We start from the raw sequence: 72,089 nt of genomic DNA, 5'->3' as shown, positions 1-72,089 counted from the left end.
TTGCTGGCAGCTCTTCCCTTAATCATATCCTCCACAGACTTGGCAGCCCATATAGTTGCCTCCAGAGTAGGTGCGTGACGCACTGGCACCGCATACTCCCATGGGATTCCCTTAGCGTACTTGTTGATCTTCGTCAGCTCATCCGGGACAAGACGCAATGCAAACTCCATCTTCTCTGTGAAGTTGTTCATGTATTCATCGATTGACATGCTTCCCTTCTTCAAATTCAGGAATTGGTTTTCTAGCTCGAGCAAGTTTTGGGCTGAGCAGTACTTTCGTTTGAATTGCACCAAAAACTCTACCCATGTTAGTTGCAGGGGCTCATTGGGGCTCAGAGTCTTCCCTAGGGTATTCCACCAACGCACTGCTCCTCCACGGAACTGACGTACAAAAAATGTGGTTTGTAGTTTGCCTCTGCAACCACACGTCATGAAAGCTAACTCCATTTCCGAGATCCAATCCATGACTCCAATCGGATCTTCCTTTCCAATGAAATTCGATGGCTTGCAAGTCAGAAAATCCTTATACTTTCATCCATTCCTCTCGACTCCATCATCCTGGTTGTTTTGTCGAACTATGGGTGGGTTGACTTGACCAGGGGTCCCACTGTAGTTCCCCTCCTCAGACTGCTCTTCGTTCAACTCGGGCTGTTCGATACATATCAAAAGCATAAATAGTACAACATAAGCCTTACTACATTATTTCGTATTTACAGGCCTATAATCCCTTATCTCTCATCCAAACATCTATGCTCATGCGCCACTACCTGTAATACAAGAAACTGAGTGGGTCAGGCTTGGGAGCCTGGTGAGCACATAGGGTTTTCAACCTACAATAAATAATTTTATTAACTTTATCAAACCAGACAAACCCAATTATCCATTCCCGTTATCCTCACTTTACGTCCCTAAAACATCTAACACAAGGGACCTAGTCTAAGGACTTTCATCGGGGTGACAACACATGCTTCGGGGATTCCTCGACAATTCATGTCAAATAAGGCAACCATGTGGGGGATGGAGTACTGCTGGTAAACACACAGTTTGAATAAACACCTACATGTTGCGAGCCTACTAGTGTTCCACTAGACTGTCTAGAATAGTCCGTGGTCGTCATCTATACTCCGCTAGATGACTGGATCATCAATAACATCTATAACGAGGCCTCTCATTATTTTATTTTGTCACACAGCAACTATTACATCTACCCATGTTTTACCCAACACATTTTGTAGATATAAAATACATATACAATTTCAAACATGTATAAAATCGTTCATCCAGCATAGATAGCAAGTATACAGATAATATGCACAAACAACACGTAATTTATATAAAATACTTCATATCTATGTGTAAGCTGAAAGTAACTATCCACTCACCTGTTAAGGTGGTGTCTCGGTACTCGGACAATGCTTCGTTATCTCAAAACAATTTTCCCTTGACAAAACCTAGTATCAATACCAACAGGGTTTAGTCTAACATTAACCGCGACTAATTAATAGTCTAGTTATTATTAGTATTATATAAGTGTCAAACAACACTCTTATATAGCTCATAATAATAGCCCAAATAATTATCTTAAGTTCCTAATAATGTTAGTATAATTAAATAAAAAGCTATATTAAAAATAGCATAGGCGTAGCACACTTACAGCGGGTTTTCTCAAAAACCGGGCTTCGCTTGGAGCAGCGTTTCCAAACTGAAAGACCCTTTTTCTCGGGACTTCGAGAGCCTCAGGGCTTCCTTTGGGTGTAAGGGGGTTTACCTAGGGTTTAGAGGAGGTTTGGGGTCCTTGAGAGAGAAATAAAGTACAGAGAGAAGTGCGAGAGGTGTGATTTATTTGGCAGCCCTCGCAGCCTAGTTATAGGCGTAAGCCATCGGTGGTACGCTGGGCGTACAACACTACGCGAGGTGTAGTTCGGATAAGGGTGCCAGGTGGTGCTCTTCGGATGGGGCTATGTGTTCACTTCTCGGACCACACAAGACCGAAGTACGCTGGGCGTACCTGGTTCCAAACACGAGGTGTAATGCGAGGCGACGTGTCATCCATCCGAAGCGAGGCGTGATCAGCAAGCGACGGCCTTGATCATGACATGTCATCAATTTCGCATCAGTCTAGCAATTTTCCTTTCTGACTTCTAAAAATCATAACTTTCACATACGAGCTCCGTTTTTGAAATTATTTATATCCACGCGTAGGCAGGAAAGTACTCTACAACTTTCGTTTAGACTCCGTTGGCTAATTTTGACTTTAATTTATATTTATATTTTTAACAGGCCGGGACATGATTGGTCTGTTAAAAATTCATAACTTCTTCATCTGACGTCCATTTTCGTCTGTCTTTTTATCGTTACGCTACTATTAACGAGATCTTCGACTCTCGTTTAGGTTGTGTCGGCTAGAAACCGCTCGATCTAATATTCGAACTTCGGGCGGTACACTGCTAAGCCGAAACTTCGAAAAATCATAACTTCCTTATACGAAGTAAGATTTGGGCATTCCTTTCATGGACGCTCTCGGTTTAACATATTCTATGACTTTCATTTAGATCGCTAAGGCTAAAAGTCATTCTATCGTAAATTTACTATTTACGCTTCCTGGTGACGTGGTTGTTCCGTCGCGAAACTTCGACGGTTATAACTTCTTCGTTATAACTTGAATTTTGGCGTTCTTTATATCTGTGGAATCCTTGTATCGACCACTACAACTTTATGTAGAGATATCAGGTTTATCTCACATTTTAATTTTGATGCTTATTTTTATCCTTTATTTATTATACATTTATAAATAAGTAATAAGCACATAAATGCACATAATTCACATAATATTCAAATAATTCATTTTATTACTTCAAAAATAGTTATAGTAGTTGACCTAGACTATTACATCATTACTACTACTTAGCCCTGAAACACTGGCGTTATACTCTAAGACTTGTTTTGGAAACGAAGTATGACTCATCTTCTTGATTTAAACTATTTCAACAATTCACGATTCCTCTTCTTAGCCATACAAATGCACTAAAATGTATTTAGAGGATCAATTGTGATATGTTTTTTCATAAACATTAAGATGATCATAAAACACGATACTAAAGTACTCTCCCATCTTTTCAGATTGGAGAAACGTTTATCTTTCTGCCTAATTTGATTCTTCTCATTCGTTTTGCCATACATTGAACCTTTTTCCAATGTTTCAAAAATTGTACTTAAACTTGTAAGCATAACCATGATTACTAAACTTTAGTAAATCATGACGAATAGTCTTCTTAATCCTTGTGGTGGATCTTGACCAACGCACACCCAGTGTACCCGATCCCTTAGTCCTTCACTTGACTCACATATATAGGTGAACAAGGAATCGGTCTCAATTTACCAAAGGTGAAAATTCTCATTCATCATACAATACAACTTGCATGATTCCAAGTTTTTGTCCAATTGAAACTTAGGTGATGAAAATCTTTCCTTATTTGGTAAATTTAGACACTACCACAAATGAAAGAATCAAATTCATATTTCCAATATTGCTAGAAACATATAAACATTAATTTTTCATAAATTCCATTGCAAGGAGACATAATAAAATAAAAACAAATTTTTATTTATTTATAAAATACGGAGTAAAAAAACTTTTCCTTACAATGCAATTACAAATGAAAACTATGTTATTACATATTTCCTAGCAATCTATCATAACTCTTAAGCAACAGCTCAAAAATCCGGTCTTCGAACCATGCGATTGAAATCCATCTTCGCGATCAAATTCAGCATGTTCTTCCTTTAAGCTTCCTTCCCTTTGCATTATCCTACAAAACATCAAAATTCAACCTTGTCACATCATGTATCAAGAATCAACAATTAGGAACTTAATAGAGTTAGATAGTAGACTTACCTGAAGCAGAGTCAATCTTTTCGATTCTACCTTTTCTCAATCTTTCAGGTAGTCAGGGCAGCTTCGCAACCAATTCCCCTTCTTGATGGGTTTTGAGCATTCTAACACTCCTATGGTGTATATTCAAGCCTAGAAACCTTAGATCTATGGTTTCTCTAATATTCATGCAAATTTAATTTTTCCAAGGTTCTCATCCTAACTAGCATGGCATGGCGTACTTGTAATATAAAAAATAGTATAATGACATACCTTTCTTGTAGCTTGGATTCCTTAAGACCTTGTGAGCCTAGCACCCCAAATGTAATGCCTCAAATGTTTCACACAACACCACAACTCTTGGAATAACTTGAGAGAAGAAGACTTTCACTCAAAATCAACTAGCCCTCCTTGTTCTTGTCTTAGTGCATGATTTTGCTTACCATGAGGTTCTATATATAGTGTGTCACATGTAGGGTTACACCATGTAAACCCTAATGTGCATGGCTTTTCATTTCCCCTATGATCCACGGGTTTTAACCTCCATGGAGCACCCAATGGGTCCTAGCCCAATCTAGTGAATCATGGACCTTAAGCCCACTATATAAGAATGAATGATTTACAAATCAATCCCCATATATTTAATTAGTCTCTTTTTTATCACAAAATTAATTCCAAATTAATTCTTGATCAATACTAATTAAATAATATGATTAGTATATTAGAACGTATAATATATTAACAAACCATAGGTGTCCCTTTTCTCATTTTGTTTATCCAATTGTTATGATATCATGCAACCCAAATAGACCATGCCAAATTGGGTCAAGTACATACTAAATATAGTTATGGACTAAGACACCTTATCCAACAGTCTCCCACTTGGATAAGTCTAATAACTATAGTTACATGTATGACTTCAAGAACCGACCAACAATCGTAGCTCTTTCAAAGTCTCGTGGAACTAATATGATGATGTGTCATTTAATATAAGTGATCATATAATCCTCTGTTCTAGATATCAGGCGGAAAAATACATGGAACAATGTCGTACTTATTGTCCAACAGTTTGTTTACCGGTTTCCGATTTGTTTGACATAGAACTAAACTGAACACATCATTTTGGTTCTGACCGGGCCTGGTACATAGGACAAAACAAAATCATCGAGGGGCCCAGATATCGCTTTGAATCCTCCAAGGACTAGAAGCAATAGATAAACTTCGACTCATATGCTTGTACTAACTACTTGTTGAATCATACACAAAAGCACGTTTTATAACATCGAGTTACCGATGCGTTTTCGTACAATCAATGCACAACCAACTCATATCTTTAGGTTTGAAGACTTATATGATATTACTGTCTCACGGTCACTCGAGATAAATTCCATGAAGTGATACAAGTGGGCATGGGTTGAATCCAATACACAGAACTTATGAGCACTCATGAATGTTGTAGCAACTTTTGCTATGTCTAACACCTTAGACATCTACAAGCCCAATTCATGACAATCTTGATTCATATCTACTTCCAACATATGACTGACTATGGAGAGTTTGAATAAAGTAATTATTCTGGAAGTCAAAACATGCAAAATTGAAACAATAGTAACCAATTGACACAAGATAGCAACACTTTACTTATAAATAAACAACAACTTATATTTAATCATCAAATGTCAATTACATTTTACAAGTTTCAGAAATAGCTATCTAATCTGTAAAAACTAATATCATCCTTCGCGCCTCACATGCTGCAAATGCTTAACCCTAAACAGTCCCTTCGTGAGGGGATTTGTTGGGTTCTCATCCGATGATACCCTTTGTACCACGTGGAGTCCTTCTTTTATCCGATATCTAATGAAATGGTATTTTCTGTTGATGTTCCTGGATCTGTCGTGATCCCTTGGTTCCTTAGCTAAGGCAACTGCACCCTCATTATCGCATAAACTCTCCATAGGCTCCTTAATAGCTGGTACAACTCCAAGGTCTCTAATGAACTTCTTTAGCCATATTGCCTCCTTTGCCGCCTCGCTTGCTGCTATGTACACTGATTTGCAAGTTAAATCAGCTACTGTTTCCTGCTTGGAACTTTTCCAAGTAATCGCTCCTCCTTTTAGGGTAAAGACCCAGCCCGACTGAGAACGGAAATTATCCCTATCAATCTGGAAGCTAGCATCACTATACCCCACAACTCTCAAGTCATCACTCCCACCGAGGGTAAGGACCCAGTCCCTAGTCCTCCGTAGGTACTTTAGAATATCCTTCACCGCATTCCAGTGAGCCTTGCCCGGATTCCCTGGATATCTGCTGACCATGCTCAAAGCAAAGGCCACATCAGGGCGAGTGCAAGTCATAGCATACATGATCGAGCCTACAGCGGAAGCATATGGTACTCGACTTATCTCAGCCTCTGTACTCAGGCTCTGAGTCTTACTCAGTTTGGCGTTACTCTGGATTGGTAAGTCACCTTTCTTGGAATCCTGCATGCTGAACCTTTTCATCACCTTATCCAAGTAGGTACTTTGACTAAGTCCAATTAGTCTCTTACTCCTGTCTCTTAATATTCTTATCCCTAGGATATAGGTAGCTTATCCAAGGTCCTTCATAGCAAAACACTTCCCAAGCCAGGATTTAACCTCCTGCAAGGTTAGGATGTCATTTCCTATGAGTAGTATGTCATCCAAACTACAATACCAAAAAGCTGACTATACTCCCACTAGCCGTAACATATACACAGGACTCATCTTCGTTGCTTGAAAAACCAAACTCTTTGACTTTCTCATCAAAACAAAGATTCCATCTGCAAGATGCTTGTTTCAATCCATAGATGGATTTCTCAAGCTTACACACTCTATTAGGGTGCTTTGCATCGACAAAACCCTCTGGATGACTCATGTAAACATCCTCAACCAACTTTCCATTAAGGAAAGCGGTTTTGACATCCATTTTTCATATTTCATAATCATGAAATGCAGCTATGGCTAGCATAACCCTAATAGACTTAATTTTTGCTACTGGTGAGAAGGCCTCATCATAGTCAACTCCCGGAGTTTTAGTAAAGCCCTTCGCAACTAGTCGCGCTTTATAAGTGTGTACATTCCCATCCATGTCGATCTTCTTCTTGAGGATCCATTTGCACCCAACCGTCTTACGACACGGTACATTGTCAACCAAGTTCCAAACTTGATTGTCATACATGGACTGAATCTCGTTGTCCATGGCCTCCTTCCATTTGGCGGACTCAGGGCCTACCATGGCTTCCTTAAAGTTGTTAGGCTCGTCCAGATTTACTAGTTTACTATCACTAATAAATGCATCACCTTCCGCAGTAATATGAAAGCCATAGTAATGCTTAGGTGGATTCCTAACTCTTGAGGAACGCCTACGGATTCATCAACAGGAGTTTCCTCCTCAGGTTGATTGCTAGGATTTGAGGTTCCTTCACCGCTTGACTCTTGAAGTTCTTTTAGGTCAATTTGTCTCCCACTGTTTCCTTGGCTTATAAATTCTCTCCCTCGAAAGATCCCTCTTCTTTCCACAAAGACCACATTCTCACTGGGTCTGTAGAAGAGATAACCAAAGGATTTTTGTGGATAGCCGATGAAAATACACCGCTCACTACAAGGTTCAAGCTTGTCCTGAGTCTCACGTCTCACGAAAGCCTCGCAACCCCAAATCTTGATGTGGTCTAAATTGGGAACTTTCCCAGTCCACATCTTATGAGGTGTTTTGGCAACCTTCTTGGTAGGGACTAGATTAAGGATATGGGTGGCAGTCTCTAAGGCATACCCCCAGAATGAGATTGGTAATGAAGATCGACTCATCATGGAATGAACCATATCTAACAAGGTTCAGTTGCACCTCTCAGCCACACCATTAAGTTGTGGTGTCCTGGCAGGTGTCAATTGTGAAACAATCCCACATTAAGATAGTCAAGGAACTCTGTGCTAAGATACTCTCCTCCTCGGTTGGATCAGAGCATCTTAACGTTCCTGCCCAGCTGACTCTCCACTTCATGTTTAAACTCTTTGAATTTCAAAAGTTTCTGACTTATGCTTGATTAAGTAGACATAACCATATCTAATGTAATCATCAGTAAAAGTCACATAGAAGCGATTAGCATCCCCTGTGGCGGTTCTGAAGGGTCCACACACATCTGTGTGTATGAGGTCCAACAAACCTTCACCCCTAGCACAAGTACCAGTGAAGGGTGACTTTGTCATTTTTCCAAGCAAACAAGACTTGCAACTATCATCTGACCTTAAGTCAAATGACTCCAAGACTCCAACCTTCTGGAGTTGGCCTATGCGCTTCTTGTTGACATCTTGCAGGTACTTGGAGCAGTTTCGTTTCCAATGCCCCTTTTTCCTAGAAATAGAAGCATTGAGCTTCCTTTGGGTTGGAAGAAGGAGTAACAGAACCACCTTTGGTTCCACTTGAAGAGGAGCTGTCAAGAGACTTTCCCTTGGTACCATTCGAAGGGGTCTTCGTCTTCTTCCCTCTACTTCACTCGATTGCTAGAACAGGGGCGGTGTTAGGATTAGGAGCAGTAACAACTGATTTACCTTTGAGACCAGTTTCGGCGGTCTTCAAAAGTCCTTGAAGCTTGTTGAGTGTGACCTCCTCCTTGTTCATATGATAGGTCATACGAAACTGATCATAACAAGTAGGTAAGAAGTGTAGTATGATGTTAACAGCCAACTCCTCGGGCAAGTTCACATTCAACTTCGGTAGACGGTCCACAAACCTTTGCATTTTTTGTATGTGGCCTGTGATGGATTCACCATCCTTCATTCGGGTTGTTATCATGGAAGAGATGATTTCATACCTCTCTTGAAGAGCACTCTGATGGTAGCGGTCCATCAAGTCCATGTGCATCTCAAAAGGGTAAAAGTCTGCATAGGACTTCTGGAGTTCAACTGTCATTGTGGCCAACATGATACATGCCACTTTGGTAGCATCTCTATCATGTGCCCTAAAGTCAGCGATCTCCTCTGGAGTAGCAGTAGACTCATCAATTTCTTTCAGTTCCTTTTCGAGGACATATTCCTTTTCCTCGTAACACGTGACCAACCTGATGTTCCTTATCCAATCATTAAAGTTTGATCCATCAAAGATGACTCTCCCACAAAGGTTCATGAGAGAGAAGGAGCCGGTAGGGTTTGAGCCAGAAGCAGCATTGTTGGAAGACATCTGAAAAAAAAGAAAGACAAGTTTAGATTAGATATAGGATCCTTAATAAGACACCCAAATGTAATATTAAGGCTAGGACCCAACACAATACTATATAACTTGGAAGAGGGATGTCGTAATCCAAGCTATAAAATATTTGAAGGTAGGTGAATGATGATTCACCAATTTCCACCATGAAAAATGAAATAGGTTATTAGGTTTTAATTGGATTGAAACTCCTACATCTTTTGAGATTCATTGAACTTTTCAATGGCATGTTTAAATCTCGATTGTGCCCTCTCAAGTTTGTGACTAGGATGCCGAGAATCACAAACAAGGTGTGAATCACCATGCAAATTAACTTCGTACCCTTAATCTTTATCACCTAATCAATGTGCCGGTTACCCTCACATGCTCCACCGACCTATGATAAACATTAAGTCACCCTTTGCCACTCTTACTAGTCCATGTTAGTGTGTCGGTTACCCACACATGCTCCACCAACAACTTGGTAAGGTACACAGTGTAATTTCATGGGTTAGCACCAATTTCACATCTTCCTAAAGTAACTAAGAATGGGAATTTATAAAAAGTTTAGTTACTTTATATTTATCATTATACTTTTAATGAGAATTATAGTCCTTGTCCTACCCGTTCGGTTAACGACCCTCCATCAGTCAAGGAAGCGGTGGGTGAGAGTGGACACCCATTAAGCTGCCATTTTATAGGCAACACCCTTATACCCCCCCCCCTTATAGACCGACTTTGTGAACGAGGCTTACTAACGGTAAAACAGACTTGCTCTTACATATATGGGTTTGGAATTAAAGTTGTCTAAAGTGACTTTACAAATTCCAAAACTTGAGGGCATCTTTTGAAACACTTCAAAACTTTTCAACTTCATAACTTATGAGTTTAATGGTTTATTAAAATGAAGACTCTTCATTTTATGTAACCTATGGTTCTTTAATGACTCTTTAAAGAAATGACTTTTGGAAATCTATCATTTGAGGACAAATTATGGACTCCATCAATAACATTTAGATCAAGAATTACATCATCAAACAATTTGCAAATAATTCTTATGATCTTACTAAAACTCATAAGCATGAACATTTATATCAATAATTTCAAGAATCATATAAACATATATAAAACTTGAAAATTTGATAATAACAATTGAAAATGGATTAGCATAATCATTACACCATCAAAAACAGGTTTTATAAGTCCAAAATAGTTTAGGGTAATGATTCTAGTCCATTTCCAGCAGCAAAACTCGAAATTCTGCACACAGGGGCTCCTACTCGACGAGTAGGACGCATTTTCACTTGGACTCGTTGAGTCCCCCCATGGACTCAGCGAGTTCACTGAACAGTTAACAGAATAATCGACTTTTTCAAGCAGTTTTCATCAAATATCAAGAAAACAAGCCTAGGAACTTATACCACTAATGGGTTTTGAACATTCTAAAACTCCTACGGTGTACATGCAACCCTAGAAACCTTGGATCTATGTTTTCTCTAATATTCATGCAAATTTGATTTTTCCAAGGTTCTCATCCTAACTAGCATGGCATGGGGTACTTGTAATATAAAAACTAGTATAATGACATACCTTTCTTGTAGCTTGGATTCCTTAAGACCTTGTGAGCCTAGCACCCCAAATGTGATGCCTCAAATGTTTCACACGACACCACAACTCTTGGAATAACTTGAGAGAAGAAGACTTTCACTCAAAATCGGCTAGCCCTCCTTTTTCTTGCCCCCCCCCCCCCCCATGATCCATGGGTTTTAACCTCCATGGAGCACCCAATGGGTCTTAGCCCAATCTAGTGAATCATGGACCATAAGCCTACTATATAAGAATGAATGATTTACAAATCAATCCCCATATATTTAATTAGTCTCTTTTTTATCACCAAATTAATTCTTGATCAATACTAATTAAATAATATGATTAATATATTAGAACTTATAATATATTAACAAACCATAAGTGTCTCGTTTCTCATTTTGTATATCCAATTGTTATGATGCCATGCAACCCAAATAGACCATGCCAAATTGGGTCAAGTACATACTAAATATAGTTATGGACTTAGACATTTTATCCAACACTTCTCTTGGCAATAGAAACATATAAACTCTTTGTGAATGGTACACGGGACAATCTCATACTTAGCCTTTCTTTTTCCCTTGGAAAGAGAAATCCTTTCTGGACTTCCAATGTTTCCATTGTCAATGTCCATGGAAGTTTGGGGAGTAGATCTTCCAATCAAATTTGCTTTTCCAGTACGCCAAATCATTGATGATTCAGCAGCAACAAGCAAATAGGTAAGATCAATAAGGGTCATGTCATGGTCTGTCACATAGTAGTCCTTAATGAACTCACTATATGACTCAAGAAGTGATTGAAGAACCCAGTCAACCGCCAACTTCCTCGAGACAACGACACCCAATACTCTCAGTCTGTTAATATGTGACTTCATCTCTAAGACGTAAGTATACACAGGCCTTCCATCTTGATGTTTCATTGCAAGTAGGGCTTGAGTGACCTTGAATTTTTCAACTCTTTGAACTTGTGGGTTAGGGAGAATTATTGGAGGAAGTGGAGGAAGTGAAGTATGACTTCCACGATCCAACCGCGGGACATCATCTTCAAGAGGAAAACTTGTTCCAAAGGATTTGGGAAGACCACAGTTATCTGAACTAGACATCTACAATGGGAGAAATTCAAGTTAGTTAATTTAGTCTTTAATATAAACACCCAACATGAAATATTAAGGCTAGGATCCCACACAATATTTTAAAATTTGGAAGAGGGATGCCGTAATCCAAACTGCAAAATATTTGAAGGTAGGTAAATGACGATTTACCAATTTCCACCATGAAAAACGAAAAAGAATTTTAGGTTTTAAGTGGATTGAAACTCCAAGATCCTTTGAGATTCATTGAACAATTCAATGGCATGTTTAAATCTCAATTGTGCCCTTCAAGTTTGTGACTAGGATGTCGAAGATCACAAACAAGGTGTGAATAACCATGCAAATTAGCTTGGTACACCTAATGTTACAACCACCTAATCAATGTGTTGGTTAACCACACATGCTCCATTGATCTATTATTAACATCAAGTTACCCTTTCCATGCACTGTCAGTCCAAATTAGTGTGTCGGTTAACCACACACGCTCCACTAACAACTTACCGAGGTGCAAAGTGCAATTTTATGGGTTAGCACCATGTTCACATTTTCCTAAGTAACTAAGATTTGGGAATTTATAAGTGTTTAGTTACTTTATATTTCTCATTATACTTTTAATGAATGGAGAATTAGAGTCATGTCAAACCCGTTCGGCTAACGACCCTCTACCAGTCAAGGAAGCAGTGGGTGAGAGTGGACACCTATTAAACTGTCATTTTATAGGCATTAACCTTATGCCCCCTATAGACCGGCTTCGTGAATGAGGCCTACTAACGGTAAGACTGACATTACTCTTATATATAAAATTCTAAACTTTTAAAATTGTAGGGTTTGGAATTAAATGTTTTAAAAGTTAGACTTTTACATTTACAAATTCCAAAACTTGAGGGCAAGTTTTGAACTATTCAAAAAAAAACTTTTGGAATCCATAACTTATGAGTTTAATATAGGTTTAAATGAAAAGAATCTTGAAAATTCATAACTTGAGGACAAGTTATGGAGTTCATAAAACCATTTATGGGAAATAAGACTCTTCAAGTTCATAACCTATAAGTTTAATAGTCTCTTTAAAAGAAAAACTTTTCATTTTTCCAGGACAGGTTTGTGAAGGGACTCGGCGAGTCCACTGTGAAGTGTATGAACCAACTCGGCGAGTTGGTCAGGATTGTGAAGGGACTCGGCGAGTCCACTGTCCAAACAACATATTTTTGATTTTTAAAGCACTTTTAAGCATGTAGCATCAAGTATAATTGAAAACAAGCCTAGGCTCTAATACAACTGAAGGGTTTTGAGCATTCTAACATTCCTAAGGTGTACATGCAACCCTAAATACCTTGAATCTATGTTTTCTCTATTATACATGCAAACATGAACTTTCCAAGGTATTACCCTATCTAGTATTCAAAACTTTGATACTTGGGTAATAAAACAAGTTAGATAACATACCTTTTATTTGTAGCTTGTTGCTTGGACTTTCACGAGATAAGAACCAATAATATGAATGCCTCAAATGGAATCACAGCACACCTAGAACAAAGGATAACTTGAGAAGATATTCCTTGCACACACAAATCGGCTAGCCCTCTAGTATTCCAATTAAGTGCCACTTTCATGAGCTAGAGGGGTTCTTATATAGTGTGGCAAAATATGGTTACACCATGTAAACCCTAATTGTTGGATTTGGTGTCTAAGCCCATAACTATAACTGGTATGTACTTGACCCGATAGTAGTATGGTCCTTTTGGGTTGCCTTCACCAGTGCAATATGATAGGATGGTTTTATGATAATAAGGTTATTTACGACTTATTAATATATTATAAGTATAATATGTTAATATGGTTATTTAATTAGTATTGTCCAAGAATTAATTTGGAATTAATTTTATGGTCAAAAGAGACTAATTAAATATGGAGGGATTGATTATGTAAATCAATGATACTTATAGTATGGGCTAAGTGATCCATGATTATGTAAGTGGGCTAAACCAATAATATAACCCATGGATAGTCCATGGAGGTTAAATCCATGGATCATAGGAATGTGGAAAGTCATGGATCATTAGGATTTACCTTCAATAGAGACAAGTAAATTATTCTCTTAGAACCTCCTTTTGCATATTGGTGTTTGTGAACCATTAGAGGCATCATACTTGAGGCGCTCAAGCTTTCAAAGGTCAAGAACTCTACCCTACTCAAGAAGTAAGCATCCTAACCAAAGTTTTGTTATATAGCTTCAACTGTATGCTAGTTAGGGTGAATGCTTTGGAAATAGAAAATGCATGTATAATTAGAGAAAACATAGATCCAAAGCATTTAGGGTTGCATGTGCACTTAAGAAGTGTTATAGTGCTCAAAACCCAACACTAATGACTTCCCATATCCCTCATGCTCCATGGGTTAAAACCTCCATGGAGTATCCATGGGTTACCGCATGGGTTTAGCCCAACATGAAGAACTATGGATCATAAGCCCACTTTATAAGAATGAATGATTTACCAAATCAGCCCCTTATAATTAATTAGTCTCTTTTGATCACATAATTAATTCCAAATTAATTTTTGATCAATACTAATTAAATAATATGATTTCATATTAATGTATTAGAACTTATAATATGTTAATAAACCATAAATAACCTCTTCTCAAAAGTCCATCCTATCAGATTGTCCTGGTGATATGCAACCCAAATTGACCATGCTACTCTCGGGACAAGTACATACCAATTACAGTTATGGACTTAGACACTAATTCAACAAGTTCGTGTTCTCAACATATCCAAAGATGTTTTTTTCGAGGGTGTGTTGCAGAATTATCGATGTCATGCAATCAAAGCTAATAATGTTGCATTCGATTTCTCAGTGGCTGACTTCCCTTTAATGAATGTTTATGATTTGATCTGTGTTGCAAGAACTCTAAAGGGAACTGATTTCTCGAAGCTTCAGTTAACAAGAAAATAAGATTTTTTTGATTGGATTTGCTCACATCAAGTTGTTCATAGATAATTACTATGAATATTTAGCTTTAACTAATGTCGAATTAGCCTTGGCCACTGGTAAACAAATCATTGTGCCACAATCGATGTTAAAAAGGCAGGCTAGTTTGAAGAGTTATGAACATGGGGAGATATACTTGAAGCCTTTGGGGATAGTATTCATTGGAAAGAATAAGAAGGGGAAGGTTACGAAGTTTTTATTTCAAGCTTTTGATGTTGAAAGATATACCACACCTCATTATACAAACCTTATTGTTCGAATGAATAGTTATGCAAAGAACAATGAAGGTGACAAAGCTTAAACTCACAAGGTGGTTAACTAGTATACTGAGATTCAAAGAATGATACATCAAGCTGCTCAGATGCTGATGACTTAGATTCGACACTTCTCACAAAGGGGGAGAATGTTGAGGTCGAATGTTGTTGTGAGATGTCGAAGGTTGTCTAGGTCATGCATAGTATCGAATGTTTGTATGTTAAGTTTACTATAAGGGCATTTTGTATCGAAGCTTTAGAGTTCTAGTCCCTTATATTATTTGAATTCTTTCTCAATCCCTATAAATATGGGATGAGTACTAGAGTTAGAGAGGAATTTTTCAATTCATCTTGTACTCTCTATTTCTTCTCTGTATTCCTTGAAAGCATAATTGAGCCAACCAGATTATATTTAGATCTTGTGTTCTTAATTCTGACATTACTTTGATCTCGTAATTCATAATCGCATAAATCATAACTACACATTCTTGAAGTTGGAATATTTGAATGCCATTTATATAATAAAGATAACAATGTCAAAGATAAGTTTGATTTAAAACAAGTTTAAGTCAAAAGTGTTTGCATATAGAACTTAATTTTATTTATGAAATGTTGATATTTACTTCACAATTCTATTAAGAGATCTAGTCTCATAAATATAAGTTAATCATTTCAGAATACGAATATTATTGTTAAACTCTGAGAGTGTAGTTCCTACTTGACTATGCTCAGCTGGTTACTCTTCAATAAATATCTACTAGCCATTTACAAATATTATATTAACATTTAAGTACCAAGTACCTAAGTGTTATATGAAAAGTATGAGTTCTATCTAGTAGATACAAGAAGTACTAGTCTCTTCCATACTTTCTTTCAAAATAATAGGAGTAAATTCTCTTCCAGTGTCCAGTCTCTTCATAAAAGAAACAAGATCCATCTATCTAGACTTTAGTAGATTTCTTGGGCTTAAAGGTGTTCAGTCCATAAAACATGGGCCTTCTGGATCACACAAGGTGATTTTTTTAGCCTTGCATTATTCCAATGTTTAAACTAGATTTAAATAAATATCACTGTATTTATTGGAATATTGTTTGACCTGTTATATCATCAGATATATGTTTAAATTATCAAAGACTTCCTATAAGTCATGAATAACTATTACTTGCTTGATGTTAGAAGCATCTTTAGCATCATAGTGATGCCTTTACTAGGTATCACTTTCAGGTTTATTGCTCAAAGCAAATATTTTAGGACTAGGATCATTAAGTGTATACAATTTCATATCTCTCACGAGATCGTCTTTTAAGACATGAACTCATTCATTGAAGTTGTATCTTATTGTTTCATTAAGTCATTAAAGAAAATGACAATTCATGATAATGAGAATGGATTATTTAACTACAAAATTTTAACAAGACCACATCTTACGTGACAAATGATTGCACAACTTTATTCTTTAACAAAGGATTGCGCGGATCTATTGAGGATATCGTGGTATGTGGAGGCCCCTTCTTTGGAGACATTCAGTGACATCTGGCTTCCTTACCTATTCGTTTCAGTGGTTTGGGTTTGTACTCAGCATATGAGGTTTCCTCCTACGCATTTGTAGCCTCGAGGGCCCAATCTTGGGCATTACAAGACCACGTCTTACGTTGCAGTGGCATATATGGTATGGACTCTGATTACTAATGTGTTATTACTCTTCTTCGCAATATGATTCCGGGATTCGACTATAGCAGTTTCACTAATAAGGACACCGCCCCCTAAATCCCAAAAAGCATTAGTGTGTGCCCTTTTTAGCAAAATTGTAAAAGATATGGAAGTCGACTACGACATGACTGTTAGATAGAAAGCAGTTTTTGAGTGTCTCCGGGCACCTCATGCTCAATATTTTCTACTAACTATCCCTGTTGATGGCCTTGGCCAGCATATGTCTCCTATCGAGTACTGAACTATCCTTCATTGCCACCTCATGATTCCTTTATTCCCAATTGACGAGATATGCCTAGTTTGCCGCAAGGCATGTTTGGATACCTTTGGGGAACATTCGGTTCATTGTAGAGAGCTCCTTGGTTTCAAGTACAAACATGATGTGGTTAGGGATGTTCTCTTTGATGCTTGTTAACGTGTTGGTATTTCTGCAAAGAAAGAAGCACCAGTGAACTATTTGACGGACCCGCAGCATGGAAGATCCACACTTAGATCGGTTGACATTTCGGTCTTTAGGTGGGTAGGAGGGAAACACGTGTGTGTGGATCTTACTGGGGTCTCTCGTCTCGTCGATTTGAGGAACGGGGGTTTCACAGCAGGTCATGCCGCTTTAAAAGTCGTTGCGTGCAAAGTGGCAAAGCATGAGAATGCATTTATATAAAATCAACATGTGTTTGTACCTTTTGCATTTGATACATTTGGTTTTCTCGCACCAGAGGCGGTGGAACTCCTCAACAGAGTCCAACGGGTCATGCATTCTAATGTCACATCTCCTAAATCCACAGATGTTGTTCTCAAAAGAATTGATTTTGCCATCCAGAAAGGGCTAGCAATGCAACTTGTTGCTCGTTTTCCTTCCATCAATATGTATTGAGCTATATTTCTTAAAAAAAAGATCCAAGTTTCAAAACAAATAAATGGTTAGGTATCATTTATCTCATCCATTTGAATGCAACCCGGTAGATATCGATTATCAGTTATATCTTGTTATATAATTCCTAGATTTATGGGATCTCTAATAACAAATTTAGTTAGACATGTTTGATCCCATCTATGTCTCGGAACTCTCTTGCTTAGGTATCCTTTATCACAAAAGATTTCTGATCAAATCATCCAACTTGAAAAACTTGTGTAATCAGCCTATAACTTGGTTATAGAAATCACAAAGACACCCTGACCATCAAAAGACAACACTAAGCGGTTGGTTATAGATTTGAGGTTTGTAAAATAAAAGTATTTATATGTTTTATAATTGTAGTTTAAAAACATATGATATCATGGTTATTACATGCATATAATAAACCATGGTATCAATTTTCAAAAGAAAATCACTTTTAAAGGTTCTATATAAAAAGCTAGTTTTTATATAAATTGGCGCAATTCAATTTTAATAACCGATATTAATTTTGAGTGCATCTGAACCTTATATATCTTTAATAAAACTTCTTTTTATTACTTATATATTTGGAGTTTGTATAAGTTACAAAAATGACCATTTTAAAACTTATAATAGAGTATTTCAAAATTTGTCGTTATTAACGAGTTTATAAAAAACCACTTGGGTTGTGGTGACTTGGTAATGCATGTGGAAGATATGGTGGATAACCTATTGACCCATGTTCAAATCCTGGCACCACTCAGCCCTTGTGGCCATGGAGGTTCGCCTGTAGTGACTCCAGGGCATGAGGCAAAGCTTTATGTTTGCAGCGGGGGATTAGTCGGTGCGCGAAAGCTGGCCCGGAAACCCTCGTTAGGGAAGTTCCCTTTCCAAAAAAAAAAAAAAAAAAGCGAGTTTATAAAACCGGGTTTTATTTTTAAAATAATAGCTTGTTACATCTTATTTCCTTTGAAAACTCAAACTCCATGTGATGTTTATTTTGTCCAGATTTATTTTAGCATGTGAAAAACTAATTTATCAACCACATAATAATTGCATAAAATAAACAACACAAACATGCATAAAAAGATATGTGCATAAACATAGTCAACTAATGACATTTTTTATGAGCCAACACAAAACATGAAAACTCCATTCCTAAAAGAACATTTATGGGGACCAAAAAACTTCTTGTAATATTGTTGTGGAAGCTCCCATTTGAGTAAACACTTATTGCTTGCAAAAGATTTGAAGAACTTCTTGAAGACTAAAATTCAGCAACTGTCGTTAAAAGTCCAACAACCCTTTGTAAACAGCATTAGTGACACTTTTCAAAAAAAATGTCACTGAAAATCCTGCACACATTTTAGACTCGAAAATTGCTCTTTTGTCTTTAAAAAATGGTTCCAACTTCATCACTTTTTACAATTTTGTACAAATAAATTAATTCTAAAAGTTAATCTATTAGTTACAAAAATAAACTAAGAAAACTAATCTATTTAATTTATTACATATCATATGAATAAATAAATTATTACAAACATTTTTATAAAACAACCAACAACAGCACAACAAACATAATGGTCATTGGTTAGTTTATGCACATCATATACATCAATATACATATAAAACATCATTTGTTTTTCTAAGACAACTTTAAATGACAAAAGATGCATGAAACTTTTGTCACATAAAATAACAAATATAAAGTTGTCATAGAAAATATGTATGAACTTATTTTTATACAAAAACAAGTTATCCATATTCTCCAAAAACTAAGATTTCCAAAAATCAAAAAAAATCTAACCAAACTTGCAAGGTGGCTCTCATACCAATTGTTGGGTTTTAGTTCAAAAATAGTTTCATAAAGTAGAAAAATATGGCAACAGAAGACTTGAAATTTTGAACATAACATAACATTTTATACCCACCAAGAATCTCCTTGCAAGTTGTAGAAAGATTTAAACACCAACCAAAGAAGATTTGAAGAAATGACAACCTTTGTAGTTTTTTGGGTCTTCTTGGGAGGCTTGGAAGTTGATAAAGAATGTGGAACCTTTGAGACACCAACAATGACTCAACTTGATGTAGATACTAGTCCATAAACTCTTAATCCTTTAAGCTTTAAGTTCATAACCAATATGAACTTAAAGAGGGCATGAAAATACAAGTAATCTTCAAGAAGAGATGGAGAAAAGAGAGAGAGTAACCTCCTCTAAGGAGGTTACGGTTTTGGGAAGCAAGAATGAAGCACCCAATTCAAGAGTGGAAGCCTCATATTTATATTGTCTTAAAGTGAAGTCTTTAACCATTAGGTTCTTTTACTTTAGACAAACATGTCCCTAAAGCTTACATGTCTCTCATGCTTCTTATTACTTTTGATTAAACAAACATGAAAGCCATATTCTTGTCTTTTGACTCTTATTTTATTAAAATAATAAAAGGAAGGAAACAAAAGCTTTATATTTTATAAACCAAGTTTATAAAATATAAACTTTAACTTTTTGGTAAAAGACAAAAGAATTTATCCGATCCAAAATGTTGTGTATGACTTATTATTTCATACCATATGAATTATATATAATGTTACTTGCTAATGAAAATTATTATTTCCTAAAAATAAATAATTTTCAATTTAATTATAAGAGTTTATTAAATATTTATTAAAACCAATTTCTAATAAATGATCAGTTGTATCAAGTTGTTAGTGTGACCCATTAATATCATATGTTAATTAACAATATCACTTTAATAAGATTCTTAAATATACTCATCATAAAGATAACAATTTGGGATCGTCCCTATCAAAAATGGATAAATACAAACATTACAAATATACCAAATACACCTTTTCTCTTATGAAAACAATTTTGTTCTAATGAATGGCCAATGTAAAAAATCAAATATATTAAAATAAATTTTTATAAAAAATGATGTTTAATCAAGATTTTACATCTCAATCCAATTAAACAAAACGTAATTTTCGTATAAGACCAAAGGGGTGTGTACGGTTTAGACCGCATTCTACCCGCCACATCATCACACACCCCGTCCCTTGGGTGCGGTCTAGGCCGCACTGCAGCCTTCTAAGGGTGCATTCTCATCTCTCTCTCTCTCTCTCCTCTTTTACTTGCTCTCTATCTTTTCTCAAGCAATCATTTTTTTTCTTCTCTCTCCTAATCGTTTTCCTACTCCCACCTTGTGGTTTCAAATTTATAAAATGAGAAAAAAATATGAGTTGACATCTACATAGCATAGCATGAAAGAATATGAGTTGGCATCTACATAGCATGAAAGAAAATACGGTTTCAGTGACACAACTCGCTCCGACGATGTAAAAAGTAAAAAGTTTATAATCATAACTTAGCAAAAAGCTTGGTCAAAGGCGCACATGTCACACCAAAATCATCTCTTTGATTTCATCATAACCAACACCCAAATATCTACCTTTATCGTTATCGTTTCTCTCTCCCCAAATCACCTATTCAACTCGCAATCGCCATGGCCAAATCTCTCTTCTTCTTCTTCTTCTTCTTCATGTTCCATCTAACCCTCTTCATCTCCATATCCTCTTCAACCCCTAACCCTGACAATTCTTCTTCTTCACTATCATACACCCCACTAACCGCTCACTCTGTACTTACCCACCACGGTTTTCCGATCGGACTACTCCCCACCGATGTCCTTTCCTATGACCTGAACCATACTTCCGGCGAGTTCTCCGTCAACCTAGGCTACCCTTGCCGCCTCATCCTTCCACCTGATAACTACCTCGCTACCTACTCGAAGAAAGTCACTGGTAAGTTAGTTCAGAACCGGATTTCGGACCTCAATGGAATTAGGGTTAAGGCTTTCTTCCAGTGGTGGGGAATTACCGGAATTAAAATTAACGGTGATGATTTGGTTTTTGAGGTTGGGATGGTGACTGCTAAGTATCCTTCCAAGAACTTTGATGAAGTTCCTCAATGCGTGGGAAAAAAACGCTCGTCTTCTTGAAAGGTACATCTGATTGCTATATTAAACTTTCTGTTCATTGTATGTTTGCTTCTAGTTTATGATCTCAAATTTAATATGAATTATTGTAACTATTGAAGTGTGAATAATTAGGGCTTCTATGATGATTAATGTAAATTAACAAACAACATTCCTAAATTTGCACAGGTAAACAGTGATGAATCTATTTTCCTGAAAAGAAAGATTTAAAGACGATTATGTTCATATGCTATGCTTTTAAACCAAAAATTTAAGTCTTTAATTTCATTGCAGGCATTCTGATAACTGCTGCATTGATGGATTAATTTATTGTATGAAGAATTCTCTCTTATTATGCAAGAGGAAGTATGAAGGAGTTATCAGCAGTTATTTATTCTGAAAAATTAAGGTTACAAACAATATCTATGTCTTTGATATTATGTTGTTCTTCTGTAAAGATAGAAATGTACCTAAATCCATAAACGTTGTTCTTAATTTCTTTTAGTATTAAAGATGTTCTACTATTATATGCGATGTCTAGGCTAATTGTGAGAAATAACAATGTACTCTCATTGATTTGTTTGTTATAGGATCCTACTTTTCTTTTTATATTAAAACATTTTACTTTGAAAAATCTTTTAAATCATAGCAATGAATTTTGAGTGCTATAATTAGATAGATTTTCTACAAGGGATAATGCTATAATTTAGTAGATTTTCTGAAGTACAGTGTGGTTTGGTTTTAAAAAAAGAAAAGTAAAAAACCAGTTTAGGTCCAAGGTTTTTAAGAAATCACTTCCCAACTAGTCTTTTTCTTTCTCAAATTTGAAAGAATATTATTTTGAGGATGTATTTGCAGACTAGCAGCTAATTGTTGGTTGATAAAAAGCTACAATAAGTAAAAACTAGCTGAAAAATATATAATTTAATGTATAACATTGATATAATATAGTAAAACAAATATGTAATACATTTAATTATATTAATTTAAATATTAAATACAGTTCTCCAATCCTCCTTAATAAATGAAAACAATTTTGCCACATGTCACTCTTTCACAAGGTTCTAAAAAACGTAAGGCGTGACTTGGTGGCGATGTCAAAGTTAAGTTATGCCAAGCCTTGGCGAGTCATGATGTTTTTCAAAACGTGACTATTTTATATATATTAAAAGAGATAAATCATATAATTATTGAATTGTATCAAATATATGAAGTTTTAGAAGTGTTATATTAATATTTAATATAAAAAAGTTAACAAAAACTCAATTATTTTAGGCCGGACAAAAAAAAACAGAAAAACTCACGCCTTGAAAAAAATTCGTGTCATAACGCGATAAGGGACGCCTTGGCACGTTATTTGGGCGCCACGCTTAACAAACCTGCCTTGGACGTTTTCGTAACGGCTACATCACGCCTTGTGCCATGGCACGCCTTGAGCCGCGTCATGGCGCGTTTTTTAGAACTATGCTTTTTCATTAACTTAGACACATATCATTTTTTGGTATTTTTTAATAAATGTTTTTTTCATGTGTCATTTTCTTATTGTTTTATCTTTTTTTAATTAACACATCATATTTACACCTCAATTAATAATTGTTTTATTTGAAAATAACCATTAAATTACAATATTACAACTCATATACTATTGAATATGTTTCCTTTTAAATTCAAATTTTAAATTTTAAATTTCAAATTTAAATAAATTTTTATTTACATTCATATTTAATTTTTTTGTTTTATCCAACCCGTATAAAATACGGGTTTCGCAACTAGTTGTTTATATTTAAGTGATGTTTATTACATCTCATATCATCTTTGCATTCTTACATACTCTCGAATGATATTATGACCTTATCTTGAACTTTATTTTTAACTAAATCTATTTTTACATATAGAAAATAAAAATAAAAGTTTTAACTGAATTGAATTGAATAATTAAAACCATATTATTTTTAAGTTTGCCTAGTAATATAAATAATCCAACGTCCTTTGCTTTCATTTCAACTAGCGGAAAAACGCGGGCTTCGTCCCGGGCCGTTTTTTGTGTTTTTATGAAAAATGTAAAAGTTTTGATTATAAGGACCAAAAGTGTTAAAATGGTTAAAGAATTAAAGGGGTCGGAATTATCAAGTTTTTAGAAAATTGACCAAAGTTGTCAATTCCTTAAAGTTTTGTGGTCAAACTTTGAATATTAAAAGGTTCCTAAAAATATAAAATTTTTGATTGAAATAGTCAAAAGTGTCAAAATGGCTAAAAGATAAGGGGCAGAATTGACAAAAAAATTCGCAAGTCATAAGGGAACAAAGTTTTAATATATATATATATATATATATATATATATATATATATATATATATATATATATATATATATATATATATATATATATAAAGAGAGAGAGAGAGAGAGAGAGGGTTATGTTCAAAATGTTTTCACTATCTATTGTGTGCTTGTATGATTGATTCTGGACCTATCATTTTAGTTATTTTAATAAAGTAATTTATGCATATTAAATGCTGAAGATTAATTAATATTCATTATATCTTCAACATGTAATATGCATTAATTACTTTCTTAAAATAACTAAAATGATTGGTCCAGAATCAATCATACATGCACACAATAGATAGTGAAAACAAAATAACGTAACCCTATATATATATATATATATATATATATATATATATATATATATATATATACACACAATAAATAGTGAAAACAAAATAACGTAACCCTATATATATATATATATATATATATATATATATATATATATATATATATATATATATATATATATATATATATATATATATATATATAAGTTTTCTCATACGTAAATAATTTCCAAAGACTATAATTTTTTTTTATCAGATTGCATCGTTATTGTTCTTAGACATCCTGGTTGACTTAACTCGCCTCCAACTCCTACACATAAAATCTCTTTTAATTACTCTTTCATACTCATAACCCCTTAAGGGTTAACTATGGTCAATGGTCAAAGTCAAAGTCAACATCCTGGTTGACTCAACTCGCCGAGTTGATCCATCAAGTCGTGTTCCATGATCCATAAAACCCTGAAATCTCGATCCTACCCGCCGAGTTTTTTCATGAACTCGTCGAGTTCTTCTATGAACTTGTCGAGTTTTTCCTCATAACATATTCGGGACCTTTCACTCACAACTCGTCGAGTCCCTCCTTGAACTCGTCGAGTTCCTCAATCTTCATAGCCAAAACCATGGCCAACTTGTTAAGTCATCTCCTAGACTCAACAAGTTTGCTCAGTAACTGAAAAAGGTTGGGGGACCACGACCCAACTCGCCGAGTTGTATGAACAACTCGCCGAGTCCCCCATAGTCTAAACCCATTCGGTCGTTTCTAGTCGGGCTCAATGCTTCCAAACCATAGATCTGGTCCCCTAGGACTAAGTTACCACGTAAAGTTGCTAACTTTACATTCATGCATGGTGTCATGAAGCCAATAACACCAAAACTAAACTCCTAAAGAGATCTAAGGCATGGAGAAGGGCCAAGACTTAATAAAGTTGGCAACTTTGAGTATTATAAGGTCATGGATGTCTAGATATGAAGTCATAACTCCAAAGCATGCTTATATCCATGAATGGTTCCAAAATAAGCTCCTTAAGACCCTAAACTACTCCATGAAGAGATCTAGTAAATGAATAGTCAAGGTATAGATTTTATACCTTAATATGGCTGCTTTGACAATGAAATTTGTGAATCCAAAGCTTTTTCGTTCAACCAAGCACTTCTAGCTTCCACTCCTTCAAGGAAATACCAAAGAATCACTATCTTTTCACCCACAAACACTCAAAAGGCTCAAGATTACGAATTAGGGTTTTGCTGGACTGAGGGAGGCCACAATAAAGTGTTAAGGTGCTTAAATAAGGTGCAAACCTTGAAAATTAGGGTTTCACTCTGGCAGCCCTACTCGTCGAGTTGAGTTGAGGCTTCTCAACTCGTCGAGTAGACTTCAAGTCCCACGTCCAAATCCGTTTCTACTCGACGAGTTTGGGGCCTCCAACTCATCGAGTCCCTTTGCAAAAATGGATAGTTTGGTTTAAAATACATGCCAGGATCCGAGCGTTACAAATCTTCCCCACTTATTTTAGACTTCGTCCTCGAAGTCTGCTGCATCTGGGAATAACTTTAAGTAGTGCTCCCTTATCTCGTTCTCCGGCTCCCAAGTCCATTCCGAGCCCTTGCGGTGCTGCCATTGTACCTTCACTAACTCAACCTTCTTGTTCCTCAGATCCTTCGTCTTCCTATTGAGGATGGCCACCGGCCGCTCGATGTAGTTCAGGCTGTCGTCCACCTGAATATCCTCCAGAGGTATTGCCGCAGAGTCATCTACCAGACACTTCTGCAGCTGGGAGACATGAAAGGTATTGTGGATCTGACTAAGCTCGGCTGACAGATCCAACCTATACGCCACCTTGCCCACTCGGACTACAACCCTGAAAGGACCAATATACATGGGGCCCAAGTTACCCCACTTCCTGAACCGAATGACACCTTTCCAAGGTGACACCTTCAGGAAAACCATATCCCTGACCTGGAACTCTAGGTTCGATCGACGTCTGTTGGTGTAGCTCTTCTGCCGACTCTGAGCAGTCTGAAACCTGTATATATGAAAATGTTGTGATTTTTTTGATGTCGTTAGTATAACACATTGTGATTTGTTGTGAGATAGGGAACCATAGATAAAGTGATATCTTAATTTTTTTTCCTGTTCAGTTGCATACCTTAGCAAAAAGATTTATCATGGACGAAGAAATAATAATATGATTGACAATATGTAAATAATCTCAACTCTCAAGTTCTCAACCATTATGTCCATTTATGTTGCGTGATTGGATAAAAATTATGTAATTGATATGGTTGTGAGAAGTTAAAAATATTTCTAAGGAATGTAAGTGATAAAACTTGAAAAGTTCATTGATCTTTTCTATCCATTTTGCTTTATGAGATATTACAAAGGTTGTTAAGAAAAACACCTAATAATTAGTAGCACTGACTCAAATTTGTGAATTGATAGGGTGAACTTGTGCTTCAAACTCAAATGTATGATGCTTTTTCTTGCTTATTATAGTTGCTTTCTTGTAGGATTATGATTATCCTCTCATTGAGTTGGGCTTAAGTTTCATCCTCCATTGAAATTGTGGCATTGTGTTTTTTCCTTATATATAATGCAAAATACTAATTTGATTAGATATCAGTCACAATAATACTAAATTTTCAATCCTATTTCATCACAGGGAGAGTTGCTTGAACATCATGGACACAGATGATAAACTTGTTGCTAGGGGTGAGAACTTGTTGCTTCTATCTAATTTCTTGCATCATGTTCTCAAATGCCATCTTCTTATTAGTATTGACATACTGATTCATGTATAACAACTGTATTACAATGTACACTAAACATAAACTATCCAAATCCATGCACATATACACAAACCCTTTTACCCAAACTAGAAATAGAGTGCTTGAAAATCTGTATAAGAAATGTAGATCAGAACATGGCAACTAAATTGTCAAGTTGGTTTCATTGGACAGTTTTTTTAAAGAATGTCCAAGCAAAAGAATGACGTATGAAATGGTTGACATGCTCTTGCAGATGTTGAGCTAGAGAACCTTTTTATTGTATGGAAGAAGTTGTAAAAAGGAAGGTGAGGATAATATACATTTCCATCATGACATCATCCACTTGATATACCCTTTCCATTCTTACCCTTTATATAGTCAGTATTATGAGTAGGTTGTTTAGAATAGAAACATAAAGTGATAAAGTATGCTTTTCAATTTTCATTTATATTTTCACAACTAATTTGGTTTTTCTTTGTGTGTCCAGGTGTTCAAAGTCTATCTTTCAGTGTTCAAAGCACCCCATAGAAAAAAGGACACTCAGATGATGCTTCAAGAACTCCAGAGCTAATTCAATAGTTTGTGAAATCCGGACCCCGGATAGACCTATTCCATTCTTGTTCTGAAAAAGGAAAAAGCAATCAGCTTCATCTAAACCTAAAATGTCCGAACCAAAATTAAGTAAAAAGACATTAAAGAATCAAGATCCCAAAAAGGAATCCTCAAGTCCCAACAAACACCAGCAACCCCGGAAACAGAATAGGAAACGGGAAACCCTTATTCGGATTCCTCCGGAATCACATTTCGATGCTAAGTTTTCCGATACATGGATCTGCAAAAACTCTGCTTGTAGAGTTGTTTTATCTGTAACTGATACTTTCTGCAAGAGATGTTCTTGCTGCATTTGCCATTTGTTTGATGATAACAAGGGTCTAAGTTTATGGTTAGAATGTTCTTCAGATTCCTCAAATGGAGAATCTTGTGGCTTATCTTGTCACATTGAATGTGCCCTTCAACAGAAAAAAGTAGGCGTTGTGAATCTTGGCCAGTTAATGCAGCTTGATGGGAGTTACTGTTGTGTTTCTTGTGGTAAAGTTTCAGGAATACTTGGGTTAGTTTTTGTTTTTCCTCTTTTAACATATGCATTTAACAATTTACATATAATATAGAAAATATTGAAGTAATAATTCTTGCAGATATTGGAAGAAGCAATTAACAATTGCTAAAGATGCACGACGTGTTGATAGCCTATGTTACATAATATATTTAAGTTACAGGCTTTTAGATGGAACATCAAGGTTTCAAGAGCTTCACAAAATTGTTAAAGAAGCCAAATCCATATTAGAAACCGAAGTGGGCCCACTAAGTGGAGTCTCAGCCAAAATGGCTAGAGGCATTGTAAGCAGACTAACTGTCGCAAACGAAGTCCAATCACTTTGTTTAATCGTAATCCAAAATGATGATCAACTCTCCAAAATTTCCACCACATCCCAAATTACCAAAGGTAACAAACTTTTCTCTTCTCATGTTCAACTCCATCTCAGTTTATAAAATCCCACATTTATTTAGGTGTTGTTTGATTTTCTGAAGCAAAAATTCATGAAGTCTGCGGACCACCTCTGCAACCCTCTGCAGTAGAAGAGGTGGACCAAACGGCTGCAGACTGTAATAAGAAACGTGTTTGTTTTTTTTAACATCTGCATACTGCTGCAGACATTAAAAAATTAAAATAAACTAATTTTATAAATCAAAAATAGTTTTTAAATACGAACAATTTTAATGTATAACATTTCGGCAAAAATTAATGATAATTCAGTAAAAAATAATGATATTTCAACAAAAAAAATAAAGATATTTCATCAAAAATTATCATTATTCAATATAAAAAAACGAAAAAAAAAATCAACAAGAATAAACAAAAAAAATGAAAAATAAAAAGTGAAATAAATTTTCAACAACGTATAAGAAAAAATTCAGCAAGAAAAAAAAAAAAAAAAAAAAAAAAAAAAAAAAAAAAAAAAAAGGCTGGAAGAGGTTGGAAGAGGCAGTACAAGTGCTGCGCCAAACAGAGCACGCGCAGAGGTTTTTGACTCTGAAGACTTCTAAAAAACAAATAGCTGCGAGATGAAAAGTGTTGCGCGTGTGCTGCGCCGCGCAACAATAAGAGGTCTGAAGAAGTTTTTTCCAAAAAACAAACAGCACCTTACCCTTTGTAGAAGGCTCACTAACACTTCCCGCAGCATGCAAATTACTCTTTGAAGAAATAACATCCTCTTCTGTAGTCCTTGTTTTAATCGAACTATCAACTGCATTATCAAATGATATAATCATATTCAAACTATGGTACTGAAAAACAACCGAAACAACACTAATAAAAGATCCAATCGCAACATTTCCAAGATCCCAAAGAAGAATTCTAATTTCAAATATGCAACCATGCACCGAATATGTATTCAGACATTGATTGATGATCCATGTAGTTTGTCTAAATAGTTGGTTCACTCGTTTGCTGTGTTAAGCGGCCTAGAAATGAGTTTTGTAGTAAGCTTTGGCGTTAATTCAAAAAGCTAGTGAGTTTTTTTTTTTTTGTTATTTTTGTTTTTTTTTTTTGTTAAAGTATTAATTATCGTTAGAATTGTGAGATTAATGAAACTAAAATTATTTTTAATTGGTTTTTGTATATGTATTTTTTCTTCATGGATAGGAAAAGACGATACAGTTACTGAACTTGTGTAGTTGTGTTGGACGTTTTTTTAGGTAATTTCTTATTTTCTTTGGTATTAACCAATTTATCAACTTTTTATTAATTTGCAATTAAAAGTATTCATATTTATTTTGTCTAGTTGGGTAGAAATCAGATTTAGATGTACTTGACTTGTGCTAGTCACAGAAGCATTTATCAGTGTCCATTTTCTCTGGCATCTTTGTCAAGTAATGAACTCTACAATCAAAAAAGTAATTAGCTATTCACTTTCATTTTTAAAGTACTCAAATGCTTTTCTTTTTAATGGAAAAAAAAGCAAGAGAGATTTTATTACTATCTTTTTAGAACGACTAACTCACGTACAAACTAATCATATTCCTAAATTTACATATTTTGTCTATCTTGAAACTTTGACCACTTGAGGGAAAGACACCTTTCTCATACACGTGATATGGTGGATGGTGGACAAATTATTACTACTACTAGCAAGATAAGTAAAAAGAATTACAAAGAAAAAATATCATTTAGGTGTTGTTTGTTTTTTCTGAGGCAAAATGTCTGCAGTCTGCGGACCACATCTGTAGACCTCTGCAGTAGAAAAGGTGGACCAAACGTCTGCAGTCTGAAAAAAGAAGACTGTTTGTTTTTTTAACATCTGCAGACTATTAAAATAAACTGAAATCTAAATAAACTGATTTTTTTTAAACTTCAAAGTGATTTTTTAATATTTTTATGACTTTGTTATAAATAATTAATGAATCTAGATCAACTTTTATATATTATTGTATAAAAAATAAAAATAAAAATGATATGAATTAACGTATATATTTGATAAAAATCAACAACTTTGGTTTCAAAGTTATAACTAAACATTATAATTAGTGATCAAAGAATTTGATACATAAATGGATGGAAATAAACTTCGATTTTTTCAATTAAATCCATTTAAAACGTACCATAAATATTTTCTCGAGAAATTGACAATACTGTATTAAATAATGTTTTACAAAATTTGGCAAAAAAATATAAAAATATATTATGATTTTTTTCATATTTATATAAACAACTTCAACGACTATTATTGTAATAAATCTTTATTTATAAATTTGTCAAAATATCGTGTTTGTATCGTAAACCTTTTTTTTTAAGTTTTGTAAAAAAAATTTCAAATTGATTATCATTAATAAAGTTGGAAAAAATATCAATTAAAAAAAACTTTAAAAAAAAAAAAGAAAGATATATATGTTTTTTTAGGCTAGAAGATATCTGAAGATGTTAGAAGACTCTGATCCACATCTGCGCCAGGAAGAGGGCGCGCAGACACTTTTAGGTCTGCAGTCTTCAAAAAAACAAACAGTCTGCGAAGGCTAATGTCTGCGCATGGTCTGCGCGGCGCAGACAGAAAAGGTCACGCAGATCTGCAGACAAAAAACAAACACTACCATCCTTTCTCTTTGTGTAGCTAACCAACTTAGTTAATTTCTAACTTAGTGCTTCTATTAAAAAAGCAAAAGAATGATTGAGATACAATTCATCATGATAACAACTGCATCCAAATATCTCTTTGAATCACATTAAGCGCCACATGATTGGCTGGAGATGTAGAAAAAAAAAAGGATACCAATATCCCAACAGATCGACTTGATAGAAGATGCCAATGACAAGAGAATAGTATTAAAAAATCCACATTAATTTTTTGTTTATCCATTTAACTTAGTAGCCTAGCTATGTTTCGTTTCGTACTACATGTTTTTAGCGTTTAGTTTAAACAAAACGTTTCAAATTAAAAAACTATCTTATGTAGTGTTTAACAAAATGCTATCAGCTATCTGTTATCAACTAGTTTTGCAGAATACGTTTTTGATTCCTCAACTAGCTTCTATTTCACTCACTAGTCTTAAAGTTTCTAAATACAACATTGGAAAGTTAATTTCTTAACATTATATAGATTCGACCTAGTCAAGTCAAGGTGAAACTAAACTTTTTCGATTTGGCAAGGTCCTCAAACTTTAAATTTTGATTCGACCCAAATTAACCTTCCAATTAACTTGAATTTTTTAAGTCCATTAACTTTATTTATTTTATTAACTTCAACTATATTTATTTTATCAAAATTTTTAATATAATTTATCATAATGAGCAATACTTCTCTCCCGAAATATAAGTGTTACATTAGATCTTTTAACTTTTAGAAAGTATTAACATAATTAATATTTCACATACATGACTAATAATGTTATCATCAAAGTCATTTGCTCGTTGGATGTTTATAATTCACGCATTGCTTTTTCTCAAATCTGACATATTTTGGTTGCTTGTGAATATTATTACTATTATTGGTTTGTGATGTATGATTTGGATTGGTCATTTGTGCCTTGTAATAGTTAAGGTTTTTCATTCTAATTATTATTCAGACAAAAAACCACAAAAACATAAACCTTAACAACAAATGGACTGAGTACTGACTACTCAAGCCTATGTTAAAATATAAAGATATAATTAAATTGTTATTCTCACGTGTAGTTTACATAGTCAAGTTTCTGTTGTAGAGATCCTATTTTATCTCCTTAGTTAGCTGCTAATTGTATTATATATGGTATCAGAGCAAGGCTCTCAACCAAGCACTCCGATAACCTCACCACAAAATTCTCCTCCTCCACCTAAACAATCAAACATGGCTGGCAGTAGCGATTCCTCACTCATCTCAAACGTCTTTGCCAAAGACAACATCACTTTCGTCAATTTTCCTTCAACTCTCAAGCTCACATCCACGAATTACTTAGGATGGAAGACACAAATTAAAGCCTTGCTGCAGGGACTTGACCTCTATCGTTTCATAGACGGAACCCATCTCGCTCCAGAACCCACAGTTGCCACCGACGGAACATCTAAACCACATGCTGATCATTCAAAGTGGTTTAGGCAGGATCGGCTGCTTTTCGGTGCCTTGGTGGGAACCTTATCTCCACCAATCGAACCCCTCATCACAAATGCAGCGTCCTCCTATGAAGCCTGGAAAACCCTAGCTGCCACATACGCTTCTCCCTCACGTGGCCACATAAAACAACTTCAATTTCGTCTCAAGAAGATTACCAAAACCTCAGATCAGACAATCACAGAGTACATGCAGACAATCAAAACTGTGATCGATGAGCTTGCAATTCTTGGCAAGAAACTCGATCAAGAAGACATCATTGACATTGTTCTCAATAGATTCGATCACAACACCTACAAACCAATTCTGGATGCCATCCTTGCGAGAGACTCTACCATTACCTTCAATGAGTTGCACAAGAAACTCATTAATCACGAGCTAACTCTCGCACAACAAGCACCTGTTGCCGAAATTCACCAGCCTGTTACTGCTTTTATGCTAATAATCAACAAGCTCAGAAACCATAGCCTCCTCGTCAGAACAATTTCAACACTGGCCTTCTACCTACACCACAACAGGCTCATCAATCGACTGGATCTCGACCGTTCCTTGGCAAATGTCAATGGTGCCATCAGAAGGGACACTCACTCAGCAACTGCTCCACATTCAAAAAGTTTTTCCCTACTATTTATGTGCCTATCCCTAACCGTAATGTGCAGGTCAACAATGCTCAAGCGCATCTCATGAATCCGCAACCTCAACAGCCATCTTCCACAGCAAGCTAGTTATTCGACAGTGGAGCCAGTTTTCATGCTACAAATGACCTCAATAACCTTTCAATTCATGCACCATACGATGACACAGAAGAACTAGTAATTGGAGACGGTTCGTGTTTATAAATCTCTCATATTGGCTCAACAATCATTCACACACCACACACAAAACTCATTCTCAAAAACGTTCTCTATGTTCCCTTATTATCTCGCAATATTATTTCCATCTCCAAACTATGAATTGATAATTTGTTTCTAATAGAATTCTATTCATTTGTGTTTGTCATAAAGGACCTAGCAACCAAGGCTCCTCTGTTCAAGGGCACCGCAACCAAGGGGATGTATGAATTACGCCCCTCGCTTGATCCTCAAATCTTCCTAGCCTATCGAGCACCTACATCTACCTGGCACCATCGGCTTGGCCATCCCCAAAATAAAGTGCTCAAGCAACTAGCTTCTTTTCTTTCTTTTAATTCTAGTCATATTGACAATTGTAACTCTTGTCAAATTAATAAAAGCCATTGTCTTCCTTTTCATGAAACATCTTTAACTTCTCATGCTCCATTACATCTTATATTTTCTGATGTATGGTGCTCACCTGTTGAATCCATTGATCACTTCAAATATTACATTATTTTCATTGATCACTACACAAAATATACTCGGCTATATCCTATGAAAAGAAAATCAGATTCTCTTACCATTTTCACTCGATTCAAATCACTGGTTGAAAACTATTTTAAAACCAAAATCTGCCAACTCTTCTCTGACAATGGTGGCGAGTATTTAAAATTACGCCCTCTCTTATCTGCTTGTGGTATCACTCACCTCACTTCACCACCCCATACTCCTCAACATAACGGTTATGCTGAACGTAGACACCGACATATAGTCGAAACGGGTCTCGTATTACTCTCTCATGCAAATATTCCTGCTACTTTCTGGCCATTTGCATTCACTACAGCCATCTACCTCATTAATCGATTACCAACTTCTACCCTACATAATCTTTCCACATATTACTGTCTCTTCCAAAAACATCCCAACTACTCTAAATTACGAAGCTTTGGGTGCCTTTGCTACCCTTGGCTAAGACCCTACACTAATCATAAACTCGACCCTAGATCCACCCCTTGTGTTTTTGTCGGGTATTCCTCCACTCAAAGTGCATATTATGCATATGATCCGTCCACATCTACACTATACACCTCCAGACATGTCCAATTTGTTGAAACTGAATTTCCATTCTCAAAACTAAACACCACTTCCCTTCCTACAACCGACATAAACACTGACCATTGGCTCCCTCTCTCAATCTCCCTCACCGAAAACACTACCTCACCATCTGATCCTATCCCAAATACAACTCCACCAAATTCCGCACTTCATACTCCTACAAATTCCGTACCCACCACTCCCATAAATTCTCCCTTATCCTCTACAAACTCCCCTCCCCCCTCTCCTGTCCACTCTTCTTCCTCATCTAATACTACCGATGTTCCCACTCTACCTCTCACTAAAATGGCTACCCGATCCCACCCTAAGCCAAACACAAAATACTATAACTCTCAATTCCATTTATACACAGTAGCTCCATCCTACCCACTGAACCTACAACCATCTCTCAAGCATCAAAACACCCATCCTGGCGACATGCAATGCAACATGAATTTGATGCATTAGAAAGAAACTCCACCTGGACCCTAGTACCCTCCTCTGAAGCTCAAAATTTAATCGGATGTAAATGGGTTTATCGAACTAAGTACAAACCCGATGGATCTATCGCTCGTCTTAAAGCCCGTTTAGTCGCTAAAGGTTTTCACCAACGACCCGAAATTGACTATCGTGAAACATTCAGTCCAATTCTCAAACCTGCAACTCTTCGTCTTGTTCTCTCTCTTGCCATTTCCCAAAACCGGTCTCTTCGTCAACTTGACGTAAACAACGCCTTTTTACAAGGCCACCTCCATGAAAACGTCTTTATGTCTCAGCCCCCGGGCTTTGCAAATCCCGAATTCCCTACACACGTATGTAAACTCAATAAAGCCATTTACGGCCTCCGTCAAGCCTCCCGTGCATGGTATGATGAATTAAAATCGTACCTCATATCTCTCAAGTTTAAACCCACCATTTCTGATTCTTCACTCTTTCTTCTAAAAACATCCTCCTCCATCATTCTTGTTCTTGTTTACGTTGACGATATCATCGTCACTGGTTCCTCTCCCGCACACATATCCACCTTTATCTCTCATCTTTCTACAAAGTTCTCCTTAAAAGATCTTGGTCAACTTTCTTACTTCCTAGGAATCGAAGTTATCCCTCATACTCGCGGTGTTCTTCTTTCCTAGCGTAAATATATTCTTGATATCCTAACCCGAGCTAAAATGAGTGATTGTAAACCCATATCTACTCCAATTACTACCTCTGCTCCTCTTACTCTTACAAGTGGTACTATGCATCCTACACCTACTAAATATCGCACTCTTGTTGGAGCATTACAGTACCTGTCTCTCACTAGACCGGATGTGGCTTTCACGGTAAACCGTTTATCCTAGTTCATGCACGCTCCGACTTCATTACATTGGCAGGCTCTCAAGCGTTTATTACGTTATTTACATGGCACAATACATCATGGTATCATCATCCGTCGTGATTCACCACTTACTCTTCATGCATTCACCGATGCTGACTGGGCTGGAGACAAAGACAATTACAGAAGTACCACCGGTTACATAGTTTATCTTGGCTGCAATCCTATTTCCTGGAGTTCTAAACGCCAAAGTACCCTTGCTAGAAGCTCTACAGAAGTTGAATTTGGAGCAATTGCAGCAACAACTACAGAAGTACAGTGGTTAACATTACTACTGAGCGAAATTGGATATTCATCTATTACCACTCCTACAATATATTGTGATAATTTAAGTGCTACTTCCTACTCTGCAAATCCGGTTTTTCACTCTAGAATGAAGCATCTTGCCTTAGATTTTCATTTTGTACGCGAAAAGGTTCAACACGGCACTCTACGAGTTCAACACATAGCAGGAGATGACCAGCTAGCTGATGCTTTAACCAAACCCTTACTCAGGCCACGATTTCACTATCTTCTATCCAAGATTGGTCTCCTCTCCGGATCGTCCATCTTGCGGGGGCATGTTAAAATATAAAGATATAATTAAATTGTTATTCTCATGTGTAGTTTACATAGTCAAGTTTCTGTTGTAGAGATCCTATTTTATCTCCTTAGTTATATATACCAATTGTACCTTCAATGTATTTCATTTTTAAATACAATACAGATCTTTCGATCCCTTTATTCTTTTGCTTCTTTATAGCCTAAAGTTGCCTTAGCCCAAGAGTCTTTGCAACCTAAAGTCCAAGTTGCAAGCCGACTTTAGAAGCAACCAACCAGGCCCAAAAAAAGACAACCGATCAAGTGAGTCAGCTCACAAGGCTCGGACCGAAGGTGGGCCGCCTCTCTTGCATTCCTCGGTAGAGCAGCCCACCACATACGGTAGGGTTGGTGACCTGTGGTGGCAGTATCAACACGGAGTAGCGTGCCAGATGTTTCCGATGAAACCCTAAAAAATAAATTAAATCCTATTTTTGGGAAAAAAATTATTTTTTGATTTTTTACCTTAGGTTGGGGTCGTTATTTTATATTTTTATGGTGGTTCATGGAATAATCATAATATTTTTAGGCATGGGCAATTCATGATTTCTTTTAGTTAACTGTTGATTATTAAACTAGGTGTTTAAATTTTTTTTTTTATTATTTTATAGCCGTGAATTGGTTATGAAACTCTTAAAAGCATAATTAAGTTTTGAAATTAAAAGAGTTTATTTTGTAAAACTTTTAACCACTTCTAAAATGGGTTTAGAATCGTTTTTTTTTTCTTTTTTTTTTTGTGTGTGTGTTTTATGTGTGTAAAATTGTTTTAGTAAAAACTTTTAAAAATGTTTTTAATTGTGCTCACAAATATTTTTGTATGCATGCATTATACTCGTAATACAAAATATTTTTTGTAAAATAAAGATTGTACAACCACTATTAATAAGCACCATAAATTCAAAGTTTGCCATCTTAGAGTTTGAACTTGTGGCTAAATTTGGGCCATGGTCAGACCTAGGGATGAGATTTAGAACCGGAAAACCGGACCGAAATCGGAACCGGACCCGTTAGAACCGGAATATATAGAACCAGGTCCGGTTTTGGGTTTAAAAATTGGCTTTATCCGGGTTCCGGGTAATCCGGGTTTGGGTCCATTGGGTCCGCGTAAACCGGGTCTAAAATGTGGAACCGGTTTTTGGAATCGGAACCACTTTTAGGGCCGGAACCGGTTTTTGTGAAACGTTTACAAGATGCATATCTTATTCGTTTCAACTCCAATTGACATACGGTTTTTTCCAACATGTAGTTTAGAGTTTGTACATGATTCTAGACTATAAATTTGTCATTTTTAGTTTTATATTCATTGACTTACAGTCCTTAAAAGTCGAGATATCAAAGCTGGAAGTTTTTAGTTTTTTAGTTTTTTTGTATTCGGTGAAAGTTTTAAAACATGCATATCTAATTCGTTTGAAGTCGGATTGACATGTGGTTTTTTCCAACTTCTAGTTTATAGTTTGTACATGTGTTTAGACTATAATTTTGTCATTTTTGGTTTAACAATCAATGATTTACAGTCCTCCGAAGTCGGGATATCAAAACTGAAAATTTTCAACTTTTCAGCTATTTGTTTTTGTACTTTGTATTATGTGAAAATATTAACACTAGCATATCTCATTCGTTTAAAGTCGGATTGACATGCGGATTTTTCCAGAGTGTATTTTAGAGTTTGTACATGATTTTAGACTCTAATTTTGTTAATTGTGGTTTTGTATTCAATAAGTTACAGCCCCCCAAAGTCGGGATATCAATATGAAAATTTTCAAAGTTCAACCCACTAAGTAGTAAGTAATTACCAAAAAATTCCGGTTTTTTCGGGTTTTCCGGTTCTAAACCCATATTATCCGGTTCTAACCTACCCACTTTGATGTTTCCGGGTTTTCCGGTTCTAGACCCACTTTACCCGGAACCATACTCGGAACTGAACCGGAACCGGTTCCTATATACCGGTCCGGTTTCCGGTTCTATAAAATCCCGTTAACCGGTTCCGGGTTTTCCGGGTCCGGGTCCGGGTTTGGACCCACTTTCATCCCTAGTCAGACCTAACCATATCATATATGTGATATATGGCCTTTGAGGAACCTTAAGAAATGAATGCAATATAGAAGAAAAGGTAAATCAAATGTTTATAGTCTACAAGAAAAAAAAAACTATTTATTTTTCATATTTTGCAGGTTGCTACAACTGAAGTTGAAACAAACTATTTTTTTTTTTTAAATTTAAAAGTCTTTTTTCAATAATTATAATTTTACAACATTGAAATTTAATACAAATTTTAATAACTAACATAGGATGACAAAAGTGAGTGTAAACTATATATGGAGTTCAAAGAAAACCTATCTCATATCGGATGTTGTATAGAAAATTTTACTTGATATCATTATCATTATATACTTATAAAGCTAGCATTTTTCCTTTACCACATTCATTTGAAACTCCCATGACTTTTCAAATTTCTTTCTAATAATGATTATAATTTGGTTAATAAGGTTAAATAAATATAAAACCTAAAGTGTAATCATATATAAACTAAATTTCAATATTAAAAGAATAGATTTTCTTCTACTTATAAAGTTATGTTTTTAACTTTTAACATATTATACTTAATTTATTAGGTCTAATATGTTATTGTATATAAACTATTATCATTTTAAAGCTACAACTTTTGAACAATTTGTATAAAATACTTAAATTGTTAATTTAAATATAACCTTACAAGATCAACTTAAATATAAATTTTAGTTCAACTTAAACAACCTAAAGAATATTTTGTAAATAGTTAAAAGTGATAAATTGTAGTGTCTTTCTAATAATGATTATAAGTTGGTTAATAAGGTTAAATAAGTATCAAACCTAAAGTGTGATCATAAAAAAACTTAATTTCAATACTAAAATAATGTTTTTACTTCTACTTATAAAGTTATGTCTTTAACTTTTAACATATTATACTAAATTGATTAGATTTAATATGTTTTTGTATGTAAACCATTATCAATTTAAAGCTACAACTTTTGAATAGTTTGGACAAAATACTTAAGTTGTTAATTTAAATATAACATTACATGGTCAACTTCAATATAAATTTCAGTTCCACTTAAAAAACCCAAAGAATATTTTGTGAATAGTTAAAAATGATAAATTGTAGTGTTAAATGCAAAAACTAAATTGTAATATCAATTTAACTAAAATATTTCCTAAAAATACTTTTATAATCGTTAAAAGTTTTCAAATAATTAACTTAAAATAACTTATAATAACAATAGTTAAAAATAACTCTATATAGATGATTATATTGTTACCTTTAAAATAAAAAAAAAATTGTTTCATGTTTTCAATAATTACAATGATAGAAATTAAAACGTTAAGCAAATAAATTATAAAAAATTAATTAGTAATAACTAGATCTATAAATAACATTAAATTATATATTATATTTTATTTTATTCATGAGTAACCCGCAGATAGAAGTCCTTTAAAAGATTGAGATTATGCAATTTTAATAGATGTTTATATTATCATATAACTCAAAATAGAGTAAATTACATGAATGCTCCCTATGGTTTAGAGTAATTTGCGTGTTTGGTCCTTGACTTATTTTTTTTAACTCGGAAGGTCCCTACTATTTGTTTTTGTTATGCACTTGGTCCCTGTCTTACCTAAAAAGACTACTTTTTTCCTTGATTTTCTAATTTATTTAAATAAACACACCCCAACCCCACCCATTCACCTTACCTTACCTATCCCACAATTTTTCCCTATTTAAATAATATTATTTTTAGATAAGACAGAGACCAAATGCATAACAAAAACAAACAGTAGGGAGAAAGCGCGTAACAAAAACAAATAGTATGGACATTCCAAGTTAAAAAAATAAGTTAGGGACCAAGCGCACAAATCACCCCAAACCATAGGGACCATTCGTGTAATTTACTCTTTAAAATAATCAATATATTATATCTCCTTATTATACGAATTATTGTATCAAATTTAACAATACCATTATTGTTATATTTAAAAAAAAAAAAAAAAACTTTGGACCTTTGTAAGTATAAGGCTCCCAACTTTTCTTCTCATATGATAGATCTAGCTTTTGGTTCCTTCTTATTGTTTTAGTCCTATTTTGGTGATGAGCTTGGAGTAGTGATAACTTCGTCTCTTTCTAAGCACCTAGAGTTGTTATTTGGACTATTCTTACTAAGCATGGTGGCATCTTGGAGCTTGATCTCTTGGCTATGCAAAGTAGGTTGTCTTTTGGTCCATTTTTAATGTTCAAGTCAATTTGTATAAAATAGTTAAATTATTAATTTAAATATAACATTATAAGGTCAACTTAAATATAAATTTTAGTCTACCTTAAAAAAACCAAAAAATATTTTGTAAATAGTTAAAAGTGATAAATTGTAATGATAATGATTATAAGTTGGTTAATAAGGTTAAATAAATATCAAACCTAAAGTATAATCATAAATAAACTAAATTTCATTTTTAAAATAATATCTTTACTTCTACTTATAAAGTTATGTATTTAACTTTTAACATATTATATTTAATTTATTAGATTCAAAATATTGTTGTATGTAATCATTATCAGTTTAAAGCTACAACTTTTGAACAGTTTAGACAAAATACTTAAATTGTTAATTTAAATATAACATCATGGTGTCAACTTAAATATAAATTTCAGTTCCACTTAAAAAAAATCAAATAATAGTTTGTAAATAGTTAAAAGTGATAAATACAAAACTAAATTGCAATCTCAATTTAACTAAAATATTTCCTAAAGATATTTTTATAGTCATTAAAAATTTTCAAATAGGTAGCTTAAAATAACTTACATTAACAATAGTTAAAAATAACTATATATAAATGTTTATATTGTTACCTTTAAAATCAAAAAACAATGTTTGATGTTTTCAATAATTACAATGATAGAAATTAAAACATTAAGCAAATAAATTTTAAAAACTTTATTAACAATAACAATAACTATAAATAACATTAAACCATATATTATATTTAATTTTATTCATGTGTAACTCGCGGGTAGAGGTCATTGAAACGATTGAGATAATGCAGTTATAATAGATGTATATATTATAATATAATTCAAAATAATCAATATATTATATCAATATAGTATACAAATTTTTATATCAAATTTAACAACATTATTGTTATATTTAAAAAAACATATATTTGTAAAGACTTCAACTATATAGGTGTTTCTGCGCAACGCGCGGACATTCGCCTAGTATGTATAATAAGCAAAGGAGAAGTCCATGGTAAAAAAAATTTACTTGATATATCCCTATATAATAAAAGCAAGGGAGAATTCCATAATAGCGTCTAAACAAAGTACTATATGTCCTGTCATTTTGCACTTAAAAGTTTGTTATACTTTTAAGAAATTAAATATTTTTTTTAAAGACCTTTTTATTGGGATTTGTTTTTTTTCAGCAACGTTTAAATGTGTTAATGAGATCAAACATGATAAACATGTCACATGAAGCGTGTGTTTTTCATTTTATTTTAGCATCCGAAAAAGTCTGTGTCATGTCTTTTAGAAAAAAAAAACATACAAACCTTTTTAGATCTGCAGTCTTCTAAAAAAAACACTCTACAACGAAAATATCTATCCTCCAACAGACAAAAGTGGCCAAAAGATATTTTAGAAAAAAACAAAAAACACATAAGAGTTTGTATAAAGATAAAATTGATAAATATTAACCACCATTTGAACATATTATTGTGTGTATATGGGTCTTAGTCCTGTTAACTTGAGTTTAATAACAAACATAGATAGCTTTTAAAAAATTTAAATACCGAAAATACTAAAATTGGGTTTCATTTTCATTCATTGCGTACCTTCTTGTATGCCTTTTTCTACCAAATACAACTAGACGATCATTAATTTGGTACATCATTACCAAGACTTGTTTCCTTCATATGTATTTTTATCCCATATGCATTCACATCTTCATGAAAATCAAATCACTTATCAAAAAATATATTTATATAAAATTGCTCTTTAGAATCACCATCATAAGCATTCCCAGCATCTATAAATGAAACATAGATGAAAATCCTCATGTTCCTCATAACATTCCAAATATAGTTGATCACTAGGCTTCATTTGATTCCAATTATTTGTTTTATCTTATTTTTGCATCTATCAGGTGCCATGGAATATTTGTCAACATCTTTGACAAATTTAACATATGGTGATCAATTTGTGAAGTCAAATGACCCATCTTAGCTCTCAACTTCCACATCACCAGTTTCTTTACAAAAGGTGCCATATTAGATTAGGGGTTTGATGATTAGATATTTTAGATTGCTAGTTTGAGTGTCGTGACAAATATAGACAATGACAAGCGATTCGTCGGAACTATGCTCTTCAGGCCTCATGTCTGTTGCACATGTCAAAGTTTAACACTAAGAAATGTAAGAATAAGAATGTAAAAAATTAAAAATTAAAAACTGAAAACCAGATGTATGATTTTTGATAAACTATATAGACAAGTGATGTAATTCACTCCAGATGGAATTCGAGAAACAATAAGATTATAAGAAGTCTATGCAACAAACAAATTAAATAATTAAGAACAGATATATGTTTACCTAATTATTCATAACTTATTTATCGTTTTAAATACTAAAAATATCAAAATGAGAAAAAGAAAAAGAAAGGGTAAAAAGAAAAAGAAAAGAGAATCTTTATGAGCTTCACTTGTCCTCCTGCTAGGCTGCTAGCTACTGCTGTAAAAAGCAGTGCGAATGCTCTTCGGATTATCAGTGATTCCAGTCTTCCCCAAGTTCACTCACACTTTCTCTCTCTGCATATCAAATCGATCTCTCTCTGTAGCAGCTTACGCGACCATGGCCACCACCGCCGACTTTGTCAAAGGGAACGTCTTACCAAACGGTGTTGCTGTCATCACCCTCGATCGTCCAAAAGCTCTCAACGCCATGAATCTAGGTTACATGTTTTTTACTTATTGCTTATCTTCCAGCCATAATCATCGAGAAATTTAACCCCCTTAGATGATGCTATCTATGTACAGATTAATAGAAATGAGAGTAATTATACGATATTGAATAATTGTAATCGTAATCAACTATAATGAAGTTGGGATAGCGTTTGAGCTTTGCTGTTTGAAATTGAATAACGAGATAATGATTCGATTAATCTAGGATACAGAAATTTTGTTAGTATCAATTATCTCAGTTCTAAAGGGACGTAATCGGTTTAGAAAGTTGAATTTCATTCACTCGAGGTATAATTTGTTTCTTTGAAGCTAGATCCATTATGAACCCTTCTGCATGATTTTTCACTACCCTAAGCTTTGTGAATATACAAATTCCATTTCAACGAGTTCAAAATGCATCAAATATATAGTTTACTATGTTCATCCACAGTTCTAGATTTGAAGCACAAATTGGAATTCAAAAAAGATTTGTTCTGTCGACTGCAGATATGGATTTAAGGTACAAAAGTTTTCTTGATGAATGGGAAACGGACCCAAAGGTGAAATGTGTTCTGGTTGAGGGCAGCTCATCACGTGCTTTTTCAGCAGGTATCAAGATTGTCTTCGATAAACTATCTTCTCCATTTCTGCAACACATATAGGTTGATGATAATGATATAATCACTTATATGTTTTTCCCATTCATCTTTTAGAATGTCAATTATAATCTCAGTGTTAATGAAGGTTTACATATGTAATCATTCATGGTCATGCAGGAATGGATATTAAGGGGGTTGTTGCTGAAATCCAAAAGGACAAAAACACACCTCTTGTGCAAAAGGTTTCATAAATCTGTTACATTTTTGTTACAAATTATATAATCCTAACTCTAACTTATTTATATCTACAGGTATTCGCTGCTGAATATTCTCTTATTTGCAAAATATTCAAGTACAAAAAGCCATACATAAGCTTCATGGATGGTGTAACAATGGGATTTGGTATTGGTCTATCTGGACATGGTCGCTACAGAATTATAACAGAGGTAAGCCAACAACAATCATGTGGTAAAAATGTAAAAATGTAAAATTCATCATAATGACATAATCCTAAACCATAAGTTATAAAGTAATCATCTTTTTTCTTTTTTCTTTTCTAGAAAACTCTTCTTGCTATGCCAGAGAATGGAATTGGTTTGTTTCCAGATGTTGGGTTTGCTTACATAGCTGCACAAACTCCAGGAGAAGGATCAATTGGTAAATATTGACACTAAAATTTAACTTAACAAATTATTCACCCATAAAAAGAAGAAAAAAAAAATAGTAAATATCATGCTCATGTGATTATTGATTTGTAAATTGTATGCACAGGTGCATATCTTGGAATCACAGGGAACAGAATTTCAAGTCCAGCTGATGCACTTTATGTAGGTCTTGGGACACATTTTGTCACATCTGGAAATCTGGGCCCACTTAAGGACACTCTGTTGTCAACTACATTGTATATTTCTTACTTTCCCTTTGATTTACATATAAGCAATAAATATAATATATGTATCATGTATATATATTTGTGATTTGTATACAGTTCTGAGGATCCACATCATGACATTGAAGCAATATTGGGGAAGTATAGTAGCAACCCTGAGTCAGAGTCCAAATTGAAGTCACTTTTACCTCATATAGTTTCAACATTTGGTGCAAATAAATCTGTTAAAGAAATTACAGAAGAGCTGGAAAAGTATCAGCAAAATACTGATGCATCAGGTAAGAATAAAGGCATTGAAGTTGTTTCTTTTTGACTTACTAAGGCTTAATAGGGGCAAATTCGTAAAAAGAAACAAACACCCTATTGTGTGCAGTTTCACAGTGGGCAACAGATGCTCTTGTGGGGATTAAGAAAGGAGCTCCATTTTCTGTTTTCCTTACACAAACATATTTCTCTAGAGTTGCATCTGCATGCAGAAACAGCCAACATGAATTATCCACAGTGAGTTTTAATATATTTATTTATTCAGGCTTGAGTTTTAATGAAATTTTGATTTGATATGATGATTTTTGTTGTATATATATAGTTAAATGGTGTTATGAAAACTGAATACCGCATTGCTTTAAGGTCTTCTGTAAGAAGTGATTTTGCTGAAGGGGTTAGAGCAGTATTGGTGGATAAGGATCAGGTTTGAAAAATTGCCTTAATAAGAAAAAAATGAAGTCTATTATGTAGTAGTGTTGACATTTTTTTATTTTTTTTTTCATATCCTTGAATCTTAATTAGAATCCCAAGTGGAATCCATCAAGTTTAGAGGAAGTTGAAGCAAGTGAAGTGGAAGCTCTCTTTAAACCATTAGGCTCGGAGGCAGATGAACTTAGTGTTTGAGTCATGGGGAATTTGTCTTGGAAAAATAGCAAGGAGACATTTAGATTAGCAACTAGCATTCTAAGTTCCAAAATATGTCGAGTTTAGCTCTTACTGGTCCTTGAGCCCTTCAATGTGCATGTTGTGTTAAACCTTTTGTTAATGTGCAATGGATATATTTCATGCATAATTTAAGTATTTGGATGTGAGGCAAAGAAAAATAAATATATGATATTTTGGGATCCAAGTAATAAGATTTGAACATACATGCAAAAAAGATTTTACAAGAATTACTATTTTTTTAAGGTAAATATAAAAATATATGTTCTTGTTATAATCATAACTATAATATGAAAACAAATATCTCATAAACAAATCTGATAAAAAGAACAAAATTCACAATAGATGTGATAAGTTTGACGCACTTATAGATAAGTCAATTTAGGTTTTAATCAAATAAGTAAATAAAAACTAAAAAAAATTCTAATATTTTACCATAATTTACAAAAAAAATTCAAAACTAAAATTTGTTTACAAAAAAAAAAAACATGAACTACTGGTAACAATGATGATTTGACAATTTTTTTTTTCAGGTTTTTCGGTTTTATTATTTACTTGGTTTCATTAAAGTCTCATTATTTTACATTAATTTATGAATAAGTCCAAAACTAAAATTTAGTGATGATTTAACAATTTTCCTCCTCTAACATACATTTTATCGGTTTTATTGATGACTTGGACGCCTAATCATTAAATAAACTAATGAGATTGACATGTTGGGTTATATAGTGCTATGCTTATAATAAAACTTGATATCTTGATGAATTGTATATTTTTTTGAAATATAAAGTGCATCAAACTAAGACTTTAATAATTACATAAACTAACAGCTTCATCATTTTTTATGTTTATAAGAAATTTCAAATTGTCTATTTAATCTTATGTAACCCAATAAATACATCTCATTAGACATCAGCTCACTTCCTGTTATTTTTTCTTGCAAACACATATTTTACTGGTTTCATTGCTGAACTAGATACATAGTCATAAACGAGCCGATGAGATGAGTATCAAATTTTATAGTAAATGTAACATTATATAATCCATCGTATCCATCTTATCAACTAATTTAATGGCTAGGTGTCAAAGTCAGCAATAAGACCACTAAACTTTATGTTACATGGAGAAAAATGTCAAATCATTACTAAATTTTAGTTTGTGATTTATTCGTAAATTAGGGTAAATTGATGGTACTTTAATAAAACCATGTAATGAAATTGGTAAATCGGGAAAAATGGACCAAATCGTCTTTTTACTAGTAATTCGTACTTTTCGTAAACAAATTTTAATTTAAGATTTTTTTCATAAATTATGATAAAATATTAAGACTTTTTAGATATTTCTCTAACAACTATCGGTCAAAAAAGAAAAGGGTAAGATTTAAATCTCCTTATTCTAATTCTAATTCTAATAAAAAAATAATTTTATTTTCCTTTTGATATGTGTCACCATATTAACTCTCATAATTAATGCATATTTTATTTTTCTTTTGACATGTGTCACCATATTAAGTTTCATAATTAATGCATATTTTATTTTTCTTTTGTCATGTGTCACCTATTATGTCTCCTAAGTAATGCATGTCACTTGTCAACCTATTGATTATCCATTTCAAATTTCAAAATTTAAATTTCCTACTCTAATTACATTAAATTAATAACATTAAAATAAAATTAATACAAATTAAAAAGTGATATAATTTTATATATTTATTTAAATCAATGATTATAATTTTATATAACTAAAAAAATCTATCAATTAATAATTTAATTAAAATAAATGATTAATAATTTTGAGTTTTTTTACTATTAAAATTTAATTAATTTTGTAACCATAGTTTTCACGGGTTATAAATTAGTAAACCGGATAAATTGAAGTTAACTAATACTTGGGTTTCCTGGTTAAGTTTTAACCTTAGTTTTCTGTTTTGAACTACAGCTAAAGGTTACGAGATTCGAATTTTGGAATGTTTGATGTAAATACCAGTACCCCTCAAATAGTTGAGGGACCATTTTTGTAAATTACTAAGAGTCGTTTTGCAAAAGCAACGGCGCTGAAGTCCAAAAACAAACATCAGTATCCTCCTCGTTTCGTGTTCGTTCAAATCACCAAATGCTTCAAATAAACTTCCAAAATTCTCTTCCTCTTCCATCCCCAATCCCTCCTCAATTTGCGTCATTATCGCCTCCGTCTCCGCCGTTCTTCCCGGTGCCGCAGTCCAATCCCTGAGATGACGTCGGGATCTCTTGCAGCCGCCCAGACTCCCACACTCCGGACGGTTGTCATTCCGTTTACGCAGCTTAAAGTAAGTTTTATCGTTTACAATTCCGCTTTTAACTTCCATAAAGGTCAAAGGTTCATGTAATTTTTTATTGGTAAGAAAGCGAAGTAATTAAGGAAGTTCTGCTACTTAATTAGAATTAGAATGAGATAATTGGATCATCAGGTAATTTTACATATATTGCTTCTTCAAATCTGATTATCCTGTCTGTAAATTATCACAAGCCATGATTATAATCGGTTATCACCAAACAATTTTACCTGACAGTCGCCATAGTAAATTTCTTAGATAGCCAGAAAGTAGATTTATCTTATGGATTCAAATCAATATAAGATGATGGGAAAATAGTTGATTTTGGCTCAATAATTGGTAGAACAGGAAATGTTACATTTTCAATAGCATTGACTATTGAGTGGTTTAGTGTGTATTGCTTTTATTTTTTAATAAGTCATATTGATTAGAATCAATAAAGAAAGATCAAGCATCTCATCAAGATTCTGATCTTAGTAAACTGATAAAAATTTGTTTGAATCTTGTTTTTATTTGTTTATTATGCTGACCCTTGTTTTTGTTTGTTAATTGTTACCCATGTGAATAGGATAAAGATGCTGATCTGTCCATGAAAATTGAAGAAGGATTTGGACCAGATGGATTGGGAATTATATCAATATCTGATGTATGAAAGTTTAGTGGTATTTTTTGCTAATTTAATCTGTCAATCCGCTTATAACCACATAACTTTCATCGATTTTGCATTTTATAAATGGCATTAAATTTGTCATCTGAAACTGCTCTACATTTTGTGTAGGTTCCTGGGTACACTGTATTGAGACAAAATCTTCTAAATCTTGCTCCTATTTTAGCCAAACTTCCTGAAAAGGTGAAGAAGGATCTAGAAGATCCTCAAAGCAGGTTACCACAATCAACTTGTATATTTCAGAAGCAATGTATTTTTATTTTTATTTTTAAAATTAGGAAATTGCATATCTGTAAAATTTCACTACATTTGTTTACATATAGATATAACTTTGGATGGAGCCATGGAAAAGAGAAGCTTGAATCTGGAAAACCAGGTGTGAAGCATAAAAATTTGAGATAAAACCATAATATAAACTTTTATAAAAGATATTTGATGGTTATATATTAATAATGATGCAGATCTGCTAAAAGGTTCTTTTTATGCAAATCCATTATTAGACGTACCTACTACTGATGCTTTACTACTTCAAAGGTAAAATCTTGATACCCTTGACTTGTTTTGTACAAGTTTCAATAGGAAATTACTCTTTTGCCCATTAGTTCACACTTTGGGTGCAACTAATCTATGATCCTTTGCTTCACAGGTACCCTGCATACTGTGGATCAAATATTTGGCCTCAAACTGCATTGCCTGAACTTGAAGTCGGTATGTTTAATACCCATGAATCGGAAATTACCATTTTGCCCCTTCATGAGCATTTTAGAATGTTGATATATCTTATCTTTTGCTGTGCATGTAGCTTTTAAAGCTCTTGGAAAGCTTATACTCGATGTCGGTTTACTTGTAGCTTATCATTGTGATAAATATGGTAACTTTCTTTATAATATATCATCCATAATCATATTTTAATTCTTGAATTTATTAATGTTTTTGTAAATCTATGAACTTTTATATGTAACTGTTTCTTTAATGAACAGTGTCGAATGGGATAGATATGCAGTCCAATCAAGGGATTGAGCAGATTGTGTTCCGTTCTCGGTGTCATAAAGGTCGTTTGCTGTATTACTTTCCTGCTGAAAAAGGGTAAAATAGTCTTTTCACATCTACACGTTTACAAGTTTATTACAACATTACAAGTATCATATAAACAAGACCCACAAAACAAAAATGTTAAAACCCCTAATGAAATAGGGCATTTGGGCCAATCTTGATGTGAAAACATTTTTTTTTTTTTTTTAAAATTTTTGTAGTAATGATGTTGATGATAATGACTCCATGTCATCATGGTGTGGCTGGCATACAGATCATGGCTCTCTCACTGGTACACAATTTTTTAGCCACTAATTTTTATTTTGTAATCTAGTTAATTTATTTATAAAAAAGTTTAAAAGCATTTAACAATTTATAAGTGTAAAAACGGTTCCATATTTAGTCTTTTTTTAAAATGTTTAGCCATGTTTTTCTAGATTACAACCATCAACAATAAAAAAAAAACAAACTCTCCTTAAATGTTAACATATTTCAATGATTTATTGAAAAAATTTAATGTTGATAAATTGAGTTAAAATTAAATTTTTATATTTGTGTAATGTTTGGTTGAATTTAATACGTAGGTCTCACGTATGCCATGTTTACCAAAGACGGTGTAGAAATACCATGCCCCGATAATACTGCTGGTCTTTATATCAAAACAAGAACCGGTCAAATAGTCAAAGTATATATATTCTTTCTTTCTTTGGCAAAAGACGGAAATGCCCTTCTCATTTTTAATTTCTTGAAATAATAATTTGATATATTTTGGATTAGGTGGTGTACAAGGAGGATGAAATTGCATACCAAATTGGCAACATAACCGAAATACTTTCAAGAGGTCGTCTTTGTGCAACACCACATTGTGTTCGTGTATGTTCACATGACTTTTTTTTTTTTTTTTTTTTAAATTATTTTTTCATTTAGTTCAAATGCAAAATTTATTTTAATTGCAGGCACCAAAAGGAGAAAAAGCAACAGGACTTGAACGTTCAACTTTTGCATTTTTTATGCAACCTGACTGGTAATATCGCCTATAAATTAACATTCGTTAGAATATAATTTGATGCTAATTTTTAATTTTTTAATTTTTTAATTTTCAGGGATGAAAAACTTAATTTTCTGGAGTCTGGACATGTCAATCAGGAGGTGAGTAATAAGTAATAACCAATCCTTTTGATGTCAATGCTACAATTTGGTGAAAATTTCAAAGTAGAATGACTTAATAAACGAAAGTTGTGCTATAATTTTTGGTTTTCTTTTATTTTTTTATAATACAGTTGATACAAGCTAATGAATTGCTTACATTCGGAGAGTACACAGAGAAGCTCCTTGACAAGTATTATCATCTGAAAAATGTAGATAATCCCAATAAAGTTTAATGTGTCAAATTTAATAGCTTAGGATCTTCTTTATTAATTTGATGCAACTTTTTCATTATTTGGAATCTGCTCATTTAATGTGAAAAAAATGACGAAATGATTATGGCTTCTATAATATACTTGTAATAAGATTGAATAAAAATAATGTAAATCAATAACATTTTACTATTATTTATAGTTTCAAATCCTCTTACATTTATCCGAAGATTTCCTAATCCAATTGTTTAGTTTCAAATCCACGTACATTTAATTACTCGGTTGTTTTGTCCATCTTTACATATATATAGGTAGAGTTTGAATTTAATTTGAATCATGTAATAAATGTATGCATCAATATCTCATTGTTATAAATAGGGCAAAATGCGAAAAACCCAATCATTTATCTATCAGCATTCAAAAAAATCCTTACATTTTGTTTATATATAGAAAAATGGAAAAACTACAATAAAGTCCCTACATATTGGGCTCATAATTGATTTTAGTTTCTATATATTTTTATTATTCAATTAAGTCCCAAAAACCGGTAATCGTATTCAATTTAACCCCTTGACCCGGTCAACAGGTCATCCAACTTTCGAAAATTACATTTTTGGCCCATATTTCAAAATTTATTACAAATTTGGTTCAAAATTTACACTTTTGGCCTAGATTTTAAATTTTTTTTTCACAAATTTGGTCCACAATATATCCTTTTGGCCCAAATTTTAGAATTTTGTTATGAATTCATCCTAATTTTAGTTATTTTTATAACTTTTTTTCTTCAAAAAAAATTTGAATGTTTTTTCTTTATGAATTCGAATGTTTTGCGTTTGGAAGCATAGTAATTAATAAAAATAAAAAAAATTGTAATCTTTTTAGTTATATTTAATATTAAAAATAGATGTTCAATACTTTCAAACTTATACCAATGAGTTTTATTAATATTTTCTTTTTTAACTTGTTTAATATGTTAAACAATATATATTTTTTGTTCTATGTTCAGCATAAAAACATATGATAAATAAAGAAAAAGTTATATGCAAGAAATAATAGTTTGCTTAATTTCATTGATTTTTATTATAGCATTGTATTTTGAACAACATACCTAACCATAAACCAAATACAAAGATTTTTTTTTTAAAGTACAACGAAGATATTAAAGCACAACATCATTAGGTAGACTTTTTAAAGTACGTTGTCTTAGTTAATAGCTCAACAAATAAAAGTTGGGTCATATTTATAAACGTTTCAAAGTTTATCAATAATGTCGCTAGGTTTACAAATGACAGAGTTTTATGTATTGTTGACATGGTACATTTTGACGGTTTCTAGAGCATTTCCAATAACATAAGATATTAAGTATGTTTCTTTTTGTCTGTAAAAACAATGATTTTTGCGTGTTATAGTGCTACGATGACATTGTTATACTGCTACATTGACATAAATGACTTATTGTCAACAACAATATGCTTATTAGTCATTTTTGGCTCTTAAACTTAAATGTATACTTCAAAAAAAAAACAATGATACTAAAAGTTGTTTTTCACTAATTTAAGTCTCTTTATTGTGTGAAAATAATGTTTATTTGTGCGATAACAATGCCACAACATGAATGACCTATTGTTAGCACTATGTAACTGTCGTTTTAATGTAAATTATTATATTTTCTACCTAAATTCATAGTACACTTCAAAAATAATAGAAGATAAAGATGAGTACATTTTTTTGAAGAAAAAAAGTTGTAAAAATAACTAAAACTAGGATAAATTCATAACAAAATTCTAAAATTTGGGCAAAAAGGGTATATTTTGGACCAAATTTGTAAAAAAAATTAAAATCTGGGTCAAAAGTGTAAATTTTGGACCAAATTTGTAATAAATTTTGAAATCTGGGCAAAAAATGTAATTTTCGAAAGTTGGATGATCTGTTGACCGGGTCAAGGGGTTAAATTGAATACGATTACCGGTTTTTGGGACTTAATTGCAGTTTTCCCATAGAAAAATTGTTTCATTTAAATTTACCAGAATATTCATTTTTTTAAAGAAGTTACCGGTTATTTTGTATCATGACATTTATCATGTTTGTTTTTAGGTTGACATGGAAAAAAAATAATCCACAATCACTTATTTTTTCTTAAATAAATGGTTTATTTCTCATGTTTTACTTTAGATAAGAGGCAACATCACTTATTTTTATTTTCATGTTAATTTAAAAACAAAAAAGATAAATATCCCGTCATAAAAACTGATAATTTTTTAAAAAACCTGGATATTTGGGTTAATGTGAAAAATAACTAAAAATATAAAAGTTTTTATAAATAAATGAATGACTGTGCTATTCTGCATTTTGTTCTTATAAATAATCAGTAGTTGAAATCTAACTAGGAGCACATTACAAATTTCCTTATCAAAATTACTACGTATTTTCATGTAAGTTGAAAAGTATTGTGTTTAGGTTGTGGTCGTGCAGGTTTGACTAGAATTATTTTTTAATCAAGGTTCCTAAGCATTTCTAGAAGTCCAACTTCCAGAATCTTTGACGCTTTGGTCCATTTACCAAAAACTTGTTAATGTTAGTGAGTTAGTCACAAGTCTTTATTTATATATACATGGGGAAATGATTATCCTAATTTGTTTTTTACTACTATATGATTTATCAGTAAAACAATCCGAGCTCGTCAAAACGTAATAATTACAAAAATTTTGTAATAGTTACAGAATACTTATAAATGTTTTTTATTTGAAAAATATTTTAAACTTTGTTATCATTAAATTGCGCTTAAGTTGTTCGTGTTAGGAATAAGAATTCGATAAACATACAACACGCGACAAATAACAAAGTTTTGAAGGAAAATATAGAACACAAGTATTTAAAGTGGTACACATGATCAAATTCACCTATGGCGAATCAAGAACCAAAAGTTACGTAGTTCCTCATACATAATTAAATAGGCCATTTATATTATGAATACTAGAAGGTAGGTCCTAGCATAAGTTTCTATATAATTTTTATAAAATATTAAAATTTAGGTAGGTCATAGGACCTACCTGGAGTACATATGGCTAAGCCAGTACGCCACTGGAATTCACTATCTAATACACAAACAAACTTATTAAAATTGTAGTCATGTTACACGTTTTTTGATTGGGTTATAAGGGTGGTGGGAGTCCACCTCTCTCCCAACCCACTCAATTCACTTGCCATAATAGCTCCACATTAGCTTTTCTCTTTCCATTTACCCTTCTATCTTTTCAAACCCACAACACATGTAAACGTCTTTCTATACTCACTAAACTAAAAATATACAAAACAACATATGGTATAAGTCCTTAATCATGGAGAGAGAGAGAGAGGCAGCGGGCTGAAGAACCTATATGAGACACGTCTTTTGACGGTACCGAGGAACATATATGTTGGGAAATTTAGGGTTTGTAGTAGAGATTTGGATACCGACTTGGATTGTGATATCACTTTCCGAACTGATATTTCTACCCTATGCATGGGTTACAAGAAATTCAGCCTAGGATAATCCAAGTGAACACTTACGATTCTAGGCTCTAACACCCAAAGTCTGGAAGGCCAAGAAAGGAAAGATAACCCAAATTTTAAGGGACGACTCGGCGAGTCCAAGGAGGAACTCGGCGAGTCCGAGTGGGATCCGGGTTGAGGAGTAAGTGACCGACTCGGCGAGTCGGCCAAGGAGACTCGGCGAGTCTGGTCTGTGCGAGGAAAACCCTAAATTCGGGACTTTAAGCCTATTTAAACGCCTCATTCTCTCCCTTAGGGTTCCTTTACTGCCTCTTTCACCCAGAACATCGAACCCTAAGCCCCATTGTTGCCCATTCAAGCTTCCAAGCCATTTTTGGATGATTTGAAGGAAGAAGAAGAAGGGGAATCATTGAAGCTTCAAGGATTGGCCTTAGATCTGAAGATTGGGGAAACTTTCTGAGTTATTGAAGGTATTAAGTCGTTTCCCTCCTTTAGATCTATTATGGTTGTGAGTTTTGGGGGCTTTTTAGCCATGATTAGCTATCAATTTGAGTTAGAAGCCAGATCTGAAGTTGCTACTTCGTATCTAAGCATATTATGGTCTTGAGAAGCATAAAGTATCTGTCCTTGAGTTGATTATGGAGCCTCTTTGCCTTAAACCCTAGTTTATGGTGTATTTAGCCTAGATCTCCTTCTCTACACGTAAAGTTTGCAACTTTACGTGAGGAATAGGCTTGGGAAGGGCAGATCTACAGTTTGGAGTCCATGCATGACTCAAAAGTCCTCTGCATGTGTGAAGATCTGAATGGACTCAGCGAGTCCTTTGTGTAGACTCGGCGAGTAGCATGAAGATTAGGAGGAACTCGACGAGTAGGATGAGCAACTCGTCGATTCGGATGAAGACTGCCTTGGACTCGACGAGTCTGTTCTTGGACTCGGTGGGTCAAGTCGCGAAACCCCAAACCCTTTGAGTTGAGACTCGAATCAGTGAGTCGAGTGGAGACTCGGTAAGTTGGACAGGCCAGGACTCGGAAATCAGTAGACTCGGCGAGTCATGGATTGACTCGGCGAGTCGAGTCGCGAATGGAAGGACTCTGAGCATATGAAATCGACGAGTCAGTGGGCAAACTTGGCGAGTAGGGTTGACTAGGAAGGTTGACTTTGACCAGGACCTTGTCATTGACCAGCGTTGACTTAGTTGACTTTCGGGGGATAGTTAGACTAAGTGTGCATTGATATTGGTAGCTTGGGGAGCCAGTGGAGCAGGAGTTCAGAGAGTTGTCGGTCAGCAGCCAGAGGACTATCAGCATAGTTCAGCAGTGCGAGGTGAGTCTCCTCACTGTTTGTATGGGTCTAAGGCACCAATGCCGACCCATTTAGTATATGCATGAAAGACCAGGGGGCGGCTCCTGGCACACAGTATGTTATTATGTATGGTAGGAAGACCCGGGGGTTCGCCCTAGGCAATATGCATGAAAGACCAGGGGGCGGCTCCTGGCACGCGGTATGTTATTATGAATGATAGGAAGACCCCGGGGGTTAGCCCTAGGCAATATGTATGAAAGACCAGGAGGTGGCTCCTGGCGCATTGTATGCTATTATATATGAAAGACTAGGAGGTGGCTTTTGGCACACTGTATGCTGTTTAGCTAAGTAGAGTAGTATATACGGTTGTCTTTATGATACTTGCATAAAAGACCAGGGGGTGGCCCTTGGCACATGCCTGTAAGACCAGGGGGTGACCCTTGGCACTTGTCTGTAAGACCCAGGGAGTGGCCCAAGCTTGACCAGGAAGACCACGTGCGGCCCGTGGCATAATGACAAGACTATGTTTGGCACATAGCACCTCACTTGATTATGGATAAGTCGGTTATGTATGGTTCTTGGCTCTGAATGGTTTGTATGGTATGTGGTATCTGGGGAACTCACTAAGCTTCGTGCTTACGGTTTTCAGTTTTGGTTTCAGGTACTTCCGGTAGCGGAGGGGAGAGCTCGGGGTGATCGCATGACACACACCATAGACTAGACAGTCTGGGAATGTTTTACTCTGATAACGAACATGTGTTTTGGGAATTAATACTCTGATTATGTTTTGGATTGACGATTTTGCTTTAAGTAATGTTTTATTAAAAGAAATTTTTACTCTTGAATTTTGGGTCGTTACATAGGCACAGAAATCGTAAGCCAATATGCTAGAGGATTCTGTGAAAGTATGATGAAAAACGAAAGCTTAAGATCGTAACCCTCTTCTGAAAAGAAGAGTCGTTTATATAACAAACGATATTAGGGTTTTACTAGGTTGGGTCGTCATTAATTGCTTTGGAAGCAAATAATGTTAATCCGAATTTAATGAGGATTTAGGGTTACCAAAACTAACGAGTTTCGTTAGTTTTACCATAAACACCCTCAAGAAATTAAAATTTCCACTATGGTCCCATATGTAAAATTCGGTGAGGTTTTGGGGCGCTGCCCCTCGACCCCAGCTAGGGGATCTGCCCCTTGGACCCCGCTAGGGGCGCTGCCCCTTTGGAAACCCCGGACCCGGGGGCGTTTCCCCTTTGGAAACCCCGAACCCGGGGGCGCTGCCCCCGGACCCCCGACTAGTCGTCGAACCGACTTCTAATTCGATATTATACATGTGTGCACTTCGCACAACCCCCGTACATATATTAGAGTACAAACTATGAAACCCCTTAGCTCACATTGTTAGTCCAGTTACTTAAAATGACATGGTGACACTAAAATCACCAACAATATATGTTAATGTGGCAGTACTACCTGCCACCGGAGCCCGAGCACAACTCCATGCACCCCTAAAAAGATACATTGAGATCTATATTATGAGGATGACTTGACCTATAAGTGTTTGTGGGTTAGGGGTCACAAGCCTAAGAAGTAATCATATAAACAATCTTTATGTTCCTTGCATTGCAAACTTTCACCACAAACCTTGGTTGAGTGCAACAGATGTTGGCTCGAGCACAACGAATAATGTGCTCTTGCATCGCAAAATACACCGCAGCTACCACCGTAGACATTGGGAAAAGTATTGTTTCACATTCTTACTTTGAAATTTGTAATTAGCTACAGAAACCCAAGTTAAATTGGGTAGGTTGGCTTCAAGATCGTAGATTAGCTCTCACTCAGTCAAATGTCAAAATCAAGAGATGAGATTAAAAGAGAAAATTAGTGAATTCCACATGTCATTATTTGATAGGAATAGAAAGATAACTAGAAATAAAAGATAAAGAGATTTTTAATTTTTTTTTTAATTAACTTCTTGCTGGTTTTCTTTATGTGATTACGTCGTTCCATCAAAATTGTATTAAGTATGTTGTTAATAATAAAAAATTCTAAAACATTTGTGAATTTATTTTGTTACAAATAGAAGGTTATATTTTTTTATACGAAGAAGTAACTTTTCACCATTGATATATGGATATTCGTCCCAATAACCATATCTCATAAAGTGATATTACTATCACATATTGACAATATTTTTTCAAAAACCATCAATTGACAATGAACTTCAAAATTTTGTAACTTTCAAATATATATTTTATTTATTTAGTTATTTACTTTTTTTTTTTTTGACGAAAAGTAAGTTTAAAATTCATTTATTTTCCTAAAAGAATAGTTCGAAAATTTGAGCTTTTCTTTTTCAAAAGACTTGGAAATCAATATATAGTTCGAAAATTCCAAACTTAATTTCTCTTTGTTTCTTTTTTTTAATTTTTCATTTTGGGTTGAGTTCCGAACTAATTTATGATTATCCGAACTTGTTGCGTTTCAAACTTGTTTTTCGTATTATATATACAATCAAATAGTAATAGAGAGGATAGAAAAAAAACCAATCTTCATTTTATTTAAAAATGAATATTGAAGAAAAAACAGATAATAGGAAAGAAGAGGAAGGAGGAGGAATTTTTTTTTTTGAAAAATAAAAAATTTTGAAAATTATAATTTTCAATAAACAGTAAAATGTTAAAAAGAACATAGCTATTGGAAAAAATTACGAAAATATGGCTGTTTTCTCATTAAAAAAAAGGTTATTGGGAGTGAATATCCACTATATATAGATTTAATCTTTTAGAAGGAGCAAATATATATACTTTAACGTAAATCTTATAACATGTAGCCATTGATACATCTAATACATTATTCGATAATAAACATAATTTAAATCGGACCTTTTGCTAAGTTGTCTTCTTTGACAAAGCTTCTAGAAGAATTGCAATGTGACAAATTGAGAGTAGGATGAATATATTTTTATGCAATTTGAGTTCCTTAACAATATTGAAGACTCAATAAAATGAGTCAAAATGAAAGAGACATTAAAAAAAAAGTCGAAGAAAGTGGGAGGACCATTTAACAGCCTATATAAATAAAGCAATTGTGAAGCTATTTTTTTCTCATACATTTATAGTTAATATTGCTACAGCCTACACCTACTCACCTACTCATTGCCAAGCTGCAACGCAAAAACAAGAATGAAGACTTATTCCTACTTAATCCGGTCATCATCGGAGTACCGAAGACAACTTCGCCGGGAATCCACCGGCCAGCGTCGTTGTTTGATTATAGCGAAGCAACAGAAGACCAGGCTTTACATACTCCGGCGTTGTGTGTCGATGCTTATGTGTTGGAATGATAAGTACGATTGATTGATGTTTGAGGTATTGGATCTGAGATCTGTTGAATACATAAAGATAGGGAACTTTGATTTTGTTTTTTGAAAAAGAATTAATTAGGTTTTGAGATATTCTGATTTGTTTCCCGAGGTCAGGTATGGCGGGAATGTAAGTCGAGAACCATTAGAAGATCTGATCTGTTTGTTAGACATAGTTGTTTTCTTTTGTGTATATATACGATATATGAAGAAGAAGAGTATATGAAACTGACAACGAGTGAGAATTATTTCCATGAGGAATTTGCTAAGAACGGATGAATAAATTGGAAGTAAATATTCATATTATCGAAAAGCTAAAAACTGATACTACATATGTTACGTGTTTAATTCAATCCAAAATTTAACGTTTGATATCTTTTGAATACAACTATGGTGGTCACAATCCACCAACACAACTAACACCATCAACATCCACCATTACAACCAAGATCATCATCGTCCACCATCGGTGGGTTGGTAACTTCAAAAAACAACTAATTCACTATGGTTTTCTCTATTAGAAATCCAAGCTTTGCATTCTATTAGGTTCAAATTTAACTAATCTTTAAGAATGTTATGAATTTAGTTTCTTAGGCATTGCGAAGATGGAATCATTCTTAAGGTTCATGTACTTGTAACATCAGTATTTTGGGGCTAGAATTTATAATTGTTTTAGTAAAAATTAAAATTTTGAAAAAATGAAATAAAAATAATTAAATATTTTTAAATGATATAAATTATACAATAAATTAAAATTTTGTGAAAATAAATATTTCTAGGTTGTTAGAAAGTTAACTTTGAGTTAAAACTAAAATTTCCTAGTTAGTTATCTAGTCATATGGTGATCAAAAAGAGAAGATTATGCTAGATATATAGACCATTCTTACCAGGTCATGAAACTTTAAACATAAGGTGGGGGAGGAGGGGTTCTTTTTCTCTCTTTCATTTTAAACGAAAATTAGAAGTGGGGATATCTAGGATGTAGATTTCTCTCAATTGATGGTGGTTTGGAGATCATTAGTTGATTCCTTGAAGATCTAGTCCATAGAACTTCTTCTATACTACTTAAAAGAAAAAATCTCTCTGTTGAGCTCTCTAATATCTATAACTAGGATTTGAGCTTGAGTTTAAATCCTATTTTACTGATTCATTTAGTGAATCAATGGAGTTTTGTAGCTTCTATTTTTTCCTTAGAATATCACTCCATCAACAAATCTCCTTATAACTGCTTGATTGAAGCATTAATGGATAATTTAGGGACTTCCTAACCGTAGATTTTGATTTGACCATCGTTTGATGAAGTCGAGTGATATCTAGCATATATTTTGAATTAGAAACATTACATCATGCTAATGATTTCTGGTATTGCATCTAGTGGTGTCTATTGAGTTCACTTGGAGTTTGTCTTACTTCTAATCATCTTTAATGGAGTTATGAAGCTTTAATGGTAATTTTTAAACCCTAGCCTCATGATTTTCATTTATGGAACCATTTGAATTCAACTTCTGGTTTTACATTAAGTTTGGAAATATATTTGTAAATGTAATTTTAATGGTTTCAAATCAAATTCATGATGTTGAACTCATATATTGGATTTTATGAGAGTTTTTTTTTGGAGTTTTAAGTTCAGAATCGACAAAACACCCATGGTTCCAATGATTTTATTAATTTTTTTTGGAAACGGCGAATAATTATATATAAAAAACCAAGACAACAGCAAGAAGCTGAGCAAGGGAGCAACCAAACAAACCAAAAAGTAATAAACAAACAATACAACATCAATTTGCTTAACAGTTTGAACTAAAAAAGAGAAAAAGGGGAGCAACTCCATTCCGTCCAACTTTCCATTCCATTCCTCCTATACTTGTTCCATTCAAAAGTTTGAGCAATAATGGAATCTGCAGTCTTTGTAGGATTTACTCCAATCTTTTTAAAAAGTCATCATTAACACAAAAATATGGTATGGATCGAAACTCAAACTAATCATCATTTTCAAGTTTTAAGGTCTCCAAATGAAGTTTATGAAATAATCATTTGATCCATGATCCAATCGTATTAATGATGATATTAATGTATTAAAACATATGGAATTTATTTTAGAAAGTAGTCAAATCGTTAAACGTCATTAAAATGGAGTAAAATCGGATTTAACAAAGTATGTCTTGATTATCTAAAAACACACACACACACACACACACACACATATATATATATATATATATATATATATATATATATATATATATATATTATATACCTTAATATGCATATTTGGTCAAAGGCTGAATTTTAAGAGGTACAAACCGTATTGGGCTATTTACAATCATTTTATGCATTATCAAATCATAAATCTTATTTTGGTCAACATCTTAAAGATAAGAATGATTGTGGTTTATTAGCTTATATCTATCTTCCGGTTAGTCAAGATTTGAAAAAGTCAAACAAAGTTATACGCATATTCAAATTCAAATCCTTAATTATAGCTTTTTATCTCTTTTATCTTGTTCTACTATTGTTGAATGAGCTCAAAGTTGAACGATTATTTCTCATGCCAACAGAATCAGTCAACATATCCACTTTATATAACATATTTCATCCAATTCAACCTGTTACCAGTTACCACCTACAGGCAATTCCGACGTCATGATCGAGACCACCATCATCGGTTACCACCTATGGCCACCTTCATCTTCGCTGACCCCTCCTTAAATGATGAACACACTCTCTCCTACCATCCCTACATCTCCATCGTCAGTTAAATCAACCATCATCTCCACCACACTCATTCTTCTTCTCTTTTCCCTAACAAGTGAACTCCATCACTACAAACAGTCGTCTCCCCCACCACCATCGATTTAATCGATTCAATATCTTTCTAATATATGTTTAAACTATGTTTTTATGACCTAGATGAAGTCGGGACCACCATTACCACCATCTGTTACGGTCGTCACCTTCTCTCACCGTCAAACCCTAATCCCCATTTTCAAGAGACCCTTTTGCTTTTTGTAAATCTAGAGACACAAGGTTGAGGGAGAAGAAAGCAGGTCTGTCATCACCACTAACTATATGAGTGAGATCGATATCTTATTCTTTTTAAATATTTTCTCCTATATGATTAGGATTTGATATTTTTCTAATTAATCAAATTCTATTTTGGCTGAATTGATGGAGTCTGAACAAGAAACGCGCATCTTGGATGTTTAATCTTTATTATTTTTATTTTTTCTTACACAAATATCTAATCTTATTGGTTTTTTGGTTGATTTCGTATATGTATGGCTGGATTAAAGAAACTTAAACAAGAAACTTCTAGAGCTCCTTTGTTCCCTGACCATGACCACCAAACGCCCCTATTTTGGTAAGATATTTCGTATCTTTGTATGTATATTCTAGATATGTGTTATTAAACCCTTAATGTGTTTGTTATCATCTTCTCTTTGTGTATTTTTTTTCATCTTATATTATTTCTTTGACAAAACTCAGAGTTAGAGCAGGAAAGCACATTCAGATTCTGGCCATCTGAACCTTTAGCTCATTATAGCAACAAGGATATCAATCAGTGGGTGATGAGTTAGTTTAGATCCATCGAGAAGATACAAAGACATTTCCATCTCAACAAGGTTTTAATTTCATCCTTTATGATCCAACTTTACTCTTATAGCAACAAGGCTGTTTTGATATGGTGAAGATGCAATTTTTTTTATTTTATTTTATTATTTTTTTTTTTTTGCATTCAGATCTGTTGAAGTGCAACATGGTATATAAAATTCTGATAAGTTGACTTGGATATCTAATTGATACTTATTCTCCAGAATGCAAGCATCAAAAGGAAAGTTCCATCATCCAAACAAAATTTTGATGAAGCAGGTTTAACATCTTTTTCTTTTTATATCTCTTCTTTCTATGTGTGTGTGTGTAAATGCTATGCAGTTAGTATGTAAAAATATATGTAGGTGTGTATATGTATAATCATGTTTTGGGTTGCTATTTTGGTTCAGAGTTAAGCTGATATGAATGAAAAATTTGGGCTGGCTTCTCTTCGGGTGGAGGTTTCAAACTTTTGGCTAACAAAGAAATGCTATGAGAATCAAGAAATGCTCAGTTTGTGGTTGGTTGAAATTTCAATGGCAGATGGCATTTTTAGGGTGTGTACGTTACCTCATTTTCACCATCTTCACCAAACATTTAATAGAATAAACCCTATATCTATGCCACCACTCTCACCATATCTACATTTTCTCTCAACACAGGTCAGTTTGTGAGTTTTTTACTTGATTATGATGTTTTCTGTGATCTCTTTTTGAAAATTAAAATGTTACGAGCAATCCTTTAAAAAAATTTCTTTGTTAAACAATATTGATATGGTTAAATTTATTTATTTTGCTAGGTACTTCTCTTTACAGCTCGAAGTTGAGCTTCAATATATTCATGTTAACCTCCATTTTCTCCTTTTCTTTTGTCTTTTACATGTACAGAATACACAACATCCACTTGATTTTTTTTAACAAAACTTCCTTTTGATTTATATGAGTACAATGTACAAAGCATCTACATGATAATTACATGGTTTTCAAGTGTTAAAATAAAAAGTGTATATAGGTTAAATGTTGTTTTAGTGTTTTAAACAACTACATCCCATTTGACTTGAAAAGTTACCTTAAATCAAGGATGTTTGGTGGTTTAGTGCCAAGTTGACACTTAATGGCATCACACAGTTAACATTTGGAGGCTTTATTAGGTGTACTATATGTTACAAACCAAATGGCTTCTAAAAGTTAGGTTGTAAGGGATCTCTCTTCAGTTTATGCAAAACAAGTTAGATTATAAACCTTTAACAGTTCAAGTCATTTGAGATAATGCTTGTGTCAACTTCCAAGGGTATTTCAAATTTTTAATATGGCAAATAGTTTCGAAACTTGTCTTTGACTTCGAAATTGTTCACAGGTATATGCAACACTTTTTGGGTTTCTATCTCATGTTCAAAAAGGAGGAAAAAAAGTTGGTATGCTTTGATTGTATCGATTTTAGGTTCTGACCATTTTCCCTTGGTTCTGGTTTGTTGAGTTCCTGAACCTTTTTTCTGGGTGTTGATGCTTTACTTTTATTGGATTTTTTGGTTTGATGAGCCTCACATATTTCAGTGGGTAGATAATGGATTACAATATATTTGGCATGTCTCTTGACCATTTTGCCCTTGGGGTTTGTTTTTACACGTTTTAAAAAATTGTTGTTCTAAAAAAGCTTACTCATTTTCATTATATTTAATAAAATATGTTTTAAGGAGAAGTTTGAAAATAAATAAATAATGTGGTTTATGTTAATATAGGAAGGCTACAAATCAATGCAAATTGTGCATATTCATTACATGCAAAATTATATGAAGTGTTTACAGATTACAAATTTCATTGTTCTTATTACTTTTTTGGGCGATAAAGTAAGAGCAGGGGATACCCACGCCTTTAAGTGTTTGTTGCATAATCTAATTGTAAACATTGTTTGTAAAAACTCACTGATATTAATATATAATATATTTTTCTAGGTAATATGTACTCTAACATTTCTCTTTTGTAACCCTAAAAAATCGGCAACAACCCTCCCACCTGCGTAAAAAGTTAAAACACTAATTGTTTGTAGAAACTAATTTCCAAAAAAAATTATTCTCACCCGTCGCTTGGCGCGGGTAAACGGCTAGTGTATATATATATATAATATGGATCCAATAAGAAGTGAAAAAATGGTAAGAAGGTCAGAAGAAAAAGTAATCAATACTGCACAAAAGATATAGTGGTAATCTTCTATCTAAAAATTTATTTATCTAAGTGTTCTTTATATGAGTGGGAGTAGGTCACTGTTTCAATTTTACATAATAAACAAATACATCAGTTACAAATTAAAAAAGGTCTGTGCTTTTTTTTTTTTTTTGTCTGGGTTATTTTTTGTATCATCAAGACAAAAACAAAAGCAACTCTTATTACGAATCTAATATGTACATCAACCAATTCACGACCAACAAGCTCATATGTACAGCAACAAATTAGAAGATTGAAACTATTAAGCAACATATTCACGAGAAGAAAGAGACGGAAAAGTACACAGGTTTGTGTTTTTGTTTTTTTAGTGTAATATAATGCATATTATAAAAGTGATAAAGAGTGGGAAAATCGATTCAATGAAGCAGTGTTTAATGATTCAATAGAGTTTGTTATGCTATTCATGTTAGTTGGTCCTGTAAGAAAAGAAGATGACAATTGAATAGCAAAACAGGTGAATCAGTTTTAGTTGCAAGAAGTCGTATGGTAGACTGATGGTGAATTGATTGGAGTATATTGTGATCTAGTGTTGTAATAGTTATATCATATTGATTTTGTTAATTTTTGTAAGTTAGCATTTCACTGAATCTGACATAAAACTTGATATGTGTTGCATATATGTTTGATTCGGAACAAACAAGTATTCAATCTGATGGGGTGCAATGTCTTCAAGTTGTTGAAAAGGGTATGAAGCTTGAATAAACCTTGTCAAGTACGCACTAAAAAGACACCAATAACATTAATTTTTTGTTTATTTGTTGCAGATATGTGTGAATCGGAACCAACAAGTTTTCACTCTGATGGGGTTCAAGGTGTACTAGTTGAAAAAACTTGGACACCAAAAACTGAGTTGAAACCATTTGTAGGGAAATTATTTCCGTTGTATGAGACGCACTGTCGTTTTATAGAGAATATGCACGTAAAAGTGGGTTCAAAATACGAAAAGGTACTACAGAGCAATCGAAAATAGGAGATGGGTACTCGCGTAGGTACATATTATGTAATAGGGAGGGCAAGAAAAAAAACAAAAACGTTCATTTGATAGTTTGAAAGACCGGAGCAAACAAAGACGAAATCGGCCAAGTCACAGAAAAGGATGTAAAGCTTGTATCTGATTGAAGCTCAATGATGAAAATGTTTGGGTAGTCAGACATTTTGAGGAGAAACACAGTCATGAGTTGGTTAATCCAGAAGACTTCCATTTTTTGAAAAGTAAAATGAGGCTTACATATCATCAAAAACAACTTATTCATGATGTATCAGATATAAACATTGGTCCGGTTAGAGCATTCAAGATATTGAAGCAAACACAAGGAGGATTTCTCAATGTCGGGGCAACAGAAGTTGAATGCAAAATTTTGAAAAGGGATTGGATAGAATACATTGGTGAAAATGATGCGGACATGGTAATTGACAAGCTCAATAAAAAAAAAAGAATATTTACACGACTTTTCTTTTGAATATCGTGTGGACAGTGAGGGAAAGTTGTGTGGTTTATTTTGGGCGGATGAAGAAGCAAAGCGAAATTATTCAACATTTGGAGATATTGTCGAATTTGATGCAACATACCGAACAAACAAGTACATAATATCTTTACATAGTAAACAAATATCATGGTTGTTAAATTAAAGGTAGTAATAACTTGTATAATTCATATTGTATATTTGTTATACAGGTACTTCATGATTTTTGTGCCATTTACAGGTATTGACAATCATAAAAAGTGTGTCACTTTTGCAGTTAGGCTGCTTTCTAGTGAATCAATAGAATTATATAAATGGTTGTTAATGGCTTTTAAAACGACTTTTGGGCGAGAACCAACTGTGTTGATGACAGATCAAGACGCAACTATCAAGCAAGCGATTCCAACAGTTTCTCACCATCTTGTAGGCATCGATTGTGTATGTGGCACATATCACAAAAGTTCACCGACAAGGTAAACAATATACCCTCAAAATAGTATGTATATATGGGAATATTTAGTTAGTGTAACTGAATCGGCACTTACAATTAGTTAAAGTATCAATTAAAATCGTATGGGCATTGAAGAATATTAAGTTAGTGAAACTGAATCACGTTTTGCATGAAGCACTTTAGTTCTGGTACTAAATTCAGTTGGAATCACAAGTAGCTTGGAAGTGTAAGTTTGTTGTATGGAATCGCAAAGATATTGAAATTGAGGCACCACTAAGAACTGAATCACCTGTTACCAAAAGAAACTTAGTTGAACCATCACGTAAAATTGTATGTATGTATAGATATATTAAGGTATTCGTGACTAAATCATGTTTTGCATGAAGCAATTAAGTGTTAGTACTTGAATCACTGGGCAAAACTCAATTCAGTTGGAATCACATTTTGCTTAGAACTGTTAGTTAGTATATTTAACTGAAATGGTTCAATTTTCATTATTGAAGCACATGTTACCAAACAAGATTTGTTGAAGCATCAGTTAAAATTGTATGCACGTATAGGAATATTAAGTTAGTGTAACTGAATCATGTTTTGCATGAAGCACATAAGTGCCGGTACTTGAATCACTTGGCATAACTCAATTTAGTTTGGAATCACATTCTGCTTGGAAGTGTAAGTTAGTATATATGAATGAAAAGATTAAGTTTTTGCATTGAAGCACCTGTTACCAAATAAACTTTGTTGAATCATCAGTTAAAATCGTATGTAAATATAGGAATAGTAAGTTAGTGTGACTAAAGCATGTTTTGGATGAAGCACTTAAGTGCTCTTACTTGAATCACTAGGCAGAACTTGCTTCTGTTAGAAGCACATTTTTCTTGGAAGTGTAAGGTAACATATATATGTATATATATATATATATATATATATATATATATATATATATATATATATATATATATATATAGATGAAAAGATCAATTTTTTACATTGAAGCACTTGTTACCAAACAAACTTTGTTGAAGCATCAGTTAAAATCGTATGTACATGTAGGAATATTAAGTTAGTGTGACTGAATCATGTTTTGGCTGAAGCACTTAAGTGCTGGTACTTGAATCACTAGGCATAACTCAATTATGTTATAATCACATTCTGCTTGGAACTCAACTCTATTGAAGCACCTGTTACCTAACAAATTTAGTTGAAGCATCACTTAAAATCGTATATATACATAGGAATAGTAAGTTAGTGTAATCGAATGATGTGTTACAGGAAGCACGTAAGTGTCGGTACTTGAATCACTAGGTAGAAATATATTCATATGGAATCATATTATGATTGGAAGTGTAAGTTAGTATGTAAAAATGAAATGATTCAATTTTTTCTGTTGAAGCGCCTGTTACCAAAAAAGTACTTAGTTGAAGCGTCATGTATAATCATATATAAATATAGGAATATTAAGGTAGGTGTGACTGAATCATGTTTTGCATGAAGCACTTAAGTGTCGGTACTTGAATCATTAGGCATAACTCAATTCAGTTGGAATCACATTGCACTTGGTAGTGTAAGTTAGTATATATAAATGAAGTGAGTCAATTTTTTCTATTGAAGCACCTGTTGCCAAAAAATACTTAGTTGAAGCATCACTTAAAATCATATGTAGATATGGGAATATTAATGTAGATGTGACTGAATCATGTGTTGGAATCACATTTTGATTGGGAGTGTAAGTTAGTATATATAAATGAGATGATTCAGTTTTTTCTATTGAAGCAGCTGTTATCAAACAAACTTAGTTCAAGCATCACTTAAAATCATATGTATTTAGAAGTGTAAGTGCTGGTACTTGAATCACTAGGAATAACTCAATTTAGTTGGAATCACATTGTATTTGGAAGTGTAAGTTGGTACTTATAAATGAAATGATTCATTTTTTATCAGAAAAACTAATGATGATTACCCATTGCTTTTTCAGTTGGGTTCCCATATGTCAAAGACGGGGGTTTTGCAATGATTAAACGATGTTATATGGAATGAACGAATCAATACAAGCGAGTTTGAAATAGAATGGCAAAGGATAATGAATGATTATGAGTTAAATGATAACAAATGGTTTAAAGATATGTTTGCAATTTGTGATAAATGGATTCCTGCCTATTTCAAGGATTGCCACTTGTCAGGGTTAATGCGAACGACATCAAGATGTGAAGGTGAAAATTATTTCTACGGGTTGATGACAAATACAGATTTGCATTTAATTGAGTTTCTCGGTCATTTTGAAATGGCAATGGAAGCACAACGTTGTGTTCAACGTAAAAACAATCATGACTCCCGCTACACGAATCGTGATATTAAAACAAACTTGTTGATTGAAGAGGAGGCATCTGAGACCTTTACACGAACTGTGTTCTTTGAAATCCAAAAGGAGATAATGGCATCCATGCTTACATGTTACTCAATTAAAGTCAAAGAATATGATAGAATTAATAAATTCAGCATCAAAGATACTAACAAAGACGTTAAGCATTTTGGTGTTTTTGAGGTATGTAAATTGTACTTGGTTGTATCTAGAAACTGTTTTAAAGAAAACGAATTTTAATACTTTGTTATATTGACAGGTTTCATTCATGAAATCTGATTGCACAGTTACTTGCTCTTGTTTACGCTTTGAATTAACTGGGTGCCTATGTAGACACTGCTTTTATGTATTAAGGATGTCAGGAATAGAACATTTCCCTAGAAAATATGTTTCAAGAAGATGGACAAAGGATGTGGTATCGACGCCATCAAGTGGGTATAATATGTGTCAGTCTCCTAAAGATGATGCAAATGATGACTTTAAATCAATGATCCGGGACATATACTATTCTGTTGACTATTGTGTTGATCGGCTAGTTTCTGATATGGAAAAGTTGAAGTTGTATCGAGAGAAACTAAGGGAGATGACGCAAGAAGTTGATGAAGATACAAGAAGTGTACAACCCATGACGAACAAAGGCTTCATTGAAGCGGTATTTGGTGTCGATAAGGGAGATGAAGTAAATGTTAAAATTCCAGAAGGAATTAGAAACAAAGGTAGTGGGCCGGTTAAGAAAAAGATGATCGGAGAAAAAGAGATGGCGATTTTGAAGGCTTAAAAGGGTTCGAGAAAATGTGGACGATGCGGGGAGTATGTTGATCATAATGCTCGCACTTGCAAGAAAAAAGCAAATGACTCTGCTTCTAAATAGTTTGGTTTATTTTTTCTTCTTAATTATTAAGTATTCAAGATAACAATGTTATTTTACGAGTTAACGTGAATCTTTGAGTTTAACATTTAGAAGCGTTTTATTTTTAATGCAGAGAGTTAGAGGCTTTTATTTTTAAGATATTAGTATCTATGTGTGAATCAAATGTTGTGGTCGCTGGAACGCATACATGATAAGTGATTCCATAACTACATGGAACATTAGTTTAGTTGGCATATGTAGTTAAATGACATGAATTAGAAAAAGTGATTGACTGTCATGAACGCTTAAAGTGAATGGTCAAAATTGAGTAAAATGAAGATGTCACTAGGTCGAGGTAGTAAGATGGTATTCACTTGAATGTTAAAATAGAGTGTTAGTAATAAAACTCAGAACAAAGGACTTATTTGTAGTGGAATGAATCAACATGAATAACATGATTTAATTTTATGTTTTTAATGCAGGTGAGTCATACGTAGACCTAGATTGCAGAATGTGATAGGAAGGGGTAATTGCCATAAAATATGAAATCAGTTTTAACTGTCATGATGGCTTAAAGTTAGTGATAAGAAGAATTCCTGCAATTAAATTTTTGTTATTTGTAATCCATGGCAGTGTAAGTGTCATGAATAGTGTAATGTAAGTGTCATGAATAGTCAAATGTAAGTGTGATGAATAATCAAAGTTGCATTTAATAACAATATCATTGTAACTTTGTTTCAAAATTGATAGTAAAAAAATGCGTAAATGGTATTAAAAAGGTAAATTGTAGTAAATATCAAACACACATAATAAATTAATAAAAACTATTGTAATTGAAGTTTGGTCACTTAAAATTAGACAAGACAAACGTAAATAATCTTATTGTCAAACCAAACAACAAAACAAAAGTAAAAATAGCGTAAGATATGGTTCAAAGCTTAATGTAAATCTAATAAAACAAACTGATTCTGCGCTCAATGCGTTGGAGATGTTCTTCAGTGTTCAAGTTTTCCTTCTCCGCATCAGATAACTTATCGTATGATGCTAACTTTCTGTTGAGAGATGGCTTGATAATGTTAAAATCTGATGTCAAAGTTTTTGTAACATACTTCTTTCTCAATTCATTTAGCTGTATCTATTGGTCATCACTGTCTGCGAATTCAGGCTCCAAACCCACAATCCATTTATTCGGATCCCCACCTTTATATGTTTCCATGTGTTTCATAAGGAATAACCCACAATCTATGTAGTTTTCCTTTGTCATCCATTCCATAGATGATCGAACTATGATTGCACTCTTCATTGAATTTCTTCTTGGATGATTCCAAGCATCAATGTACAGAGTAAACAATATTTTCTGGAATAAATATGATAGGTGATCAAAATATAATATATGATCCTGGTTAAATTAAATATATATGGAATTTTGTTACCAGATTGTTAGGCACGTTTCCATAAAGCACTTCAATCGACTCTTCACGGTAAATGTTGTCTATGATTACTCATTCGGATTTTATGAAATCAAAGACAATAAGGTAGTAATGTTCATTGTCAAGCACGGGGAAGAATACCTGATGTCCATAATAAAATTGGTTGAACATAGTTTTGTGTGAAACAAGTTAGTTAATGTAAATTGATTGAATAAATGAAAAGGACTTACAAGGTCGCTTGTGCATTGTTTGAATTTTTCGATATGCTCATTCATGCGATCAACAAACCTTTTGTATCGCTGCTCAATACAAATCGCCTCATCCAGTATGAATTTGCTCTGGAATTAAAAT

General features: G+C 33.7%; 5 protein-coding genes and 1 pseudogene across 7 annotated transcripts; all 6 read left to right on the top strand.

The window, feature by feature from the left end:
• The first annotated feature begins 20,979 nt into the window (after window positions 1–20,979).
• LOC145053756 (DUF538 family protein (Protein of unknown function, DUF538)) lies at window positions 20,980–22,082 on the top strand. Of its 2 annotated transcripts, none has more exons than XM_079001853.1 (2): window positions 20,980–21,582; window positions 21,745–22,082. In XM_079001853.1, exon 1 carries the CDS (start codon window positions 21,085–21,087, stop codon window positions 21,577–21,579), a length of 495 nt encoding a protein of 164 aa, XP_078857979.1. In that variant the 5' UTR covers window positions 20,980–21,084; the 3' UTR covers window positions 21,580–21,582; window positions 21,745–22,082. The 2 variants fall into 2 exon arrangements, with proteins under 2 accessions (XP_078857979.1, XP_078857978.1); XM_079001852.1 differs by having other exon boundaries at window positions 20,981–21,582; window positions 21,850–22,082.
• A 4,773-nt stretch (window positions 22,083–26,855) lies between these two features.
• On the top strand, window positions 26,856–29,434 carry LOC145051492 (VIN3-like protein 1; annotated as a pseudogene).
• A 13,758-nt stretch (window positions 29,435–43,192) lies between these two features.
• On the top strand, window positions 43,193–45,981 carry LOC145053755 (3-hydroxyisobutyryl-CoA hydrolase-like protein 3, mitochondrial). The gene is made up of 10 exons (XM_079001851.1): window positions 43,193–43,439; window positions 43,936–44,037; window positions 44,205–44,269; window positions 44,339–44,473; window positions 44,588–44,684; window positions 44,799–44,928; window positions 45,016–45,194; window positions 45,290–45,417; window positions 45,503–45,604; window positions 45,703–45,981. Exons 1-10 carry the CDS (start codon window positions 43,238–43,240, stop codon window positions 45,802–45,804), a joined length of 1,242 nt encoding a protein of 413 aa, XP_078857977.1. The 5' UTR covers window positions 43,193–43,237; the 3' UTR covers window positions 45,805–45,981.
• Window positions 45,982–47,906: 1,925 nt separating this feature from the next.
• On the top strand, window positions 47,907–51,293 carry LOC145053754 (2-oxoglutarate (2OG) and Fe(II)-dependent oxygenase superfamily protein). 2 transcript variants are annotated; one of them, XM_079001849.1, is made up of 14 exons: window positions 47,907–48,148; window positions 48,723–48,800; window positions 48,933–49,036; window positions 49,145–49,197; window positions 49,283–49,355; window positions 49,468–49,529; window positions 49,624–49,692; window positions 49,802–49,907; window positions 50,075–50,145; window positions 50,438–50,538; window positions 50,631–50,726; window positions 50,810–50,877; window positions 50,957–51,002; window positions 51,134–51,293. In XM_079001849.1, the coding sequence occupies exons 1-14, from the start codon at window positions 48,074–48,076 to the stop codon at window positions 51,233–51,235; spliced, it is 1,104 nt and encodes a 367-aa protein (XP_078857975.1). In that variant the 5' UTR covers window positions 47,907–48,073; the 3' UTR covers window positions 51,236–51,293. The 2 variants fall into 2 exon arrangements, with proteins under 2 accessions (XP_078857975.1, XP_078857976.1); XM_079001850.1 differs by having other exon boundaries at window positions 48,723–48,816.
• Window positions 51,294–59,025: 7,732 nt separating this feature from the next.
• LOC145051491 (small polypeptide DEVIL 3-like) lies at window positions 59,026–59,600 on the top strand. Its single transcript, XM_078999448.1, has 2 exons — window positions 59,026–59,072; window positions 59,289–59,600. The coding sequence occupies exons 1-2, from the start codon at window positions 59,026–59,028 to the stop codon at window positions 59,365–59,367; spliced, it is 126 nt and encodes a 41-aa protein (XP_078855574.1). The 3' UTR covers window positions 59,368–59,600.
• A 9,579-nt stretch (window positions 59,601–69,179) lies between these two features.
• LOC145050277 (protein FAR1-RELATED SEQUENCE 7-like) lies at window positions 69,180–70,236 on the top strand. Its single transcript, XM_078998554.1, has 2 exons — window positions 69,180–69,641; window positions 69,718–70,236. Exons 1-2 carry the CDS (start codon window positions 69,180–69,182, stop codon window positions 70,234–70,236), a joined length of 981 nt encoding a protein of 326 aa, XP_078854680.1.
• Window positions 70,237–72,089: the final 1,853 nt, after the last annotated feature.

Source organism: Lactuca serriola, chromosome 5, assembly GCF_051521515.1.
Source record: "Lactuca serriola cultivar US96UC23 chromosome 5, Lser_US96UC23_V15, whole genome shotgun sequence".
Classification (NCBI taxonomy): domain Eukaryota; kingdom Viridiplantae; phylum Streptophyta; class Magnoliopsida; order Asterales; family Asteraceae; genus Lactuca; species Lactuca serriola.
This window is presented reverse-complemented; position numbering and strand designations above follow the sequence as displayed.

What these genes read in the sequence shown, in the direction of transcription:
- LOC145053756 (XM_079001853.1), top strand. Translation starts at nt 21,085, where the DNA reads ATGGCCAAATCTCTCTTCTTCTTCTTCTTCTTCTTCATGTTCCATCTA.
- LOC145053755 (XM_079001851.1), top strand. Translation starts at nt 43,238, where the DNA reads ATGCTCTTCGGATTATCAGTGATTCCAGTCTTCCCCAAGTTCACTCAC. An exon ending in ATCACGTGCTTTTTCAGCAG is followed by an intron (nt 44,038 to 44,204) that starts GTATCAAGATTG and finishes ATGGTCATGCAG; the next exon opens with GAATGGATATTAAGGGGGTT. An exon ending in GCCAACATGAATTATCCACA is followed by an intron (nt 45,418 to 45,502) that starts GTGAGTTTTAAT and finishes GTATATATATAG; the next exon opens with TTAAATGGTGTTATGAAAAC.
- LOC145051491 (XM_078999448.1), top strand. Translation starts at nt 59,026, where the DNA reads ATGAAAGAGACATTAAAAAAAAAGTCGAAGAAAGTGGGAGGACCATT. An exon ending in AAGAAAGTGGGAGGACCATT is followed by an intron (nt 59,073 to 59,288) that starts TAACAGCCTATA and finishes TTTGATTATAGC; the next exon opens with GAAGCAACAGAAGACCAGGC.
- LOC145050277 (XM_078998554.1), top strand. Translation starts at nt 69,180, where the DNA reads ATGAATGATTATGAGTTAAATGATAACAAATGGTTTAAAGATATGTTT. An exon ending in AGCATTTTGGTGTTTTTGAG is followed by an intron (nt 69,642 to 69,717) that starts GTATGTAAATTG and finishes TTATATTGACAG; the next exon opens with GTTTCATTCATGAAATCTGA.
- LOC145053754 (XM_079001849.1), top strand. Translation starts at nt 48,074, where the DNA reads ATGACGTCGGGATCTCTTGCAGCCGCCCAGACTCCCACACTCCGGACG. An exon ending in GAATTATATCAATATCTGAT is followed by an intron (nt 48,801 to 48,932) that starts GTATGAAAGTTT and finishes CATTTTGTGTAG; the next exon opens with GTTCCTGGGTACACTGTATT. An exon ending in GAACCGGTCAAATAGTCAAA is followed by an intron (nt 50,539 to 50,630) that starts GTATATATATTC and finishes ATTTTGGATTAG; the next exon opens with GTGGTGTACAAGGAGGATGA.